This window comes from Berghia stephanieae, chromosome 8 (assembly GCF_034508935.2).
Source record: "Berghia stephanieae isolate SIO BIC M18660-M18661 chromosome 8, UCSD_Bste_1.3, whole genome shotgun sequence".
NCBI classification, from domain to species: domain Eukaryota; kingdom Metazoa; phylum Mollusca; class Gastropoda; order Nudibranchia; family Aeolidiidae; genus Berghia; species Berghia stephanieae.
In genome coordinates this window covers 22,875,400-22,936,791 of record NC_088367.1, presented here as the reverse complement: position 1 = coordinate 22,936,791, position 61,392 = coordinate 22,875,400, and the positions used below count along the sequence as shown (strand labels likewise).

The following is a 61,392-nucleotide window of genomic DNA, read 5'->3' as shown; positions in this document are numbered from 1 at the left end:
GTCAAAAATGATTAAAAACTTGATATTTCAATTTATCTGCGTTTTGTTTGTTTGTTTCTTTTGGGTTTTTTTTTTGTTAATCATACTCTTCACACCCAATTGTCTTTGATTTAGGTCGAGATAATCTTATCCCAGCCCTGCCTATAGCTCAAACTCAATGTGGTCAAGTGGTAGTATGACACTTGCCTTCGGACCGAAAGGTCCAGGATTTGAGTCCTGTTCTGAGCGACGCATAGCTGGGTCCTTGGAAAAGGGTTCTTTCCTCACATTCTGTCACCTTACTCAAGGTGCAAAATGAGTACCTGGTCGTTCACAGCAGTGTCTCTGTCGGAGAAACATTGTAATATCGCATTCCAGGCGTCAATATGTTGCTGCTGACTAGGAACCTTTTTTAAGGCGCTTTGAGCTTTTTGGTGGAAATTGCGCTCTATAAGTCTCAAATTGAATTATACAATGTGGATAATTCACAAATTGATCAAAGGCGTTACACATACAAAGACAATAGCTAACACAAAACACTTGTACGACTGTAGTACAGTTGCTTAAGTCCATTGTTTTTCTTGGTCCCTCCCCCTTCTTCCTATATAACATAGGTATATTGAGTGTTATCAGCTTCTTTCACTATGTAATTTTAGCCCTGTGTATTTGTGTGTGTGTGTGTGCGCGCGCGCGCCGGCACGCGCGTTTTTTTGATTAGGTGTATGTTGAAGGGGGGGGGGGGGGGTCCTGATAAGGTTAAATCCATCCATTTAATGTTTTGCTCTGAGACTGCCAGGACCTGTGTGTCCTCTATTATTATTTGACCCACTTTTAAGTCAACACAATCAGCACATTTTTACATATTTTATCATTTTGAGTACTTTTGGATTGTCTATTACATTTTCTGTTGCAAAGCATGTCATAGTCAATAACAGTAAGTTGATTCCGCTTTTTGATCACAAATTCCGCTTTTTATGTATTCTGATTCCTCTGGGGTTATTGGGGGTAGGAGTCTCTATTGACCACTACAGGGACCTCTACTTCTCTGGTCAATTCAACGCGACCAAGGAACGTTAGCAAAAAGCGCGACATGAAGGGCCATACTTATTCGAGATTGTCTTGCTTTGTTCACATGCATTTTTTGCTCATTTGGTTACACTCCGGTTAAGTCGATTTTTCCCCTGTTCCCCGTGGCATCGTCTTATCCGGAGTCTACTGTATTAGAATTCAAAAGCCTGCCGAAAAGGAATGTTTACAAAAGCTTCCTACAATTACTGAGCTCAGGGGCATCGGGTAGGGTTATCCATTTGCTGAAAATTTAATTTAAGTTTGAAAAATATATATAAGAGTTGGTTAAAATAAAAAAGGGTGCCCGATAGCTCAATTGGGAGAGCACTCGCTTCTCACACAAAGGGACCAAGATCCATTCTGGGTGAAGTCGAGATGGGTTTTTTTCTGATCTCCCTGTCCACCCAGCAGTGATTGGGTTGCCAGGTCTGTTAGATCTAGCGGAAAGTACCTTGCGATATACTAATGACCTATCCAAAGGTTATCAAGCATTTGCTATTGGATGTTTCATGCTGTAGAAATCGGGATTTACTAGATACTTAATTAAATTAAAATGGACAAAGTTTCTTCTAGTACGAAAGACTTAACATTAAAAAAAAAAATCTGATCATTCTAACATGAAATAAACTTTTTGGATTTTGACCTCCCATGGTGGAAAGTCTTGCTTGAAGTCCCAGGTTTTAGAGGGTTTTTTTGTTGTTTCCAGGATGAGAGTCTTTTAAATCGATCAATATTTGAAGGACGAGTTTTCTGGCCAAATTTGAAAATACGAACGTGACTTGCCAGAGTAAGTCTGTTAAGTGGTTCATTTAACGAAAAGAGGAAAACAGACTTTTGAGGATTTTGAAGATTTATTATGTAATACTATTATTAATTCAAAAGATTTGAAAGGAAATATATAAAGTTTTAGAGAGGAGGGCAATTAGCCCCTGTAATGAAAGTGGTAATATCCGGGTAGGGGGGATCGAGGTCAGTGCAACCTGATGACGTTATGTTGTGGATGAGGTCGAAGCAGTCGCCCTCGTCACAATACACGTCAAAACACCTGTGGAATGGAAGGGGGGGGGGGGGGGGGGGGGGGTGCAGAGTTATGGAAATGAGTTAGAAGATAAAGTTTCATTTTTATTTGTTGTGATGCTATGTATTTATCCAAATATACTCACAACACCCGCCAGCCGGGTATAACGTACTAACACACAAAACTATGTGTAACCTTGAACCTATTAGTAAACATAAACTGGAGATCTTCTTAAAGGTATACTAAAACAAACCGTCACGCCAATCAAAGACCAAAAACAATAAGGGGGCGCTGCCACCTGCTATCCGACTCCCAGGTAAATGCACACAATTCAATCCTCCCTCTCCCACTCCACTGCCCTGGTACAGGAAGGCTATAGAATTCCTTCCCAAAAAATTTGATAAATTCTGTCTTTTATGAGAATTTTACTTTTCAATTAGAAAAAAAATTCTGTAGTAGGAGGGCATAATTATTTGTGTGATACAGAGGCCATAACCCAACTCCATCCCACATCACACAAATGCTGCGTCTATCTTCAATAGTATTGAAGCTGCAACAGTATGGATTTGATTGGTTTGGTTTGGTTCATAAAGGCTGAAAAACAAATCTTTGTCCCATCGCCTGGAAACGGTATAATGTCGGGATGATGTACATGTCTAAATATCAATTTGGATTGGTTTGGTTTGGTTCATAAAGGCTGAAAAATAAATTGGGGATTTGGTAGATTGTCATGATAATGTGAAGTTGTAATCATCAGAGAGACTGTTGAAGAAACAGTTATTCATTCAGTTATGACAAACATCTTTGTCCCATCGCCTGGAAACGGTATAATGTGGTTTGGTTCATAAAGGCTGAAAAATAAATTGGGGATTTGGTAGATTGTCATGATAATGAGTAGTTGTAATCATCAGAGGCTGTTGAAGAAACAGTTACTCAGTCATGACATACATCTTTGTCCCGTCGCCTGGAAACGGTATAATGACGGGATGATGTACATGTCTAAATATCAATTTGAATATAAAATAATCCAAAAATATGAAAGTTTGGCATTTTGCATATTAAGAACTTATACCCATTCATCTCGGTATGGAAATGAGTTAGAAGCTAAACATTTCATTTTTATTCGTTTTGGTGCTTTGCGTTTATCCAAATATACTCACAACATCCGCCAGCCGGATATATGGATTTGAATATAAAATAATCCAAAAATATGAAAGTTTGGCATTTTGCATATTAAGAACTTATACCCATTCATCTCAGTGACATATTGGTTAAAAGCCAAGTTACGTTAAAAAAAACAAAAAACAAAAAAACATTAATTCAGTTCTAAGCATACTGCTTGCAGGAGATTGGTCACATGTGATCATAATTAAAATGTGACCCCTCGTCTCAAAAAGGTATTATGTTTGGATGATTAAAATGCTGAATCTTGAATTTATAGCCAGACATTTCAAACTTGGGTTGAGTTTGTATGTTTTATTGAGAAGAATGAATATCATATTCATATTTTAATGTGTTGAGTACCAATAATTCCGAATTTTGACCAGTTTAGCTTTAATTTGACTTTTTTTAGCATCAGGTTCATCTCGACATAACACCGTTTTGAGACGATAGGTCACAAATCTACATGTTTAAGACCCACAGCATCAAAACGGTATTTATATCGGGGTGATTTAGATGCTGAATATTGAATCTCTAGCCAAAAATGTGAGACGGGATTAAAGTTTTTATGCTATTCTGAGGTGATTGATTTTACAGCGGAATCCTGTTAAAGCCAGCACAACCGGACCATAAAGATTGCAAGGTTGACTTTATCCACTATCATTGGAATACACCTAGCTAAAGAATGAAAACGTTGACTTAAAGCAGAAATTAACTCACTCAAACCTAACACCGACTATATCCGTAGTTTACCCGGGTTACTTTTACCCCATGCCTATTATTATTCTTACATTTTTTCTGAGACAAATTCTGGGCGTATTATCAAAGCTAATGTTTTTAGTTTCTACATGTTAATGATAGTTGAATAAAACTATCTATATACATGCTCATTTTTTATACATTTATTTCCAATTTTGATAAGTAGCAAAATCTCTAGGATTGAGTGAGTTAAAGAATTTCTTTCTTTTCATCTCTGACTCCACTATAATTTTATTTCTTTAACTCTTTAGTTGCCATGCATTCTGGCAGTAAAAGAAATCCCAGTTGCCAAGCCTTTTGGCCAAAATGGACAAAAATTGAGTGCTTTCAGAAAATCCCCACTAAAAAGAAACTAATCATCACACATACGTCATATTTTCATAGGTATATAAGAATAGATGTATGTACAGTTTGACGTAATATGATATGTAAATTTGGTCACATAACCTTAGAGGCCATCTTGGATATCTAATTAATATTAATTTTTCATGCATTTGTGTGTTTATGGGCCTGCATCTCCACCATATTTGAATAAAAATGTTTTTTTTTAAAATTGTTGTATGTTGTTGAGTAATGATTGAACAATAAGTACAGCAAATATCATATTGACATCTCTTCAGCTACTGTGTTTTTTCTTCTTTGTGTTGGGGGGGGGGTGGGAGAGGGAAAAAAATAAGTAAAATATTTCCTCTCCAAAACACCAGGAAATAAAAGCTGAAATACTTCACAAGCATAACCTTTTCGTCATTAAACCCTACGTCCCTTGCTCCAGAATTGTTTTCAACCTCAATGAACCATTCAGCTGGATTATGAGTCTCATCATGTGTTAATACATTCCAAATCCATTGGTTACCATCACCTACAGCATTTGTGCCACGCCCCCTTCTGTTTACATTCTGTAAATTGTTCCCACGATCCCCTGGAACATCACTAAAATCACTGTCTGACCCTTCCTCGTCACTCCTCGAACTAGATTCAATGTCGGTAATCTCCAATTCTGATAAAAATTCATCTCCCGAGTTACTATCATGTCTATACTCATCAATCTCTTCATCTGAATACAAACAAAGCCATGGCAACGGAAAATTACGAGAAAATAATATATGTAAAAATCGATTTTAAATCATGAATGCACGAGAAAATGCTGTCAATAACCGTCACTGAGATGTATGGCAGTTCAGCAGTATAATTACTGCTCGTAGAATTAATTATTCTCCTCGATAATAGCGATCACTGACTCGTCGCCGTGGAGCGACCTAGGCAACTCAGCGACCACTTATTTTGGTCGCCGAGCAGCGAACGTGGCAAAAATTAATATTTTACATTTATGTATTTTTTTATATATTTTTTTTTTACTTTAAACGACTTTTGTCATATCCACACCACCATGACATAGCATCGCTTTGGGTCGATGGATCACATTTATTACCAGTTGAATAGTCCCATGATGTATTCGCCGGATTTGGTTGGATCGTAGCAGCGGATGAATCTAGGAGAATGGAGGATCCACATACAATTTTCAAAAGCAAGGTCAAGTTCAACGTTGCTACAAGTACTCATCACATCCCTGGCGATTGAACACTGCTCTGTTGCATGGGGGCTTAGTGACGATGGGAATGGAAGTATCAGAGGATGAAAAGAAAAAGAATTAGTCCATCTTGAGCACCATACTATCGAAGTTTTCTCCAGTTTCTATTGATGCTCTAGTTGTAGTAGTTGTGGTGGTAGTGATAGTAGAGGTGGTGGTGGTGGTGGTAGTAGTAGTAGTAGTAGTAGTAGTAGTAGTAGTAGTAGTAGTTGTTGTAGTAGTAGTAGTAGTAGTAGTAGTAGTAGTAGTAGTAGTAGTAGTAGTAGTAGTAGTAGTAGTAGTAGTAGTAGTAGTAGTAGTAGTAGTAGTAGTAGTAGTAGTAGTAGCAATAATAATAATAATAATAATAATAATAATAATAATAATAATAATAATAATAATACTGATGCTGATAATAATAATAATAATAATAATAGTAGTAGTAGTAGTAGTAGTAGTAGTAGTAGTAGTAGTAGTAGTAGTAGTAGTAGTAGTAGTAGTAGTAGTAGTAGTAGTAGTAGTAGTAGTAGTAGTAATATTACTTTTGCTCTAATAATACTTCATGATTAAATATATCTTATGTAAACACAGCTCAAGTACAGTGTAAAAATCATCATCGTCATGTCGTAATTTATATTGATTCATGAAATGTGAATTATTTGAGTTGTATCTCTTGCTCACAGGGTCAAGTGTTTGGTCTTTATTTTCTTATCTTTGACCATTGTCATAATTAGTGTGTGGTAAATTTTGAAATTTACCACGTATAATGGAATTGTCCAAGGCGTTGATGAATGTCATACGACTCCTAATTCCCATACCCCACACATGAGAGGGCAGTTTGCGGCGAGGAGAGAAATCGTCGTATGTGCCTTTTAGTTTATAGCAAGAGGGGGTGGGTGCTATCAATTAGGTGGGATGGGTGGTGATTAGTGGAAGAAACTATGTGAAAGAGGCGAACTAGTATACGACCTAGGCAAAGGACCGTAGAAAAGTTATAAGAAGCGAGAACCGCCAACGGTTCTCCACCTTGGAACCTGTTCCCGATTCTCAGCTTAGGAAACGTGGGACCGGTTCTTGGGACCGGTTTTCAGCGCGGCATTACCTCTTACCCGTTTTGATCTGCCCCAGACATGATAGCACGGTATATCAAAGTTTCCTCTCTGTTGAGGCCAGGCATGAGGTACCCATCTATGGTAGGACCCCCTTGGTGGTCGATGGACGGCGATATGGCCACAACAGCTTCTTGTTGAAGGAACACGGGATCTGGAGAGAAAATAATAATATGCATAACTCACTACTGTTACGAAAAATCGTTGAATTACGAAATTTTGGCTTCAATTTTATTAACTTCATGAGCATAAGTCATTAATTCACTCAGTCCTAGTGATTTTTGCTCCTTTTAAAAATTGGAAAAATGTATTAAAAATGAGCATGTGTACATAGATAGTTTTATTCAACTATCATTGACATGTAAAAACCATTATTATTAGCTTTGATACTACGCCTATAATTTGTCTCAGAAAAATGTAATAAATAGGCATGGAGTAAAAGTAATCCGAGTAAATACGGATATAGTCGGTGCTAGGGTTGCGTGAGTTAAAACTCAAAAATGAAAGTTGATGCCAAATTACATAATTTTACAGATTTTGAAATTTTATCTTATCCTTGTGAGTGTAAACTGTTAATCTATGAGTTTTACTGTAGCGAGTAAAAAAAAATTCTCTCCTAAAATTATGACGTTTTAAGTTTTCAAGTAGGCAAGCCTGATAATATGTGACCATGTCTCAAATGGTATTATGTCGGGATGTGAAATGTGCTTTGAATTTAATTTTTGGATACAAAAATGAAAACTTGGGTCTATTTTCTTTCGTGGCGATGGGATATAAATACAATCTCTCACAGTGAAAATAAAAAAGAAACATACAAAAAAAAAAAAAAAAAAAAAAGACAAAAAAAAGACAAACAAATACCCAAGCTCGTATTTCTGTTCATTTTGATTTTAAATCCACTTTTAGAGTCCGATTCATCTCAATCGACCAACGTGCACGTACATTGAGGTCTGACAGCCTAACGGAATTATGAACTTGATTTAACATTGTTGTAATAGACAATATTTTGTGTTGGTTCGAGAGTTTTTTACCCATTATGTTAGAGCTTTAGAAATTTTATATAGTGCTATATCCACTTATTGCGTTCAAAGTGCTTTACAAAGGGTCCCTGACCAACAGCAACACGTAGCATGTAGAACGAGACATGACGCCTGTTAGGTGATAATACAATTTGTCCGACAGAGACAACGTTGTTGACGACCAAGTACTCATTTTACACCTGAGTACGATGAGAGAATGTGAGTAAAGAGTCTTCTCCAAGTACTCAACTATACGCCGAGCGAGGCTCGAACCCAGGACCTTCCGATCCGAAAGCGAGAGTCATACCACAAGACCACATAGCCGCACGATGATTCCATAACAATTTGGGTTATCAGACGTGCAAATAAGTGTACGTCGATCCGACATGATATTGTTTGATACTGGTGTTCACATATTATATATAGAAGCTTTGGGGTAACATCCTTTAAAGCGGTCCTTGTACTTATTCATTTTGGAACGTAAAGACTGTGAATACTATGATGCTAGAAGCTGTGGACTGTAACAAGCAATCAACAAAAGTGATATAACGACTTCATCATCACCATTATCATCGTCATCATCATCATCATCATCATCATCGTCATCATCGTTATCATCATCATCATCATCATCATCATCATCATCTTCATTTTTATCATCGTCTTCATCATCACCATCATCATCACCACCACCACCACCATCATCATCATCATCATCATCATCATCATCATCATCATCATCATCAGCATCACCACCACCACCACCATCATCGTCATCATCACCATCATCATCATCATCATCTCAATCAATCAATCAATCAATCAATCAATCAATCACTCACGGAAAGCACAGTTGACTTCATAGGCGGCGTGGGGAATCTGGGGTTGGTCCCTCCTCAAAGTACAATCATAAGGACGGAACTGTATGGCAATACCACACTTTTTCATCTGGTTGCCATGTGATACGGGATAAAACAATCATTTGTAAGGGGTTGTTAAGTTGGTGGGGCATACCTAAATGTTTTTTACAATGTCAAGAAAATAAAGAAAATAAAATTCCCTTTATTCATCCCATACGGGAAGTTGTTCCTTAGGGTTTAGGGTCTATTCTAAGGGAAAACTGGAATAACAGCGCCGCATCCCGAGCTAGGGCGAGATGACTTGCTCTAGGCCACAGCGCAGTGAGTATTCGAACTCGGTACTTTTCCGCTACGAAGCTAAGACCGTACCGCTGAGCCACACGTCCCCATAATGCATTCGAATCAACTATTGATTATAGCTAGATTTAACGAAATGTATGCGAATATTCATATGTCACAATAATTGTGCCACAAAGGAAAATTAAAGTTGTTTTTGTTCGCGTTTAAGGCAAGATTTGAGCTCCGTTTCGGGGCAGCATGGCTCTGCGGCACGGTCTTTGCTTCGTACCCGGAAGGTACCGAGTTCGATCACCCGCCGCTGCGTTGCGTGGCCTTGAGCAAGTCACCTTGCCCTAGCTCAATTTGTGGCGCTGCACTGCGGCTGACGCCTGGGTTATTCCAGTCTCCCCTTGGAATAGACCCTGAGAAAAATTTCAGCCTATGGAATGAATAAAGGAAATTATATTTTATTTTAAAAATTATTTTTCAAGCACTTTCGCTTTTTTTCTTTGGCGAGTTTATTATCTCCCAGTTTGCTCACTTTGGACTACGTTCTTGATTCCTGTTGACATCAGACATTTACTTGTTTGATAGATTATCTATATCTCTTCATGGAATGTCTAGCGACAGAATCTAACGATGCACCGTGGAAATACTACTGTCGTGATATTGAAGGACGAAGTTGACGCCATTTAGTCCATTGTTTTATTTTAGACAGCCTGCTTATGATAAGTTCTCATTAAAAATATATCAATCAGACTATGGTGCGGCCATGTGCGTGGTCTTGTGGTATGACACTCGCTTTCGGTACGGCAGCTCTTGGGTTCGAGCCTCGCTCGGCGCATAGTTGAGTCCCTGGAATGGGCTCTTTACTCAAATTCTCTCATCGTACTCAAGTGTAAAATGAGTACTAGACCGTTTACAGCGTTGTTTGTCCGAAAAAAAATTGTAATATCGCATAACAGGCATCTTTTTACGTCTTACATGTTATGTGTTGCTGTTGGCTAGGGACCCCTTGTAAAGCGCTTTGATCACGTTAGTGGATATTGCGTTATATAAAAGCTCAAGTCAAGTTACTATAGACGTTAACGGTTACATACAGTTTAGTGTGTTGGCATGTTTAATTTGCTGGAGGATGATGTGAGTATTCTATCAAAACGCATAGCATCAATACTCACGGTGAGGAGGGCGAGGTTGTTGTCGTCATCGTATTGACATTTAATCAGTAGATTGGTAACGGGATCGTAATATTTGACTTCGTCGTCACCCCAGGGTCCTTGGGGAAGATACGCATTGTCTGTTGCATTGATACAGTTCTGAGGACGGGATGAGTGATAGGAATGTTATTATATAGATAAGTGTCAGTTGTTTTTTTGTTTTTTTGTTTTTTGTTTTTTGTTTTTAAAGTCTACAACCACTTCTAAAATTTACCTAATATTTTTCATAAGTACATCGATTATACATAAAATGACACAGGAACTGCGGTGTTCTGGAAAGACACGTATTTAACATTTTGGCCAGAAAACTCGTCCATCAAAGAAGAAGAAGAAGAAGAAGAAGAAGAAGAAGAAGAAGAAGAAGAAGAAGAAGAAGAAGAAGAAGAAGAAGAAGAAGAAGAAGAAGAAGAAGAAGAAGAAGAAGAAAGAAGAAGAAAGAAGAGAAAGAAGAAGAAGAAGAAGAAGAAGAAGAAGAAGAGAAGAAGAAGAAGAAGAAGAAGAAGAAGAGAAGAAGAAGAAGAAGAAGAAGAAGAAGAAGAAAGAAGAGAAGAAGAAGAGAAGAAGAAGAAGAAAAGGAAGAAGAAGAAGAAGAAGAAGAAGAAGAAGAAGAAGAAGAAGAAAGAAGAGAAGAAGAAGAAGAAGAAGAAGAAGAAGAAGAAAGAAGAAGAAAGAAGAAGAAGAAGAAGAAGAAGAAGAAGAAGAAGAAGAAGAAGAAGAAGAAGAAAGAAGAGAAGAAGAAGAAGAAGAAGAAGAAGAAGAAGAAGAGAAGAAGAAGAAGAGAAGAAGAAGAAGAAGAAGAAGAAGAAGGAAGAAGAAGAAGAAGAAGAAGAAGAAGAAGAAGAAGAGAAGAAGAGAAAGAAGAAGAAGAAGAAGAGAAGAGAGAAGAAGAAGAAGAAGAAAGAAGAAGAAGAAGAAGAGAAGAGAAGAAGAAGAAGAAGAAGAAGAAGAAGAAGAAGAAGAAGAAGAAGAAGAAGAGAAGAAGAAGAAAGAAGAAGAAGAAGAAGAAGAAGAAGAAGAAGAAGAAGAAGAAGAAGAAGAAGAAAGAAGAAGAAGAGAAGAAGAGAAGAAGAAGAAGGAAGAAGAAGAGAGAAGAAAGAAGAAGAAGAAGAAGAAGAAGAAGAAGAAGAAGAAGAAGAAGAAAGAAGAAGAAGAGAAGAAGAAGAGAAGAAGAAGAGAAGAAGAAGAAAGAAGAAGAAGAAGAAGAAGAAGAAGAAGAAGAAGAAGAAAGAAGAAGAAGAAGAAGAAGAAGAAGAAGGAAGAAGAAGAAGGAAGAAGAAGAAGAAGAAGAGAAGAAGAAAGAAGAAGAAGAAGAAGAAGAAGAAGAAGAAGGAAGAGAAGAAGAAGAAGAAGAAGAAGAAGAAGAAGAAGAAGAAGAAGAAGAAGAAGAAGAAGAAGAAGAAGAAGAAAGAAGAAGAAAGAAGAAGAAGAAGAAGAAGAAGAAGAAGAGAAGAAGAAGAAGAAGAAGAAGAAGAAGAAGAAGAGAAGAAGAAGAAGAAGGAAGAAGAAGAAGAAGAAGAAGAAGAAGAGAAGAAAGAAGAAGAAGAAGAGAGAAGAAGAAGAAGAAGAAAGAAGAAGGAAGAAGAAGAAGGAAGAAGAAGAAGAAGAAGAGAGAAGAAGAAGAAGAGAAGAAGAAGAAGAAGAAGAAGAAGAAGAAGAGAAGAAGAAGAAGAAGAAGAAGAAGAAGAAGAAGAAGAAGAAGAAGAAGAAGAAGAAGAAGAAGAAGAAGAAGAGAAGAAGAAGAAGAAGAAGAAGAAGAAGAAAAGAAGAAGAAGAAGAAGAAGAAGAAGAAGAAGAAGAAGAAGAAGAAGAAGAAGAAGAGAAGAAGAAGAAGAAGAAGAAGAAGAAGAAAGAAGAAGAAGAAGAAGAAAAGAAGAAGAAGAAGAAGAAGAAGAAGAAGAAGAAGAAGAAGAAGAAGAAGAAGAAGAAGAAGAAGAAGAAGAAGAAGAAGAAGAAGAAGAAGAAGAAGAAGTGACACTTTTTGAACGCTTTCCATGAAGCAAACATCTCAAAGCGTTTTACAGAAAATGAATTATGTTTCGAACATAGGTAATCAAAAATTAAACATGAAGGAAAATACATATTACTAAAATATTACTATTCAAACATTTCAGTCGGCATGGTGTAAAATAGATTGTGAAAAAGTGTTTTTTTTTTAAAGCAGATTTAAACTTTGAGATGTTCTCCATTTCTCTAATGGGTTTGGGTAGGGTGTTCCATATTTGAGCGATCACCAAAAGATTTTAATTTACTCAACGTACTGCTGCTCAATCTAAGCCTTATATAACTCACCGTATAGGTTCCATTATCTGCCTTTCCATATTTCCTGATGCTGGCCATTATCATGTCACCGCTGTCATACGTCACATTAATCGCCACGTCATATCCGGCGACATAAAATTTCCCTTTCCACTTCTCATGAAAGGCGTAAGCCTAGAGGATAGGAAAGAATAACATGAAGTAATTGTGATCCAACACCTCAACACGGTCTTGATGCTTTGCGCGTAGTCAAAAAGCGCACAACATTCGCCAGCCGGAAATAACTACCAACACACACACAAACTATGTGTAACCTTTAACGTTTGTCGTCAGATTATACATTTTAGTGGGAAATACTCATTAAAATAGTTGGCAAAAAAACACACACACAAAAAAAAAAAAAAAAACAATAACAAAGACCCGATGACGTCAACTTTGTTCTATCTATTGATGTTTTGCGTTTTTCCAAAACGTTCACAACATTGCCAGCTGGATATGACGTACCAACACACAAAACTATGTGTAACCTCAATCGTTTAGCCAGAACTACTCACAAAAATGGCTGGCTAAAACAACAACAAAGACCCGAGTGATGTCAACTTTGTTCTATTTATAAGGAATGCAATTATTTGACCTAAAATTAGTTAAGATCATAATGACGACTTGGACATGTCCATCTGTCCTCACCACACCCACAGTCGCGATTATCCTCGGTTGCATGAAATTGCGAATTACACCTATATGATTATGACAATCTAATATATATATATATATATATATATATATATATATATATATATATATATATATATATGTATATATATATATATGTATATATATATTATATATATATATATATATATATATATATATATATATATATATGTATATATATATATTCTGTGTTTACTTGTAAAAGGCCAAAGGCCAAAACGTCGTTTGTTTTGTGTTGTTCCCTTACTCGTGAGTCAGATTTACTCTTTTTATCTTTATCTCCTTGCATGAAATTGCTGCGACATGTGTATTTGAAATTGAAGTATGCCTCACTGGAATTAATCGTCTTCTCTTCTTGTGGAACATGGGGCCTCTACAAGCTTCCGCCATCTACTTCTCTGCTCTTGGCTATCTTTTTGGTAGCCTCCCAGGTGAGGCCTGCTATTTTCAGTTCGTTAGACAGTGAGCGGTTCTATGTCTGTTTTGGACGCCCCACCTTTCGTGTCCCTTGGGGATCCCAATCAGGGGACTGGCGGGTGGCATTGCACCCTAGTCTTCTTAATGTATGACCGACCAATCTCCGTTACCTCCTCCTGATTTGGGTGTTGATAGGATCTTAGTTTATCCTCCTCCATAATAGTTCTATGTTGGAGTTGTGGTCTTCATATAATATGGGACTCCGAAAAACGATTTTAGAAATGATAAGAAATACGACATGTGAGTTCTTTTGAATTGGAAGAAATTTTAATTTATTCTCAATCTTCTTCTTCTTCTTTCCATGCATCTCGGCTCAGAGCGAGCATCAGATATTTTTGGTTTCATTCATTCATTAGTTGTGTCTTGAGTTTTACTGCCAGGATGCCCTTCCTGAGCAAACACTCCCTATTTATCCGGGCTTGTGACCGGCCTCACAAGGTGTTGGGTTGCACCTCATAAAGGACTGGGTTCTCCATCTTAACCAATAAAAAATTAATTCATCCTCGAGTTTCATAATAATATTCAATAGTCTGATGTAACTTCCGCCCAGCAACAAGGAGCTTGGTTCTAAACAAAGAAAATCGGAACTTTTTATTCTTCATGCTGGCTAGAACACTTTCATATGTCATGTTATCAGAATGAATAAAAGTAGAAAGATTATCAGATTTAGAATGTTTGTCTCCGGATCTCCTCTGGATACACGTTTATGCTCGTCGGAGAAGTATTTCAGAAGGGCGTCCGCCATTGTTCCGATAGTTTAGAACCAATTACTAAGTTACCATGCGTCATTACGGGGGACGTGACGTCACGACTGTTGAAGCCTATTGTGGCTATCAATTCAATGTCCATCACCTAGTCCATGTTGTCATTTTAATATTATTATTGTCACCCGTCTCCTCCAAAGGATATTAATGTTAAAGTTGAATTTTTAGCTAATCCTTTAAATACGTGCATTCATTGAGGAGAGAGTTCAGTTTACTTAAATTTATAAAAGCACCAAGCTAAGCAAAAGACATTCTAATATTTTTACACATCTTTTGAATGCCTTGAAAAAAAGTTTCCATATGTAATGGCAATGTAACGTCAAACTAACAAATATATATATATATATATATATATATATATATATATATATATATATATTAGTTATGTAGTTGAAAACCGTTCATGATTTAATAAATTATAAGTAGACAAAGCCCATAGTAAAATGTTTTAAAAAACGTCACCATCATCATCATCATCATCATCATCATCATCATCATCATCATCATCATCATCATCATCATCATCATCATCATCATCACCATCATCATCATCATCATCATCACCTTCATCATCATCATCATCACCGTCATCATCATCATCATCATCATCATCATCACCATCATCATCATCATCATCATCATCATCATCATCATCATCATCATCATCATCATCATCATCATCATCACCAACAGTTCTATTTAATCTTTTTTTTACTTACAGTCATATGATTGTCTGTTTCACGCTATAGAATCCGAGATAAACTCCACCTCCACGGGACTAATGGCCCGGAAGGACTACTTAAAAAATATGATTATGCTGGTTTTATTAATTAGTAATTATGTTTTGATTTGTGGTTTGAATTGACAAACAGCCGAAAACAAACGTTGAGTTGTAATCTGTAATCTAATCTAAGATACAAAAAGAAAAAAACAAAACAAAACAAAACAAAACAAAACAAACAAAAAAAGCAAATAATTTTTTTTTTAAATATGATTTTTTCCTCACTCCAAAACGGTATTTTGTTGAGATGAACTAACTGTTGGAAAATGAATTTATAGTGACGTTCACATAGATATGTCTATGCAGGTCTGACATCCGAGCGCAATTCGGGGCTTGCTTCAACATTGTTGTAATGGACACTGACTTATTTGCGTTGGTTTGAGGGCATACTTTCCATTGCAACAATGAGCCCATAATAAATTTAGATTATCAGACCTGCAAATAATTACACGCCGATTTATGGCCATAAATACAAAACTTCGGGTTAATTTCTGAAGGAGAATAAATACAATTTCTTGGGTTGCAAAAAGACACCAAAGTTCGTATTTTGTATCATTTTAATAGGAAGTAGAAGTCATGGCGTCTGGTCTACCTCTCTTTCGGTTCAAAACTCATTGGAAGTGTATAACTTGTCATCCGGATCGCTGAATAATGAATAGGTTACATATTGACTCATAAGGTGGCATAACTATATTAGTAGCAGGATGTATGGATAGTTGGAAGATGACGTCACTCAAGTCTTTGTTATTGTTTTTTTTTGCCATCCGCCTTTATGAGTAATTCTCACTTAACTGTATTAACCAGACTATAAACGTTCATGGTTACACAAGTTTTGTGTGTTGGTCCGTTATACTTCCGGATGGCAAAATGTTGTGAGCTTCTTAGCCAAGCGCATACTATCTTTAGGCAGATTCTTATGGTTACTGGGCTTAAAATAGCGAGCGAGGATGCATGATCTTTATTGACGAACATCGTTTATTTAGGTTAGAAAATAAGATTCCATTACTCTTAAACCAGAAGGAGGACGGTTTTCACACTTCGAAGGAGAATGGAACCAGTATTTTGACATCACACTGTGGTTCCATAAATTCAATTTCCCTGATTCTAATCACCCTGACCATAACACTGTTTTGAGATAGCCGGTTGCAATTATTGATATTTTTAGTGTTAATACAATGTCATCCCTCCTGAAATATTGTGGGATGGCCCGATTGTCCTAAATACCACCCGCCCAATGTTGATTGCGATTGTTTTGATGCGCAAAGCGGTCATCGTTTGTTTTCCTACTAAACGGGATGAATTTTGTCTTTTCCGATATAAGCAAGAACTACGTCACAATCAAGAAATGAAGTGAGTAGGAAAGTGCCAGAAGACAACATATTCAAGCGAAACTGTTGTATGGAAAGCCGTTAGTCCCATCAAAAAGACGAATTTTTCTAGATTTTGAAATCGCTGAATGTCTTTTATATAAATTAAACGAAAGGACAGGCTTACCTCTTTTAAAATTCTTAACCAGGAGATAAAACTGCTTACATTACATGTGCTCAATCACTTCAACTAAAATGTACAAATAAAGTTAAAGTATTTACCGAACACACTATAGGGAATGAGATTAGCGGAAGAGTAGCGTCCCTTGATTGGACGTCACCTCACAGAGATAACGTCGACATGGTTTGGCGCATGCGTCTCTCTCGTCCTCGCTTTCGGTGAAGTGTCTCATGCCGCTTTCACCGGAAGCGCAAAACCATAATGACGTTCTCTCTCGAATGACTTCTCCGGCGATGACGTCCAATCAAGGCACGCTACTCTTCCGCTAAGTTCATTCCCTATATTAATTATAAAGCAAACCATCTGCATACCTCCATCTCGCAATATCCCACCCTAACCCTTTCCTTGTCCTTGAGGTAGGTCTTGGTGTGAGTCCACAGGTATCGACACGGGATGGGAAGGCCGATGGAGATGTTGTTGTAGGTCATCACGTTAGGGTCATTCGATATCTCAGTACGGAATGTATCTATAGTAGGACGGGAACGGACAAGGTGTGATTCTCATGATGATGATGATAATAATAATAATAATAATAATAATAATAATAATAATAATAATAATAATAATAATGATGATGGTGATAATAATAATAATAATAATAATAATAATAATAATAATAATAATAATAATAATAATAATAATAATAATAATAATAATAATAATAATAATAATAATAATAATAATAATAATAATAATAATAACAAGACGTTAACCCTCTCCAATCAAAAAAACAAAAGCAAATTAAAACTTAACAATTTGATAATTAATTAGTCTCGCCATGCATGACGTTAAAGGTGGCGATTTTCATGAAGCTACTTACTTCCCCTATAACAGTTGAAATACCCATCACCATATGCGTAAGGAGGATCGTTACAATCACATCTTCCCGTGGATGGATTGCAAAGGGCCTCTCCCAGCAAACATGCCCGGTTTTCAGGACCGCAGATGGGCCCGCTCTCTGTGGAAGTGGAAGACAAAAAACAAATTCGTGTATATGTGACCTGCATTTATCAAAGCGGTATAATGTCGAGATGAACTAGGTGATGGAAATTGAATTCTGTTTAAAATTTTTAATTGACTTTGAATTTTTCACAAACATAAAACTTGGGGTTAGTGTCTTCTTCTTCTTCTTCTTCTTCTTCTTCTTCTTCTTCATCTTCTTCTTCTTCTTCTTCTTCTTCTTCTTCTTCTTCTTTTTCTTCTTCTTTTTTCTTCTTCTTCTTCTTCTTCTTCTTCTTCTTCTTCTTCTTCTTCTTCTTCTTCTTCTTCTTCTTCTTCTTCTTCTTCTTCTTCTTCTTCTTCTTCTTCTTCTTCTTATTATTATTATTATTATTAATTATTGTTATTATTATTATTATTATTATTATTATTATTATTATTATTATTATTATTATTATTATTATTATTATTATTATTATTGATATTTATAGTAAAGAATAAATATAATTTCTTACGTTGCAAGAAACTTAATGTATTTATTTAAATGAAATAATCCACATTTTATTTTTCTAAATTGCTTGGCGCATAGTTGAGTCCTTGGAAAAGGCTCTTTACTCACATCATCTCACCGTACTCAGGTGAAAAATGAGAACGGACCGTGAACAGCGTTGTCTATGTCGGAAAAATTGTAATATCGCCTAACGGCGTCATGTTTTGTTCAACATATTACCTGTTGCTGTTGATCAAAGACCCTTTGTTAAGCCTTTGAGCACGTTTCGTGGATATTGCTCTATATAAAAAGCTCAATGTTTTTTAGGGTCTAACAGGTCAGAGAAGCCATGATGTCTAACCTTTCTTAAGATGTTACAGTGAAGGACATAATCAGTTGGATAGTGAAAAGGTTATCAAATACTGCCAAGTATAATAGAAGGTCAATCTTTATCCAAAATGAGTTCTTGTCATAAATGATTAAATCAACCCTTTTTGTACATATTTGGGAAATATCAAAGCTTTATTTCACTTCTAAATATTTTTTTACAGCTAGTCAAGTTGAAAAAGTATGAAATTTGAGAAAAGTTGCTGGATACCTTTCCCATACATCTAACCATAACTTAATGAAAAATCACCCGATTTACTTCAAATAAAGATTAAAATGCTCTGGGGAGCACATTCTTTCAGAAAATGAAAAAAAAAAAATGCAAATCCAAAATTTTCACTTTCCGAATGATTATGTCATGCACTGACACATATTCCAAAATCACGCTCGTCATACTTTATTGGCATCAGCAAAACTTAATAGATCACCTTAAAATTGTAACATTTAAGTTTCTGAAATTCTCATGTCACCTATGTCTTGTAAAGCACCATTGAATACGTGAGGTAGAGATTGGCGCTTTACAAATTTATTATTAGTATTATTCAACTCTTCCGGGTCCAAACTTCTTGGAAAAGTGTAATCGTAAATTACCAGAGAAAGCTATGATCATGAAATCTTTAAACTTCAATATAACTTAGTGACAGTGATATTTTATGTATAATGATACACGATTGACCTTTTGGCACAACCTCATTTGCAAACTAAAAGATGGTTATTTACTTCCATCAGATATGTGACAGTCTGGGAACACTTGAGCCACCATCAGCAACACGAGCCCAGCAAGAGTCCACAAAGAAAACGGTGCCATTTTCTGCGGGAGAAAAATAAACAGACCCGAGATATTAAAAAAAAAAAACAGCGGTTAAAATACGTTTAGGTACGTATTTACAGGACTGTCAATTGAACTCAATTGAAACTCTGATAACAACGCCTCTCGGACAGTCATCGTAATGTAAACAATTGCAGTGATTGGTAAACACAGCCAACCACAGAGGTTGTACTATCGATGGCATGTGTCTAAGAAAAATACCCACTGTTCTACTTCTTGATCAATGGAACCAACACAGAAAACTATATGTAAATTTAAACGTTTATGATATGTCGAGAAAGTCATGTGATAACTATTCACATTTGGTGGTATGAAAACAATAACAATGATCAGAGAGAGGTCGATTTTACACACGTTTATAAACAACCGACTATGTTTGTCCGAGCACGTTTGAAGGTGTGTCACAAATTCCATTTTAGATTGGTAAAAAAAAATCTACTGGTTAATTATTGGCTTGATTTAACATTGTAGTATAGATAGCATGCGCTTGGCGAAGAAGCTCACAACATTGCCACCCGGAAGTATAACGGACCAACACACAACAATGTGTGTAACCTTGAACTTTATAGTCTGGATAATACAGTTTAGTGAGAATTAGTCATAGACTCGGATGGCAAAAATCACTAACAAAGACCTGAGTGACGTCAACTTCATACTTACTATAGCAAAAAAGAATATCTTGCATTGTTTTTAGAATATTTCCATCACAACAAACTGGATCAGTGAGGTCCGTCATTTTTAAGATAAGGCAGTATCATGACAAGACATGTTTAGAAATTGATGTTCCGTATTTTTTTGTTTCAACCAATGTATATCAATAAAAGAAATAGCCAGTCTCCTCTCTCTCTCTCTCTCTCTCTCTCTCTCTCTCTCTCTCTCTCTCTCTCTCTCTCTCTCTCTTCTTGTATATATATATATATATATATATATATATATATATATATATATATATATATATATATATATATATTATATTAATATATAACTCTCTCTCTCTCACTCACTCTCTCTGTGTATGTATATATATATATATATATATATATATATATATATATATATATATATATATGGGTGTGTGTGTGTGTGTGTGTGTGTGTGTGTGTGTGTGTGTTTGTGTGTCGACTACTGTAAAAACCGGACGACTATCTGGTATGAAAATTAGCCAATTTTATAACATTTTCATTTGTCTGATGCCAGATGTCAGGATGTTTGCGATTTAAGTCGATTCACAATAAATTGCCATAATAAAATGTCTTAATCAATCTTATTCTAACCCCAACATTTACGACGACATGTTAAACAGGAAGTGGGAGAGTGTGAACAATACGCAGATTCACATCAAATGATACTCAATCGCAATAATATCTACCGACATCCTTCAAAGCACAACATTTTGTTTTGATGCGTTGAAATTTAACACTGATTACAAATATACAGAAGGAACGAATATGACCTCACTCAACTCTTTGTTATTATTAATTTATCGACAGCCTGTTAGTGATTACTGTTCACTAAGTTATTTAAATCACACGATAAGCGTTAAAGGTTACACACAGTTTTGTGTGTTGCTATCTTTAATTTGGCTGGTGGATGCTGTGAATATTTTACCTAAACGCATGCATCAATGCAGATCCAAGAACTCTATTCACCTGCTTTCTCTCTCCTCCTGTCAATACATTGTATAGATAGTATGCGCTTGGCTAAGAAGCTCACAACATTGCCATCCGAAAGTATAACGGACAAAGACACAAAACTATGTGTAACGTTGAAAGTTTATAGTCTGGTTAATACAGTTTAGTGAGAATAACTCATAAACGCGGATGGCAAAAAGCAATAACAAAGACCTGAGTGACGTCAACTTCGTTCTAGCTATAGAAAGAAAGGAGTAGACTTCATTCAATTCTTTGATATTAATTTTGGACCGTTACTCGGTCTCACTAATATAAATTAAACTCAAGACGTTTAAGGTCAGACATTGTTTTGTATGTCGGTAAGTTTAATGTTGAGAGCAGCTGTTATGAGTAATTACATCAATACGGCCCTGGTCTCTTTCATTTCATCCTTGTATACCTTCACTCCTCTCTGCCCCCCCCCCTCCCCCCCTCTGTCTCTCTTTCTCTTTCTCTTTCTCCTCTCTCTCTATCTCTCTCTCTCACACACACACACACACACTCTCTCTCTCTCTCTCTCTCTCTCTCTCTCTCTCTCTCTAGAAACTTTGACCACATCAAAAAGAATCTTACTCTCCATGTTATTGGCTCATTGAGGCACTGTTAGCTTTTGGTAACAAGAAGAAGAAGAAGAGTAACAACAACAACAACAACAACAACAATAACAACAGCAACAACAACTAAAACCAAACAAAACTGAGAATAAAAATAAAATAAAAATAAACCCAAACAAACAATAAATCCTTTGAATGATTACAAATCATAAACGACCATAATCTTAACCATCATTTTGAAGAAAAAAATCAAGAAACAAAACAAATGAACAAAACATCTCACCTGTCTGTGGAAGGTCTTTGGCCACACCCTTTGTAATTTCATACCTGACCATTCTACTTATATATGACGTCCGTTTAACACCTAAAAATCCATTCGATAACGCCTGATCGAGACAACACGATAAATTAATTAGCGCTTACGATTTTTGAATGACGAACGCCCGCCGATGTTGATCTATCAAATTTTGTTTTGTGATAATAATGTGACAATGGTCACCTTTTAGCCTCGTAAAGGCTATAATAACCACCGTTAATTCGTTAATGTATCTATTGATATGCGACTATGTGGTCTAGTGGTATGACACTCGCCTTCGGATCGGAAGGTCCTGAGCGTGAGTCCCGCTTTGAACGGCGAATAGATGAATACTTGGGGGAACGTCTCTTTACTCATTGAACTTAAAAACTGTACGAGATCGAAAGAAAAACTATGGAGGTAAACTTGACTAGAAATACATCGTCAGTTATGTTTTTCGAGCAAAAATAAAAGAAACGATCTAATAGTCAGAACAAAAGAAAATTATTTAAAATCAACCACAATATCAAATAAAAGAAAGCCCGAACAATTATTCCAAACAACCCCTGTAAACAACAATTGTCAACCAACTCTCCAACTGGTCTCCCAAGTCGTTTTTCAGATTATTTTCATGATAAAATTTTTTAAAAAACATACGAGAACAACTCGACACCCTTGGACATTCATCCCTACAGTACACTGACTATCCTCTAGATTGTGAAAACTATGATACAAATAATATTCCATATTTTGTAAACTTTCGATTTCTTTGAACCCGCATCTGATGAGGAAGTTTTGTTAATTATAAACTCTTCACCAACCAAAATGTGTTATTTAGACCCTTTCCCTACATGGATTGTTAAAGCATGTGCCAGATATCTGGTTACATACATAACTTTTATTGTAAACAATAGTTTGTCGTCATCAGTCGAACCAGAAAGTCTTAAGCAAGCAGTGGTGAATCCACTATTAAAGAATTTCAATTTAGATAAAGAACAATTAAAAAATTATAGACCCCGTTTGGAATATATGCTTTCTTTCTAAAATCATTGGACAAATTGTATCCAATAGAGTACAAACATTCTTAAAACAAAAAGAGATTTACTGTAAATTGCAATTTGCATACATGGACTGAGCTACAACACAGAAAGTGCTCTTGTTAGAGTTCAAAATGATATTGTTAACTATGCCCAAGTAAAAAAAAAAAAACAGTATTGCTAATTTTGCTTGACCTGAGCGCTGTTTTTGATACGATCGATCATGACATTCTATTGCATCGACTTAATGTTTTTAGATTCAATGGGCATGTTCTGAATAGGTTTTGGGCATATATCTCCGAACGGAGTCAAACACTAATGCTCAATCATACTCAGTCTGGTGTAATTGAGTTGAAATATGGAGTTCCGCAAGGATCAGTCCTTGGACCTCTACTTTTTACTATTTATACACAGCCTCTGGGGAAAATTATTCGTTCTTTTTCAGTTGACTTCCATATGTATGCCGATGACACACAGCTTTATGTACCTTTATCTGAGGATGATGATGTTAGTGTGTCGCTGAAGGTTGAAGTTTGTATCAATGAAATTAAGAATTGGATGATATAAACAAATTGAAATTGAATGAAGAAAAAACCGAGGTGCTGTGTATAAAGAACAAATCGTGCAGAGATAGTAGTAAAATAAATAGAATTGATGTAGCAGGTTGCAAAGTTTCCATTTCTAATTCCCATGTTCGCAATCGGGGCGCATTTTTTTTGATAACAATATGTCCATGAATAATCATATCACCAAAATTATTCAAAGCTGTCACTACCATCTTAAATACAGTGGTCGTATTAGGTCTTTGATTGACACTGAAATCACTAAAACGCTTGTCGCTTCTTTCATTCTTAGTAGACTTAAAAACTGCAACGCGCTGCTCGTTGGTTGTCCCAAGTATACTATTTAAAGAGTGCAGAATGTTCAGAACAGGACGGATAGATTGATGTTATCAAAACGTGACGATCCTATCTCCCCTGTTCTGGAAATTCTTCATTGGCTGCCGGTGAAGCAGCGAATGGAGTTGAAGATTTTATGTTTTTGATATAGCTCCTTTCATGACCTGACACCATCCTATCTAAATTATCTTGTATCTCATTATACACATTGCAGATCGCTAAGATCAAATAATATGCTTCCTCTGACAGAGGTACCCTCTAAGTCTTTGTTTAAAAAAAATCCTTCAGAGTGACTGCGCCCAGGTTGTGGAATTTCCTTTCTTATAATACTAAGAATAGTGAAAATTTAGAAACCTTGAAAAAGAAATTCAAAACCGAATTATTTAGAAGAGCGTTTTTCGACAATTAAGGGGGAGCGACATTAAAAATGATGAATTTTGACCAAGTTTGCTAAAATTAGATTTTGGTGGGATGTTGTCATGTGATCATTTGTCTGCATAAAAAATTGCATGAGAACTTCATCTTCTGTTTTTTTCGACTCAAAAAAAACGTATTTTGTGACCCATAGTATGGTTAAATCCTGCCCAGTTTTAGTTTTAGTGGACTGATTTCATGAAAGAATATCAAATAGTCTTTATAACAAAGTAAAGGCATAAACATATCAATTAAAAGTAAAAACTCTCTTCTATCTTCAACGACCAATCACTTTGTTCTTAATAATGTCATGTGGTCATAATCCAAACAGAGAGCGAGAGGAGAGTTTATCCCTAAACTCGTTTACTTTGACTTTTAAATGCGTTTTTCTCAAAACTGCAATTTTCTCCTCCCTCAGTTTTCAACCAATCTTCTTCAAACTTTCTACAAATGAGTGTCATAGAAATACGCAGGTAGTCTAGGAGCCGGAATTTTGAAAAAAAAAAAAAATTATGAGTAATTTGAAATTATGTAACTCTTTTTCAAGGGAAATAATCGAGTAATAACTTTGAACTTTATTTTTAAAGTTTCTAATTGAAAAATTTAAAATCGGGCTTCTAGAGCCTCTTTATTTTCCTTTTATCTACCTGTGACCAAAATATTGTGACAATCGTTTGATAAACAAAAAAGCCTTTGACTTTTTAACATTTGTTGTTTATTTTCCAAATTTGGCGTCGTTTCTATAGCAACGGGCAACTTTTCTCGAAAAAAGCTATATACAATATTCCTTCACAAACAAGTACATTATGACTGTGCATAGAAGTTTAGGATACTTCATCTAATAAAAAAAATGACCCTTTAGTGTCGCTCTCCCCCCCCCCCCCCCTTAATATGTTTTATGTTTTTTATTTAGGGTAGTAATGTGTTTGTAAAGAGTTTGCGTATGTGTACGCGGAGAAGTTTTCGTATGTGGGTGTACGGGTGTATGTGTGTGAGCGTGTTAGTGTGAATGCTAGTTTATATAGTCAGTGATTGTTAAGCGCCATAAAGCACTTGTCAGTGGATTAAGGGGCGCTATATAAGTATATTATATTATTATTATAATCACATTCGGTACGGTAAAAACCGTACTTCGGTGTAAAATGACTACATGACCATTAACAGCGTTGTCTTTGTCCTAAAAAAAATTGTAATATCGCCTAGCAGTCGTCATATCTGGTCCAACATGTTAAGTTTTGCTCTTGGCAAGGGACCCACTGTAAAGAGCTTTGATCACGTTTAGTGGATATTATCAGTTCGTCAGAACCATTAGGATCATGGAGCCGGAGTTTATCCCGGTTTCTATAGCGTGAAAGGGACAATAGCAATTGCTTGCTATCCTTTGTATAGGACGCCAGTCTATCGAAAAGTACTTTCCGCCAAATCGAACAGAATCAGCTACCGATTCACTGATGGGTGGACAGGGGGCGGGGGTATGACAAAATCTCGACTGCACCCGGGATCGATTTTGGTCCCTTTTGAGTGTCAAGCGAGTGCTCTACCAACTCAGCTATCGGGACCCTCTTTTTAGTGGATATTGCGTTTTATAAAAGCTCAAGTTTCTTTGCTAATGTGTCCACCTGGTCTATACAATGTAGAAATTGATTTAAAAGTCGAAATAACCAGAAATAGGGAATTGACTTTTAAAAAAATGTTTAGCAGATAAAATTGTGTTTCATCATTCAGATTACAGATTACAATTGTTTTTCCGACAGAGAAAACTTGTTGTCGACCAGGTACTCATTTTACACCTGAGTACGGTGAGAGAATGTGATTAAAGAGCCTTTTCCAAGGGTTCAACTATGATTCATAGCCATAATATGTTGCTTTAGGGAAAATGCAGGTTACTATGACTCTTCTCTTTAGCTCTCCCTGACACTTCCAGATCGGGGAGATGGCAGTTAGTTTGACTGACGCAAGAGCCGAACTGCGTCTTATATCTGGACCTGACTTGCTCTCTTAACAAATGTTCGCGACGAGTCTTCAAGATATTCTGGTCAAACACAATCTTAAATGAGGACCTGAGAGCGAGATCTGACGTGGAGTCTCTGGAGAGTCTCATTAAAGAGAGAAGATGGCAATGGTTGGGGCATGTCTGTCCCAGACCTGATGAAACACTGATAAGAAAGGCTCTGCGATGGACACCCCAAGGAAAGAGGAAGCGAGGCAGCCCCAGGGAGACTTGGAGATGTACCATAGAGAGGGACCTAAAACAGAGAGGGCTGTGCCTTGAGAGCAGCTGATGACATGACCAGATGGAGATCCCTTGCATCGCCTCAAGTGTCAGCAGGCCCGGAGAGGATTGAGTGAGTGAGTGACTTGCTATCTTCCTCTATTCTTGTGTCAAGATAAAGTTTCAACATTTTCCTGCCTATGTATACTGTTTGACTCTTGTCCACGTCCATGATTTTGTTTTTAAAATGTATTATTATTATTATTATTATTATTATTATTATTATTATTATTATTATTATTATTATTATTATTATTATTATTATTATTATTATTATTATTATTATTATTATTGTTATTATTATCATTATTATTATTATTATTATTATTATTATTATTATTATTATTATTATTATTATTATTATTATTATTATTATTATTAATATTAGTCTCCTGACTTAACTGTAATTCTTGACATGATTTGTCAAATTGCTGAGTCAATTCTGGGATCGAGACATCAGCACAGTCATCTTCGTAGTGAAATTCCTACAATAGCAATGCCTGGATCTTGATATCATCAAAGTCAAGATCATGTCCGTCACTCTGTACCTCTCCCAAAATGCGCAATTCCCCCCCCCCCACCCCCCCCCCACTTCAATCTCTTCTATGGATCGGTCATCTCCTCTTCTTTGGTGAAATTGCACCCCTCCCCACCCGCCTTTCTATTCGGACCCTCACTTCTATTGAAGTCCGGCCAAAGTGCACCGCTCATCCCGCCCCCCCCCCCCTCATCTATTACTACCCTCTCCCCTCGTCTATTTGATACACTAGAGTATAATAATATTATTTTCTTAACATTTTAAGAATAAAAAATTAATAATAATATTAATAATAATAATAATAATAATAATAATAATAATAATAATAATAATAATAATAATAATAATAATAATAATAATAATAATAATAATAATAATAATGCTGAAAACTATTATAGCGCTATAACTCCGAGACACCAGATTCTAAGCGCTTAAATAACAAATTACTTTGGCTGAAACATACTCATTTACACACACAAGCACACACACACACACACATACACACACAACACAACACACAACACAAACCAAACCTATCTTGTTTCTCATACCATCTACTAAAATCGAAACAAATATGTTTTAAGCGAACGTTTAAAGATAGACAAAGATTCTTTTTCACGAATGCTCTGCGGTAAGGCGTTCCAAATAGAGGGTCCGAAATGAGAAAAGGATCTCATTCCAGCATTTTTCCGAATTCGAGGGACAACTAGTTTTGTGGAATCACTGGCTGAACGTAAGGGGCGGGGTTTTGAATATCTTTCAATTAGTTCTGAAAGGTAGGAAGGGGCAGTACCTTCAAGACAACGATACACTAAAACACAAGCTTTGAATTTAATCCTTTTCTCAACAGGCAGCCAATGCAGGTCATGAAGTAGAGGTCCGGCAGAGTCGCACCTACGCTTCATGAATACTAGTCTGGCAGCGCTGTTTTGGACAATCTGAAGACGTTTCAGATTGTATTGCGAAACGCCAAACAACAGAGCATTACAATAATCCAATTTCGATAGTACGAGGGACACAACCAGGTGCTTGGTCGCATCCTCAGATATGAACCGTCTAATGGAAGCAATCTTTTTTAGTTGGAAAAAGAGAGATCTAACCAAATTATTAACCTGATGCTCCATCGACAGTCCAGAGTCTAAGAATGTGCCAAGGTTTTGTCAACAATGTGAATGGAGACATCCCCCAACTTCAAATCTGTTTCATTTTTCCACTTCCTGTTCCCCACATACAGCACCTCGGTCTTATCATCATTCAGTTTCAGTCTGTTCTCATTCATCCATTTCTTAACACTTAAAATTAAAACCAAACAATAAAAAAACCTACTAAAATTCAACCCAGGCGTTGGCCGCAATGCAGTACATGCTTCTATGTGATCTTGTGGTATGACACTCGCTTTCAGATCGGATGGTCCTGGGTTTGAGTCTCGCTCTGCACATAAATGAGTCCTTGGAAAAGGCACTTTACTCACATTCTCTCACCGTACTCAGGCGTAAATTGAGTACCTTGCCGTTAACAGCGTTGTCTCTGAGCCACGCTGTCCGATTTGTGACCCATTGTCTCAAGTTCAGGTTCAAGTTCAATGTCTTTATCTGCAAAAGGCAGCAGCCTCTTATGGTTCACACTACTATGTTATGACGATCGACCCAATCAGCAAAGTCCGGTCCGCATTCGTGCACCGTCGCGAACCCGCCGGGTAGCATCGTCACAACACACCTTTCGACTAGATGCTCTACCGTCTCGGGTTCTTGCCCACAGCGTGGACATACTGGACAGGTAGTAAGGCCCCACCTATGTAACGCTCTTGCCGTTAGGCAGCTCCTCGACCGAAGCCGATTCGCAGCCACCCAATGTCTCCTCTTACTGGTATCAAAACCTGGCAACTTCTCACCAAGCTTAGAGGAGTGTAGGTCCCCGCCCCCACGAGGGATTGAATTCCTCCAAACCGACTTCCATCTCGTATGTGCAGCTCTGTCCGTAGTCAGGGATTCTGCGTACAAGGGTTGCCGGGACTTATTTCGGCTCGAAACGGGGGCACCGTCCATTATGCGCATGAGAGGGGTATCCCCATTCTCTCTCTCTTTGATCTTACTCAGCCAGTTTCCCGTAATCGTCTCCCTCCGGACATCGGGGGGCTGGATCGCTGCCATTATCGGGCCCCATTCTCTAGGGGTTGTTGCTAGCGTTCCTGACACTATGTGCATCGACTTGCGAAGTTTTACATCCACCTTCTCAACGTTTCTGCTTCTACCCCACACTGGAGCGCAATACTCCGCGGTGGAACAGCATAGTGCCAAGGCGGACGTTCTTAGGAGCGCAAAAGGCGGATTGCACATCACTGCAGATTCCATACAATTATGTTGTGACTTTCTCCATTATTGAGTTATTGAGTTGAAAGATAAATGTTTAATGGTTGACCAAATTTGTTGTTGGTAATCTCTAGGATTTCTGGTGGGAGAGTGTTCCATTCCTTGATGGTTCTTGGGAAGAAACTGATTTTATATTTGTTGGCTCCGTGTTTTGGGGTTGTGAACTTACTGCTATGATAATTTCTTGTTTATGTCAAGGATTATCTCGGGATTATGTCAGAGTGAATCCGGTGCTTAAAATGGAAATTTATATGTAACGTATGCTTTGAGTTAAAATAAGTTGCTCCATTATGGAGAATAAGTTTTGGTTTTATTAAAAACACATAAAGGCTGAAATTTCCAAATTCTAATCAATGATAATAAGTTGAAATAAAAGTTTCATTATAACTATTGAAGACAGATGATGTGACATTTCAGGTTTTCCTTTTGTCACCAAAACCGTGTCTCTTCATCATGTTTCGTTCTCAAAAGAGAAGCCTGAAAAATCTATTCGTCTTTAGTGTCTCATTCATCGTGTTTCGTTGCCAGAAGAGACATCCGAAACGTATTTTTGTCTTTACTGTTTCATTCATCGTGTTTTGTTGGTAAAGGGGAAATCCGAAAGGTCTATTCGTCTCTAGTGTCTAATGCATCCTGCTTTGTTGAAAAAGGGGCAAGTCGAAACGTCTCATTCCTCTTTGGTGTCTCATTCATTGTGTTTTGTTGAATAAGGGGAAACCCGAAGCGTTTCATTCCTCTTTAGCCACTCATTCATTGTATTTGGTGACAAAAGGAAATCCCGAAACGTCTGTTCGTCTTTAGTGTCCCATTCATCGTGTTTTGTTGTGTAAGGGGAAACTCGAAACGTCTCATTCCTCTTTTGTGTCTCATTCATCGTGTTTTTTTTGACAAAGGGGAAAACCCGAAACGTCTGATTCGTCTTTAGCGACTCATTATTATGTTTTCTTGACAAAGGGGAAACCAAAAACGTCTCATTCTTTTTTGGGGTTTCATTCATTGTGTTTTATTGACCAAGGGGAAACCCGTCTACATCATCTGTCTTCGTAAATCAAATTGAAGCGTCTATGATATCTAGTAATCTGACACTCGCTTTCGGATCGGATGGTCCTGAACTCGACGCATAGTTGAGTCCTTGGAAAAGACTGTTTACTCACATTATCTCACCGTACTCAGTTGTGAAATGAGTACCTTGGAATTAACCTCCAAGGATTTTGGGACCTGAAAAGTAAAAGGTGTGACCTCACGACTTTTCTGTCCTACTATCTTCATTACATGACTTAACATAACATAGCATAAGATAACAAAACATAACATAACATAACATGACAAAACATTACATAACAATAACATAACATTATTCCCCAGTTCTACTTCTTCTTCTTCTTCTTCTTCTTCTTCTTCTTCTTCTTCTTCTTCTTCTTCTTCTTCTTCTTCTTCTTGATCTAGGTCCTCTACGTGTGAAGCAAGTACTCTCCTTGTTGGGACTCCGAGATAAATAAATAAATAAATAAATAAATAAATAAATAAATAAATAAATAAATAAATAAATAAATAAATGAAGAGATAACAAATAGCTTCATGTACTTATAAACAAACTTTATTCATTCATGGCAATCTTTAATAATGATGGAAATGTTGATTGAACGGACAATGAATAAATATATGATACATCATTTTTCATATGGTATGTTCCCCAATGTGCACATCTCAGCAGGTTTGATCACTTGTTTTAACAGAGTTGTAATGGACAATATTTTACGTTACTTTGAGAGTATTTCCATTACAACAATGAGCCCATAGCAATTTGGGTTATCAGGCCTGCAAATAAGTACACGTTGCATGCAACCATCGTCTCAAAACGGGTTTATGTTGGGTTTAACCAGATGCCCAAAAAAGTGCTTTTAAAGTCAAGATAAGGCAGCGTGGCTCATTGCTACGGTCTTTGCTTTGTAACGAAAAAGTACCGATGTCGAATACCCGCCGCTGTGTTGTGTGGCCTTGAGCAAGTCAATTTGAGATAGCTCAGTTTGCGGGACTGCACTGCGGCTGACGCCTGGGTTATTCCAGTCTTCCCTTGGAATAGTCCCTAAAAACAAATTTCCACTATGGGATGTATAAAGGGAATTTTATATATTATTTTCTGAAAAAAATGTAATGACCAGAAATATGAAGTTTTAGTATTTGACAGCCAAAGAGGCTTATACTCGAGGGTCCCGATGGCTCAGTTGGTGGAGCACTCGCTTCACACACAAAGAGATCGAGATCAATCTCCATTGAAGTCAGTGAAATAGTTGAGTCTATTGGATCTAGCGAAAGTACTTCGCGATAGACTAGAGTCCTATCAAGGGTATCAAGCAATTGCTGTTGTCCAATCCACGTTGTAGAAACTAGGATAAATTCCGCCTCTATGGGCCGTTTGGGCTCTGAAGGTATCAAATTAAGAAACTAGGGAGCAGACACCGGTGTAAGATAATGATACAAGTGTATATGAAAGGTGCCAGTCAGAAGGTCTGAGGTTGGATCCCCAGTCAAGGTAGACTAACTTTTGGGGATGTTTTTTTTTCTTGTGTTTTTCCTTATTGCTTTGTCTGGCACCTTTCATATACAGTTGTTCAGACCTTTGGATTTGAAGGACTACATAATTATTAAAAATTAGGCTTATATCCACTGTATTCTCCCCAATAAAACAGCCAAACTAAACTTAAGTCTCAACTTTTTAAAACTATAAGTTCATTCATTTTTACTCATCCTAACCATCCCGACATTCTACCAAAGCTAGAGGTTCCTATATTAGCTAATTAAAAAAAAAACTTGAACTTTTATAATATTGCTAGCGCAGTATTCACTAAAGTTGCTCAAATCACTTTACAGGGGTCACTAACCAACAGCAACACTTAACATGAAGGACGACACATGACGTCTGTTAGGCGTTATTACACTTTTTCGGACAGAGACAACGCTGTTTATAGCCAGGTACTCATTTTACACCTGAGTACGATGAGAGAATGTGAGTAAAGAGACTTTTCCTAGGAATCAGCCATGCGCCACCCAGAGCGAGACTCGAACCCCGGACCTTCCGATCTGAAGGCGAGTATTAAACCACGAGACCACATCGGTCGCATAAGATGGAGAGAAAAATAAAGTGAGTTAATGTGACTTACATAAAAATGAACAATACAAAACAAACAACGTATCTGAAGGAAAAATCAAATTCTTGAAAATTCTTCTTCCTATACTTCTTTTTGCGTTCCCCTGAAGTAGATCATTAATAAAATTAATTTTGGAAACTTATGTAGCTCTATAACTCCCGAGACATCAGACTCTAAGCCATTAAATCACACATTACTTTGGCTGCAACATACTCACTCACTCACACACACACACAAGCCCCCCCCCCCACACACAAACACACACACACACACACACACATCACAACACAAACCAGACGCCTCATCTTGCTTCTCAAAGATCAGAGCCGATGATCGTAGCAAATTTTAAAGTGATACTAGGCTGCTAGAATACACTTTTGAGATCTCCACCATGAAGATAAACTTTTTAGACATTACCGCTACCGTCACTGACACTGGCGTTTGCACAACTGTACATTATAAACATACAGACAGCCATAGCTAATTGATCTATGGATCGTCCTACCCGAAAATATGCAACAACTCCATTCCAATTAGCCAGATACTCCGTTTTAGAAGACTTTGTCAGGATAATGAGGAATTCATCAGAAAGCGTATCATCTTGTTGGACTTTTTGAGGGATTGCCATTACCCTGACCGAGTATTAGCAGAGGCTATTAGGAAAACTCGTGGCATTACAAGAGAGTTTGCTTTGCAGCCCCGCAAGGATGAAAAAACACGCCAAAACAAGCGCCCCATCCTGGTCCTTACGCACCACCCTCATGCTAACCAAGTCAAGAAAATTTTGATGAACAATTATGGCCATCTCCAAGCCGATGGGGACACACGGAAGGCTGTCTCTCAATTGCCGTTGAGAAGATACCACAACTTAAAGGATTTGCTTGTATTCTGCCCTCTTGAGCCACCACAAGACAATAGACCTACAGCCCACAAGTGTTTAAGGCCGAAATGTAGGACGTGTGAGCAACTATATGAAGACAAGACTATTGTATTTCCGGAGAAAGTTTGGACCATCACAAGATCTTTTACTTGTACTGATCGCAACCTTGTGTATGCCATTAGATGCGCACATTGGAACATATGTTACGTTGGCGAGACGGGGAAATGAGTGTGAAATCGTGTTGCACAGCATCTACAGGCCATTGCCAACACATCGGATACAGCTGTGGCCCGACATTTCAACCTAGCTGGCCATCCCGGCACCAAGACCGCTCAAGGCTGCTACAAAGACACTATAATATCTCGACGCAAACAGGATACACACCTGATTAAACCCCTTGGATGTTTAAACTCATGAGGACTCAACACCAGACTGGACTATCACTAAGCTATCGCCTCTCAGGTGTTTCTGACTTCTAAATTTCTCAGGTTAATGTTATTTCGTTCACCGTTTGAGTAGATATTGTCAAGACTAGTTCACATTCATGATCACTCCATTTCTTAAGGATTACTGTGCATTCGTCATGCTTCTGGATTATTATTTTCCCCGCTAGTTTGGATTTATTGTACGGATACATCTTACATTTATTTCTATTCTACCCGCGATTTCCCTATTTTTTGCGCACTAAAATTTTATGCGTTGTTTTAAATTCCGCTCAAACTCGAATGCTTTTTTGTGATTTACTTTCCAAGATTTTTCTACAGAGAGGGCCTACAAAATATCTGGAATTTAGTAATGTATTTATGTCTTTATTGTTTTTTGTTGTTGGCTGAAGAAGAGTTTTGAGCCCGAAACGTTCCGTGTTTGGTATTTTGTTCTTTTTTTTTTGAAGCTGTTATGTTCATTTTTGTTTACTACTTTTAACAAAGTTTACGGCACTTCGAAGGTTATCGACATTGTCATAGTTTCATCGTGATATCTGTGTAAAGAAGGAACGATATTGACGTCACCCGGCTTGTAACAGAGTCAAGCTATGGTAATGTGGTCAGTTACCACCGGGTTCATGCATAGCCATTGTTATCTTATAGCCTGACACTGACCAAAAAAATGACGTCAAAAGACAAGTCTTTGGCCACAAAGGAAAACAAATCGTGAGTTGTATTCAGTAGTTCAACCAAGGTAGTCACTTATTTCCTTGAGCACCACTAGTCTTAGACTCCTTCCGCACTAGGACAAAACTGTCCCAGGACAAATTTGTCCTGTCCTACTGGAGAAAACTTCTATTCAAAAGGGGTTCCGCACTAGGACAGGACTGTCCCGGGAAACACCTGCGCGAATGCATAATTTTTTTTTTTTTTTTACAAGATTCAAAAATTTATTGTAGGCAATTGTCAATATAACTCATACAAGAATATAATATTTTCATCAACAAATCAAGTAAATAAAATCAATAAAAAAGCAAGGCAAACAATGATAGTAATAATGATAATAATAGTAATGATAATAATAATAATAATAATAATAATAATAATAATAATAATAATAATAATAATAATAATAATAATAATAATGATAATGATAATTATAATGGTGATAATAATAATGTAAAATCTTCTAATTAATAGATTAGTTATTTAATAGTTTGAATTATAAATTAATAATGTAAAAAATAAGTCCTTGGTGCAACTCTAATAATTCACATTTTATGAATCAACATAAGATACGACATGACGATAATGATTTTTTTACACTGTACAATGGGATTTGTTTACATAAGATTTATATAATCATGAAATATTCTTATAGCAAGCGTAATATTATTGCTGCTACAACAACAACTACTACTACTACTACTACTACTACTACTACTACTACTACTACTACTACTACTACTACTACTACTACTACTACTACTACTACGACTACTACTTCTACTACTACCACTACCACTACTACTACTACTACTACTACTACTACTACTATTACTACTACTACTACTACTACTACTACTACTACTACTACTACTACTACTACTACTACCACTACTACTACTACTACACTACTACTACTACTACTACTACTACTACTACTACTACTACTACTACTACTACTACTACTACTACTACTACTACTACTACCACTACTTCTACTATTACGACTACTACATCTACAACAACAACAACAACAACAACAACAACAACTACTACTACTACTACTACTACTACTACTACTACTACTACTACTACTACTACTACTAGTAGTAATGGATGAAATAGAGGTTGCATATTTCTGTGCTTTACTACGTGGAAAAAAAAAAGACAAATTGAAAGAGAAAACAATATTGGTTGCATCCTTTAATGACCCAAAGATTGCTCAAGGGTCAATTCCGTAGACTCTATGGTGATCTCCGATCTTATCTTAAAATGACTTTCTTGGAATCACCTCATTTTACCCAGGTGCAAATGAGTACCAGTTTGCTGATGAAAGTAATCTTTGACGGACTAGCATCATTCAAGAGGATAATAGAAAGTCAGCATGGCTCGGTGGTACGGTCTTTGCTTCGTACCCGAAAGGCATCAGTTCGATCACCCGCTGATGCGCTGTGTTGCCTTGAATAAGTCACCTCGCCTAGCTCAATTTGCGGCGCTACACTGCGGCTAACGCATGGGTTATACCTCGCCCTAGCTCAATTTGCGCGCTGCATTGCGGCTGACGCCTGGGTTATTCCAGTCTTCCCTTGGAATAGACCCTCGAGAAAAATTTCCCCTATGGGATGAAAAAGGGAATTTTTTTTTAAAATTTTAAACTGTTATCTGTCTGCTCAACGCTACAGCAACATGGATAAGTTCCGGATTTATAAGCTTAGGAGGCAAGATGGCCCATGGTTAGCGCGTTGTACTCTGGACTCAGAGGTTCTGTGTTCGATTCCGACCGAAGCCAATTTGTACTTTCTAGAGCAAGAAAATTTACTCCAATCACTCACTCCATTCAGGTGTAAAAGGGTACCTGTCAAGCTGGGATAGTAATCTGCGATAGACTAGCGTCCTGTTCAAAGGTTTTCAAACAAATACGTTAATTGTCCGCTTCACGCTATTGAAACCGGAATAACTCCTGCACCATTGGCTACAAGGCTCTAAAGGAGTTAATTTGTCTTACAATGAGTCCAAGTGGCTCAGAAGGACTTACTTAAAATATTTTCATTGAAAATTCCCGAAATAAATAACGATAAAGATAATTGATCCCATAAGGTACCGAATAGATGTGCAACCGGTTTTAGACACGTTACTGCGTGTCACAAAGTGTGACACTTCTTAAATTATATTTATAAACATACGTTTTTAAATTGCCGAAAATGTTTGTGTTGCAATGCCTTCTGTACGTGGTTTCATCACATAGAATTATTTTTTGAATTGTTCTTGCTTTTTTATATTCAGAATTGAAATAAATAAATAAATCATAACTGTGACATTGAATGTAAGCTTCAGTTTGATATACGAAAACAGATAAAATGGACGTTTCGGGTTTCCCCTTCATCAACAACACGTGATGAATTAAAAACTACAGACGAATGAGATAATGTGGTAGTGGCGTTGTTAAGATGCATAAACAAAAACATTGATGGGCAGGAAATTGTATGCTACTTTGTGAGGAAGCGCGAATTAAAACAGAGCAATAGAAATTTATAAAAGGTGCGTACTTAATTATGTCAAAAGAAGGGAGGCGGGGAGGAACTGTGTAATGCAGTATATAAGACAGTGAACTAAAATAAAGTGTGGACTATTGTTGGAAAATAAATACAATGGAATTGGAAATAAATACAAAATGTAAGGGATGTAGGTATTAATATATTAGTGGCATTAGCAGCAGCAGAAGCAACAGTAGTAGTAGTAGTAGTAGTAGTAGTAGTAGTAGTAGTAGTAGTAGTAGTAGTAGTAGTAGTAGTAGTAGTAGTAGGGATGCAGAAAATAAAGACAGGCATTTCAATTTTGACACGGCGCCGCCAAGTCTGGGACTTTTTTGTCCTAGTGCGGAAGTCTGCTATATTTTTCTACTATCACAAACGATATGAACACGGGACTGGGACAGTCCTGTCCCGTTGATTTTGTAGCATTTCACAACGGCTTGGGACACAACGGGACTGTTTTGTCCCGTCCCAATAGGTGCGGAAGATTTCTCTAAATTCTATATCTTACAGATTTGGGACAGGACTGTCCCGGGACAGTCCTGTCCTAGTGCGGAAGAGGGTTAACGACAACTCACTAGGTGGTGCAAATTTCTAGAAAATGACGTCAAACAATAAGTCCTTGTGGGTTCTAGTGTCAGGCTACAAGATAACGACGCTACAGTTCATGACGACAACGATTGGAGAACTCTGATCTGGGCAATATCTGATTGGATAGGATTCACTATTTTATGCTCATTACTCTAATCTAGAAAGAGGGAGAAAGAGACACGCATGCGAAGATAGGAATTAAAAGAAAGACAGAGAAAGAAAGGAATATAGTGGCACAGGGAAAAAGCGAGTGATATATATATCATATGTATATATATATAATAATATATATATATATATATATATATATATATATATATATATATATACATATGTGTGTGTAGGTGTGTGTGTGAGTGTGTGTTTATGTGTGTGTGTGGAGAGAGTGAGTGAGAGAGAGAGAGAGAGAGAGAGAGAGAGAGAGAGAGAGAGAGAGAGGTAGGGAGGGGGACTGGAAGCAGAAAGAACACACCTCCCCCCCCCCCCCCCCCACACACACACACAAATAAAATCTAAATAGAAAACAGTAGTTACACGATCTTTTACTCAGTCAAGAAATCAATGTTGAACTTTGAATGTTTTAATGATTGTCATTTACGTCTGATCCATAATGACACGAAGAGGATGTTTGGGCGGAGATATGGGCTATTGATTTGGGTGCAGTCACCATCCGAGATATGGGCTATTGATTTGGGTGCAGTCACCATCCGAGATTCGGGGAGTCACACAGCTCAGTTGGTAGAGCACTCGCTCCACACGCAAAGGGACCAAGATCGATCTCGGGTGAAGTCGAGATTTTTTTCTTGATCCCTCTGCCTACCCAAAAGTGAAGTGTGTTAGATCTGGTGGAAGGTACTTGGATGTAGACTAGCGTCTTATCCAAAGGATAGCAAGCAGTTGCTATTCTCTGTTCCACGCTATAGAAACCGGGATAAACTCCGACCCCATGGGCTACCACTGAATGACTACCACTTACCATTAATCTGTTGGAAAGGATCGATGTGTCTCGAAAATGCCTAATTGGATAATCGGGAGTTCTGTTTACAACAAAATGCAGTTAATCTGATAGAAATTTAAACATTTTATGACACCCCCCCCCCAATTCTTCTTTGTTCCAATCAATATACATGACTTACATGACATATTGCTGCCCGCCTTCTAATCAACCGACTGGGACGCCTCGGCAGTTTCACTATTCAGTAGCTAAAGTGTGATTTAAAAAAAAAACCCCATCTTACTATTATTTTGAAAAAAAAATAACGGACTGACTGTGTGTATTCATTCGGGAGTGGCGTAGCCGATAGCAGAGTTCCTTTCATATCTTTGTTTGCTGGAGTAATAAAGTACGTGTCAGATTAATAGGGATATAATACCGATTTATTATGTGGTGTAAAGCAAATAATTTATAGTGTTATATTCTATTAGATTTTAGCGTTTTGTATTCTATAATTTTCTTAGATATGAGAATAAGGTTTTATGAAAGAATTTTAAACCAAAATCGGCAACTTATTGACCTGGAATAAAGACATTGTAAATTCGGTCTCTCAGCTCTGAGCACGTTATTTATTCCTGATATGGGTCAAAAATCGTACAATATTGACTTTCCTAGTGATGATGCCTGTATATTCAAGAAAACAATATTATATATATATATATATATATATATATATATATATATATATATATATATATACATATATATATATATTATTTTAAAAAATATTTACCACAATGTTTGAGACAGTCTACATTAATGTTTCAGGCTTAATTTGCCATCGTCAGGACTGAGTTGTTTTGTTGACTGTTGTTGTTTCTTGAAGTGGTTCCGGTTTAAAGTTAATTAACAAGAACTTCCGGCGATGTGGACACGTACCGTACATCTCACTTTTCGTGTTGAGTGTGGCTTCATGAGGGTGTTTGATTATAGTATATTTCTCTTCCAGGCATAAGCTACATTGTTTTGATGTTGGTGTGTATCCTGTTGTTTTAGATAAAATTTTCCATGAAATGTTGTGGTCTAGTTTGTTGTCTTTTAATTTCCAAATATGCTAGCTACACACCAACATCAAAACAATGTAGCTTATGCCTGGAAGAGAAATATACTATAATCAAACACCCTCATGAAGCCACACTCAACACGAAAAGTGAGATGTACGGTACGTGTCCACATCGCCGGAAGTTCTTGTTAATTAACTTTAAACCGGAACCACTTCAAGAAACAACAACAGTCAACAAAACAATTCAGTCCTGACGATGGCAAATCAAGCCTGAAACATTAATGTAGACTGTCTCAAACATTGTGGTAAATATTTAAAAAAATAATAATTCGCTCCATTACTACATGTCGAGCACTTTTCGTACCATATTTGTCTCAAACACGATTCAATTATATATATATATATATATATATATATATATATATATATATATATATATATATATATATATATATATATTCGCCTCATCATTTTCGGTCAGTCAAACTGAGACACTTGTGACTAACCGCCTCAAACCGGTATCATGTCTTGTTGAAACGGATGTTGAAAAGTGATTATAAAGCCTAAGTTATCATAAATACGACGTCCATTCCATTTACACGCTTTCCTCACTAATAATTTCAAAACAACTTGAGGCAGAATAATGAAAGTTGACACAACTCCTTAATTACCTTTCTGTAGGTGTTAAACAAAATTTTAATCACCAGTGTTGATTGGCTAGAACTCTATTTTCCTTTGTTCTTTTGATAGTCATGATTGTCGGCATAATAAACGCTCAGGGAATTAGGGGAGCTTTCTCAAGGTATGACGTTCGAGTAATAATACTGTTTTCACTTTTACTCAGTAAGTCTACTCCAAACATACACAGGGGTCTAGTAACTGCTTTTGAAGCCAATCCACCTTCCATAAAAACGACTAGAAAGTGGATTCGAGCGATTTCTGATGGGCGAATGGATATTCTTCTTCAAGTACCAAGTCTGTGCCAGACATAGGTGATCATGGTACGCCATTCCTCTCTCTGATCAGATAACCTCAGAAAACTAATATTACTCTTCTCCTTCTTTGTCACCCAGCTGTTCAAACTATTCAAATATGTTTTTCTCGGTCTACCTTTACTCTTTTTGCCTTCTATCTTACCCGTGAGAGCAAGATGTTCAATATATTTATGTTGATTTAGGTGCCCTAAAATTGCATTTGTCTTTTTCTTATTGTACGAATAAATAACCTTTAAGTTTCAGCTTGCTCTAATACTTCTTTATTGGTTTTCTTCTCTGTCCATGAGATTCTTAACATCCTTCTAAGAAACCACATTTCTGTTGCCTCCACTTTCTTTCTAATGTCTTCTGTAATTGTCCAGCTTTCACAGCCATATAATAATATTGCCCATACATAGGCCTCCAAAACTCTATGTTTTGTTGTCATTGAGATATTGTGGTTTTTGAAAATTAGACTCATTTTATTCAAACTATCTTTAGCTATTGCAATTCTTCGTTTTATTTATGTGCTCCATCTGCCATCTGAAGTTATTATGTATCCAAGATATTTAAATGTCTGAACTTGTTTTATAGTTTCTTCTTTGCTCATAAAGTTTCATGTTGGATTTCTTTCTCTCCTTGATACACCCATGCCTTCTGTCTTTTTGACATTTAAATATAACCCCATGCGTTCACTCTCTGTAACTACTTTATTAAGGATTAATTGTAAATTTTCTTTTGAGTCTGAAATTAGTGCTGTGTCATCTGCATATCTTATATTGTTGATATTCTCACCATTGATCTTAATGTCTGGACTATCTCCTAAAGTTCTAATAATTGTTTCGCTGTAGATATTAAAAAGGTCTGGTGACAAAACACATCCTTGTCTAACACCTCGTTAAATTTGTTTATATTTACTGAATTCTCCTTCAATCTTGACGGTTGCACTTTGATTCCAATATAAGTTTCTAATAATTCTTATTTCTTTTCCATCTATGTCTAGTACTTCAAAATGGTTCACCATGTCTAACCTTATTGAATGCCTTGGAGTAATCAATAAAACAAATAAATAGGTCTTTCTAGACTTAAATGGATATAATAAATAATAAAAATAAAATTTCCTTTATTCATCCCCAAGGGGAAATTTGTCTTTAGGGTCTATTCCCAGGGAAGACTGGAATAACCCCAAAGTGAGCTAGGGCGAGCTGACTTGCTCAAGACCACACAGCGCAGCGGCGGGTGATCGAACTCGTTACCTTTTGGATACGAAGAAAATACCGTACCGCTGACCCACGCTTTCCATTAAAGAGAAGATGAAAGTCAACCTGGGAAACCTGACAATGTGTGGTGGTGCAGGAAAGTCTGTTGTTGAGCGTTCCCTAGCTGAAGATAAGAACAAAATCATGCTCTGAGATTGCTGAAGAATTGTTCATGTCAACATTGCAGGAATGTCCGTTGTTGAGCAATCCCTAGCTGAAGATAAGAAAAAAATCATGCTCTGAGATTGCTGAAGAATTATTCATGTCAACAGTGCAGGAATGTCCGTTGTTGAGCAATCCCTAGCTGAAGATAAGAAAAAAAAATCATGCTCTGAGATTGCTGAAGAATTGTTCTTGTCACAGTGCAGGAATGTCAGTTGTTGAGCAATCCCTAGCTGATGACCAGAAAAAATCATGCTCTGAGATTGCTGAAGAATTATTCATGTCAACAGTGCAGGAATGTCAGTTGTTGAGCAATCCCTAGCTGAAGATAAGAAAAAAATCATGCTCTGAGATTGCAAAAGAATTGTTCATGTAGTCAAAAACGTCTGTTTATCGGATTCTCATTCACCGAAATACTCGAGAATCGAAAAGTGTTCTCAAAATAAGTTTCACATTTGTTGACACCAGCTGAGAAAGCGGTTCCACTTTTTAAAAAATTCTCAAGACAATTCAGTCGTCGATGACGAAGAGAGTAGGTACAACATGTTTTAGATATAACCGTGACTGGAGTTCAAAACTGGATTTATTCTTCGGACCCAAAGACAAAAAAGAAAATTCCAGGATAAAGATTTGATTCAGAAGAAGACATAATAATCGTAACAATGCAACAAAAGAAGCTGTCAAACCGCTGGACAACTCGCCCAAAGTCGCTGCATTTAACGACTGGCTACAGAGAATGGAGAAGTGCATTCAAAATGGCGGTTGCTTTGTTGAATAGAATGCATTATAATAAAGGTTATATGTGCCAGGATTCAGTACCCTGTGTCAATTTCTTTCTGATTTATAGAGGAGTGAAACTTTTTATGGAATGGACCTCGTATGTGACCCTTCGACACAAAACAGTATTATGTTGGAATTAATTGAATTAATAGCCACAAATATGAAAAATGGAACTAGATCTAATTTCTTTTCGTTATGGCGTAGAATAAATGTAATTTCTCTCATTGCAAAAGACACAAAGTTGGTATTTCTTATCATTAAGAGATGAAGTGAGTAGGAAAGTGCCAGAAGACAATAAAGAATAAAAAAATTTCGCGACGGTGATGGGGGTTTGAAGGTTGCGGGTTCAAACCCCCATCACCGCCGCGAAATTTTTTTATTCTCTATTGTCTTCTGGCACTTTCCTACTCACTTCATCTCTTGTTGTTATCAAGATAAGTGCCTGATCCACTCACTTTTCTGTATTTCTTATCATTTTATTTATGAATTCACTTTTCAGGCTCCGATTCTTCTCGACGTATTACAGTTTGGAGACGATGGGTCACAAATAATCAGAAATATAGAATTCTAGTTTTTGTCACTTCAAGAAACTGCACCCCATTGTAAAGTCAGTCCAATTTTAAACTACTTTTGACTAAAATTCCATAAATTTTAGTTTACTCTCTCAAACGCCTGGACCTGATATCGTTTTGAGGCGTTGGGTGATAGAAGTTAAAGGCCTAAGAGAACACAGAGACCACGGTTTGTGATAAGCGTCACTTGAAGATTTTTGACCAGGCTAAAAATCGCTTGACCTTGTTACAATGCTGCAAGCTATCGGTCTTGAAATTAGTATCAGAGAGTTCTTTCACATGTTATTCCGAGTTGGTCAACGATTGAAGATTTGTAATCCCACAAGCAAATAACCTGATCTCGAACAGAATAAGACCTTTTAATCCGAATTTAAAACATAAAAACATCATTACATCACCTTTATTCATCCCAGAGTGGGGAAATTTGTCTTCTGGGGTCTATTTCAAGGGAATTTTGGGGCACCCCCCCCCCCGCAGTGCAGCACCGCAAAATGGGTTAGGGCGAAGTAAGTGACTAGCTGAAGGCGACAAAGCGCGGCGGGGAGTCAAACTCCGTTCTTTCCGCGTACGAAGCAAAGAATATACTGCTATGTCATGTTGCTCGTAAAATAAAAAAAAATCCAGATAAGTAATAACAAAAGAATATATAAATAGATAAATAAATTTTTAATTATATGATAATGGATCCACCAAGCTCTTCATAAAGATCGATTTAAAATCAATAATCAAATTTCAATATCATCATACAGTTCGCGTCTCTGTTCGGTGCATTTTTAACGAAAATTTTACAATATTCGCCACTGCCTGCTATAACCAGGTACAGTCGAGATTATTTTCTGACGCCCTCACTGACCACCCAGTGGTGAATGGGTAGCTAGGTCCGTTAGATCTGGCGGAATGTACCTTGCAATAGACCAGCGTAGTATTCAAGGAGTAACAAACAATTTCTATTGTGTTTAACGCTACAGAAACCGGGAGAAATTCTTGCTCCATGGGTCTAATGGTTCTGACGGAAAACTTTTACCATGGCTGAGGACTGATTAACGCACGAATTGAGTGTGGCAATTTCGGAAAAGAGCTTCATCCTGTACGCCAAGAACACAGAACCAGTGCATGAGTTTTAAGATCATTGCAACCTAAATTTTTACCCAATCCGCACAATGCTGTGTGAATTTGTTCCAATAAGGGAAATCCTACCGACGTTATTAATTTTAGTAAGAGGGGAAACAAGGAAAACAGACATAAGCACTGGGATAATGGAAAACAGCGAAAACACTGTAAAAAAACAGGCACACACACTTGACTCAAGGAAAACAGCCAGAACACAATGAACAAGAAAACAGCCATATGCACTGGAAACAAGGAAACAGTCATAAGCACCGGAAACAAGGAAAACAGTCAAAAGCACTGGAAACAAAGAAAACAGACATAAACACTGGAAACAAGGAAAACAGTCATAAGCACTGGAATAACGGAGAACAGCGAAAACACTGTGAAAAAACAGGCACACACACACTTGAAACAAGGAACACAGCCAGATCATAATGAACAAGGAAACAGCCATCAGCACCATGAGCACTGGAAACAAGGAAAACAGTCATAAGCACTGGAAACAAGGAAAACAGTCGTAAGCACTGGAAACTTGAAAACAGTCATAAGCACGGGAAACAATGAAAACAGTCATAAGCACTGGAAACAATAAAAACAGGCAAACTCGATAGAAACACGGAAATCACACACACACACACACACACACACACACACACACACACTGCGATATAAATACGTAACTAAGATATTAAGTAAATACCACGATGCCTGTCGTTGAGTGGGCTATGAAAAAGTATTAAACAACTATAAATATAATGGATCGTTACCGAAAAGATGATGTTCTCGTAAAAATTAAATGATTATAAATATGAAATGTTAGTCTCTCTTTTTTTAAAAAGAGAAATGCATTCTTGTTTTTAAAAAAAGCATGTAAAAAAGTAGTCCTTCAGAGCCATGGAGCCAGATTATAGCGTGAAACTGACAATTGCTTGCTATCCTTTGGACAGGACGCTAGTCTATCGCAAAGTACTTTCCGCCAAATCTAATAGACCCAGCTACCCATCCACTTGGGTGGACAGGGGGGATCGATCTCGGTCCCTTTGCGTGTGAAGCGAGTGCTTTACCAACTGAACTATCTGGACCCCCAATAAAACTCAAATTTTATAATTTTCACCATAAAGGAAAACAGACATAAGCACCGGAATAATGGAAAACAGCCAAAACACTGTAAAAAAACAAAACAGGAACAAACCTAGAAACAAAACAAAAACAAAAAAACAGCCAGAACACTATGATCAAGGAAACAGCCATAAGCACTGGAAAAAAGAAAACAACCATAAGAACACACCTCAGCAGGAAGTAATACCGATTTGAAGAGATGAATTGTAGATTCTCAACTGGCCAGTTGACTCTTGTCTTGTAGTAGGGTTTGAAGGGCTGCTCAAGCGGAACCCTTACCACCAATACACGTTGCTGCATTCACCTTTATGTAGTTTACCAATCCATCTCGCACGTCAATTCAATCTCAAGAACGGTAGGAACTGTGTCTGCAATCTTTGGTCGGCACCATCTGATGAAAGCCCTTGTTTTAGTATACAATCTGTAAGCAGTAGAGCGAATCTGTTATCAAATAAAAATGTTAAAATCACATTCGCAATGATGATGATGCTGGTTGTGGTTACATCTAATAATGGTACTGCTACTACTACTTTTACTACTACTACTACTACTACTACTACTACTACTACTACTACTACTACTACTACTACTACTACTACTACTACTACTACTACTACTACTACTACTACTCTACTACTTATACTACTACTACTGCTACTACTAATACTACTACTACTACTTCTATTACTATTACTACTACTACTACTACTACTACTACTACTACTACTACTACTACTACTACTACTACTGCTACTACTACTACTACTACTACTACTACTACTACTACTACTACTACTACTACTACATACTACTACTATACTACTACTACTACTACTACTACTACTACTACTACTACTACTTACTACTACTACTACTACTACTCAAATACTACTTCAACTACTACTACTACTACTACTACTACTACTACTACTACTACTACTACTACTACTACTACGACTACTACTACTACTACTACTACTACTACTATTACAACACCACCAACAACAACAACAAATACTACTTCTACTACTACTGCACAGCATGACATGTTTCGACCACTTTAAAGTTAAGGTTTGGGCCAACTCGACACAACCAAGAATGTCTGGCAACAAATCACATACGTGCACAGCCCCTGGAATAAATACAATTTTCCGTGCATTGTGTAGCAATGACTATCCCGCACAAATCTTTGGGCCTCTTTTTCGCTTACGAAGTGCCCGAATTCGCGGCAAAATATGGGACGAAGCCGTTTCGTATAGGCTATTTTTAAAAATTAATTACGACGCTGTTTATTGATGGATATAACTGAAAGTTGGCACACAGAAAAAAGTTCATTTTAGATTATGTCAAGCGACAAAACTCGTGCGATTACCAGAAGACCGTTAAAAATAGATTTTTACTCTTTGGAGTAAAATATTTCTAAAACTACCGGGCGTGGAGGTTTTGTCGCTGACAAGGTAATACATGAACATTTCTTCTTTTTGGTTGTAAAATTTCATATGAATATGACGAGTACTTTTCCCGTATTTTACAAAACACCATCCTAATTTGCTCTTCAAGTTTCAATCTTTTAATCCACTTATTACCCAAGATACAACCAAAGGTCGAAAAAAAATGCCGAAAAAGCGTCCCATATTTTCGCGTTTTTTTCCTCTTTGCGGGTCATCCAAATAAATGACACCTTTGAAACTGCATAACTTGTTTATTTATGAATGGATTTTCAAAATTCAGAAACATTTTTATTCAGTGGAGATAGGGCTTTGATTTTAGACAAAAATTTTCCTCAAAAAGAGAAAACAACATTTTTCATAGTCATTGCTACATTGTGGCTACGTTGCAACACATTAGCTTCATCTAAACATGTCTATACAATGGGGATGATCTATATTATGTTGTCCATGTGCTTGTCTCATTGGTCACATTGCAAAAGTTCACATACTTCGAAATCTCCAATGTCACAATATGTTGTTTTGTACAGTTTGACCCATGGGTATGTTTACAACTTTTATCGACAATGCAGCTTGTTTAAAATTATAAAGAAATATCCAAACGATGTACAACAACAATTCATGTGATCAATGAATTGGTTGGACAAAAAAAGTATAATATTATAGATCAATCCATTCCGATCGCTCACCGCTACCCTCTATCATTCGGACTGCATGCAAATACCTCAAAACGTTCAAAAGCGCTCTTATAGGTATTATGCGCTTGGCTAAGAATATCACAACATTGCCATCCGGAAGTATAACGGACCAACACACAATACTATGTGTAACCATGAAATTTTATAGTCTGGTTAATACAGTTTAGTGAGAATTACTCATAAACGCGGATGGCAAAAAACAATAACAAAGACCTGAGTGACGTCAATTTCGAACTATCTATATATATTAGGACGTGATGAAAAAAACAACAACAATAACAACAAAAAAACACCCAAAAAAACCAACAAAAAACAAAACAGCAAAAAAAAAACAACAAAAAAAAAACAAAAACAAAACGAACAAACAAACCAACAAAACAACAACAATGTATTCACCATAATACGTTGACTTACTCGTACATTTTGAACATGGATTTTAAAACAATATATTTATTCATTTATTTATCTTTTCTTTTTACTAGAAATGTTTTTCTGTTACTGTCTGTGATCGATGACTTATTTTTCAATGTTAGTGACCGTTGACTTATTTTTATATATGTTATTTATTTTGTTAGCTGACAAATGACTTGCATATGTTTATATAGTATGGTCAAGTTATGGTTATTTATTTATCTATTCACTTATTTATCTATTTTTAAAATGTCTATACATTGATTATTTTCATATTAATTTATTTATTTCTCTATTTAATTACTTTGGTAGTTGCCTTTTACCAGTATTGATTTGAAATTATTTGTAAATGCATTTTGAATTGAATTGCAATTGCTCCACAGTTGTAGAGTTACGACTCCGCGCCTCCCCACTCTCCACTCTCCTCTTTTTTGCTCTTTAGAAGATAACTGCTCTTGGAAACTCAACTGGTAAAATATCAGGTCGTGGATAACTATACCAAAAGCATAACTAATTATTGTTGTATAGTTCTAAAGATTTAAAGTTACCTCCCCTTGTTCGCTCTTTAGAGGATTAATTGCTCTTGCTTCATCTTTACAATATCCTCCCTGAAACAACTGGTAAGTTATCAAGTCGCCTGTCGTGGATAATTTTACCAAAATCTTGATTGGTTGTATTGTTCCACATCTGTAGAGTCACCTACCTTTGTGTTCGGTCTTGAGATAAAGATAACCGCTCTTGCTTTATAATTATATAATATTATCGTCTCGGAAACTCTACTGGTAAAATATCAGGTGGCCGCCTTGTCGTGGATACTTTTTCCAAATGCTTTGTGAGGTCTTTCCCCCATGAGTTAAAATCGACGTGCACTTATTTGCAGGTCTGATAATCCAATTTCTTTTGGACTCCATGTTGTAATGGAAATCTAAAAAAAATGACGCAAAAATTGTCCATTAAAACAATGTTAAACTAGGCCCATAAGTGGGCTCGTATGTCAGACCTACATATATGTACATATCAGTTTACAATCCTTGATTTATCACTTAAATTATGATTGATGATAATTGCAATATTAAATCATCCTTAGATAGCTGAAATTTTACTTAGTTCTAGCACCAGAGTTCGGATCGGTTATCCCTTGAGAAAATATAAATTTGTATTGAGACTGAGAAGAAGAGATTTCTACCAAATGTCACTCATTCCCTTGCTCACAAGAACAAACAAAAAATGATAGGCATAATAACGTTAAAACACTTTAATAATTCGAGACCATTATGTAATAAAATCAGAGTGTTGACTAATTTACAAGGCCCATAAACATCTGCGCATTATCCCAAAACCGTTCAATATTTTAACACTGTGATGAATGATTTATTTATCACAGGTCTCATAATTTGGGTCATCTTGTTTAAAACACTGCTGTTTTTTTTAAGTCAATATGTTTTCACCTTGGGGATATCTTTAACAGGCGTGAGTTGTTTTATGACGTCCTAAATCTATCACTTGGCGTGTTGCTTGGGCTGGACTTGGTATGCTGTGTGTATGACTTCTTGTAGATGAGTACTGGTTTATCGCTTAAAGTTTTATCACTGATATTATTGTCTGTGTCAAGCTTAATCGGTTTTTATTAGGTAGTACTGTGTACGAGATAGAAAATGATGAAGACAAAGTAGTTTTTATCATTGTTATCATCATCATCATCATCATCATCATCATCATCATCATCATCATCATCATCATCATCATCATCATCACCACAACCACCACCACCACCATCATCATCATCATCATCATCATCATCATCATCACCACCACCACCACCACCACCACCACCACCACCACAACCATCATCATCATCATCATCATCATCATCATCACCACCACCACCACCACCACCACCACCACCACAACCATCATCATCATCATCATCATCATCATCATCATCATCATCATCATCATCATCATCATCACCGTCATTATCATCATCATCATCATCATCATCACCATCATCATCATCATCATCATCATCATCATCATCATTATCATCATGATCATCATCATCATTATCAACATCGTCATCATTATCATTATCATCATTAATATCACACACCATTCCCATCATCACCACTGCAATAACCACTAACACAAACAAATACTCACAACATCACCTACTCACATCCTCACCACCACAACCAGCACCAATACTCGTACCAACACCACCACAACCACCATCAATTCCAATACCACAATAACCACCACCACCAACATCATTATCACAACTAACTTCATCTACATCGGCAAAAATACCACCACAACCATCACCAACACGAATAACATCACGATCACCAAAACCAACACTAAAACCAACACACCACAACCAAAACCACCACAACCACCACAACCACAATAACTAACATAAACACCACGACCACCACCATCACCAACACCAATATCGCCACCACCAACATTAAAATCAACACACCACAGCCACAACCACCACAACCACAACTATCACCACCACAATCACAGCCAACATCAACTTTGTCACCATTCTAATATTCGATCAAGCTCAAGTCGCTTAGTTCTATGACAAGATTGTTTTTCTATGAAATGCACACGAAACCTACTCACCCCCCCCCACCACCCCACCCCCAACCCTCAAATGTTATTGACAAAGAAGCATATCTTTCGTAATATACAGAAAGATAAGTAAATTAATCCCCATTCGGCCAGTCTTACGGGGAAAAAAATAAAAATATGGTCAGAAAACTCGTCCTTTAAATATCGATTGATTTTTATGACCCTCATCTTGTCAAATCTATCAAATCTGGGACTTCAAGAAAGTCTTTAAGGGAGAAAGTTAGAAAGATTTTGACAGAACCAGATCGATATTTGAAGGAATAGTTTTCTGGCCATTATTTTGTTTTAACTGTTGAATTGTCAAATCACATTAGACCCAATTAAATTTTTTGAGTGGTATTTGTTTGCCCTTTTTCATTTAAAGGGATCGTAATGCATTTTAAAATTATTTACTACATTTATGTTAAAAAGTTTGAGTGCATTTTAAATGGCCATAAACACAGACCGACGAGTTCCAGGTTTGAGAGTTTTTGCCAAGATGAGGTTCATTTCACTCAATCGATATTTGAAGAACGAGTTTTCTGGCCAACTTTTAATATACGATTTTTCCAGAGTAGGGTAGTTAACGCGCCGCATGAAATAAAATTGTCGTATGCTTCTGAGGAAAAAGGCCTACGTGGTCTGAAGAAGAACTGTGGCGGGACATCGGAACAGCTCGATGACCGCAAGACCCTTGCGGTAAATAAAGTGATTCATCGAACATTGAATCGGAACTTGGAACTGTATCGCTTTCACACCAATTCACATCCAGTTTGAAAACAAGCTACCCGATGTCTTGGTTTCAATTGAACGAGAGAGAAAACAATACGATTAAATAGTCTTAAGTCACGCAGCCTGGCAACGGCGGCCATCTTGGTTCTAAACAAAGAAAATCATTACTTTTTATTTTTCATGCTGGCTAGAACTTTTCATATGTCTTGTGATCAGAATGTGTAAAAGTCAAAACATGATCAAATGTATGTGTTTTTTTTTTCCTCTGGATACCCTTTATGCTCGCCGGAGAAATATTTCATACGGGCGTCCGCCATTGTTCCGATAGTTTAGAGCCAGTGTTACTAAGTTACCATGCGTCATTAGGAAGGAAGTGACGTTACGACTGTTGAAAAGAATTCACACCCAGAAGAAATTCCGAGATTGGAGAGATAAGGAGTGAGGAGAGGGGGCATGGGGGAAGGTGATAGAGAGACCGGTCGCCGGATGACGTAGTACATGGGAGTGTCAGGGATGCTTTGCCGTGCAAGTCTTTTAACTACCTTAACAGTGAAGCTGATTTTTTGTTTTCAGATAATAGTTTCTTTTTATCTTTATTACTGTTAATGGAGAATAAAGCGTTTCCACTAAGAGAACAGTCAATCGCGACTCGGACTTCAATTATCTATAATCGCTTTGCCCTTCGTTGTCTTTTGATGAAAACGGGAAGATCTGGTGTTGTGTCAAAATAAGAACGAATTTTGTCTTTACTCTCTCTCTCTCTCTCTCTCTCTCTCTCTCTCTCTCTCTCTCTCTCTCTCCCTCCCCTATTTCTTCTTTTTTTTTCAACTCAGTGTTGCTGATTACTATTTACTTGGAGCGTCACGGGATGCTGGACGGTGTGTTCAATTAACTCTTTGCCAGTGACACAGATTTTTTGTTTTCAAATAATAGTTTCCCTTTACATTATTTAAAGTCCAAAATAAGCCGTTTCCACAATAGCCACCCAGGCTTCGATTAAAACTATAATTGCTTTGCTGTTATTTGTCTTTTGATGAAAACAGTAAGATCTTCTTTTAGCTCCAAGTAAGATTGAACTTCGCCTTTGAAAGGTTAAGTTGTTGGGGTTATTGTTCGTTTATTTTTCAAATGCAGCTTCGTTCTTTCTTTCTTTTTTTTTTGACTGGCAAGCGCTGTACTTAACCGCATGACTTGCACGCACAAAATGATTTATCTAGGTCACAAAACGATTCTTCTAGGTTTCGTTTGTGCCACGACAGCAAACCAAAACCGAGCGGTTTGGAGTTCGAAAGACCTTTCCATAAAAAAAACTTGGTATTCGCAAGACCCTTATAAACCAATTCCCGCCCCAGTTCTAACGGGTACCCAGGAGTGCCCTTATGTCCTGGAGGCGGATCGACTATTACTAGGGTCATATAATGTTAGGCGGGTAATCACATCACTAGTTCTTTTTTCACATTGATAACCTACGTCTGTTTTGTATAATTTTAGATATTAAATTAGGTCAATCTTATATTTTTTAAACCATAAATTCAATGTTTACCCCCTATATCCCCCAGACAAAATATAGCCGGACTCTGGAGAGAAAAAAACAGGTTTAAATAAAAACTAAAAAACTTTGGCTGGAAGACTCGTCCTTCAAATATCGATTGAATAAAATGGCCATCATCTTGTCAAAAATATCAAACCTTGGGATGAGACTTTATTTCCAGGTTTGAGAGTTTTTATCAAGATGTTACTTTCTTACTTCCTTACTCAACAGCACTCTTCGATCTTCTTCTGTCCTTGGCATAGACTTTTGTCTCACTCAAAATAAGATTGGAGACGCCCAAGTCTTGGTGAAGGCTCCTCCTCTAGGTCTGTTTTGGACGACCCCGTTTCTCCTTGCCCTAAGATGTAGGGCAATTTTAATCGATCGAAATTTGAAAAACAATTATATTGGCCAAATTTTTATTTTAAAAACGTGTTTAGGTTGGGTTTTTTTTCAGAGTACAACAGAATACTATTTCTGGCGGTATGCCATATTTGGGAGTGTGAATAAAAGAGATGACATCAATTGAAATGACTATTTCAAGATAGTAACGCTTCGTCGAAATTTTATTGCTATATATTCTAGATCTACGATAGCTTAGCTGGTTGAGCAGTAGCTATTTCAGCAAAGGTACCACATTGATCCCGATTACAATCGAAATTTCTTGTTCAAATCAGGCACAAAGTGTCTTTTTCAAATCAGTAGCATCTTATCTAAGGTTAGGTAAACGTTTTGGGATCAAACCCCTTATTCAGCCAATAACAAAAACAGTAAAAACATGAATACATTACTTAAAATAGAGACAAGCTGCAGGAAAGTGGTTGGCACATCTTGTCACCAAGTACGGTAAACAAATAGAAGTATTCGATTGGTATAAAGTGCGGAATTGAGTGAATTACTATGTAATTGACACAATTTGATCCGTGATGAAATTGACGAATTGAATAAAAAAAAGGTGTCAACGCAGTCCAGGTGATAGAGAATGGGGAGTTGAGCTCATGACTCGACTGTTACGACACCTCCACCTGCCCCTGACAGGGATGCTCTACAATCGACTTCATCTTCCGCTCAAAAAAGTGGTATCAAACGTAGTAACTATCTTGAGTCCCTCTCTAGAGTTCTTGAGGTCATGAGGTCAACACACAGACACTACGAAAGTTAATTGGTGAGCTTGCATTTAAGCTTTGAGCCATATTCTCAACACAAACATATAACACAGAGACGATTAAAGACATTGACTAGCTCCGATATTGGGTGGATATTGGTTCAGAAAAAGTGAGTGGAGCATGTACTTATGTTGATAATAACAAGAAATGAAATTAGTAGAGAAATGCTAGAAGACAATAGAGAATAAAAACTTTTAGCGGCGGTGGGTAGTGAATCCCAAGAGTGTTACAGCCCCCCCCCACCTGCCACTAGAGGGTTCTATCATAAAAATGGGCTAACTGATCAAATGATCATAAATGCAAAATGTTGGTTTTTACAAGGTCGACTCAAAAGATGAAGGAAATATCACAAACCTTAGAAACCTTAGAAATACCGAGGACAAATGAGGCTGTATGTCTTTTAGATTAGTAATCCAGTCTGGTGTTGAGTCCACGGGGGTTTAAAAATCCAAGGGTTTTATTGTGATGTGTATATTGTGTGTGGCGAGGTATAGTGTCGTTGTAGCCGAATTTTAATACGTCGACGTGGGAGGTCATAGGCCCATAATGGCCAGATAGGTTAAAATGCCGGGCTACAGCTGGGTCTAATTTGTTAACAATGTCCCTACACACTATGCCAAGCGATCTCCGAGACTTTTATCCGTACTTTTCAACGTAACAGATGTTATAATGTGCGCATCTAATGACATATACAAGGCTGCGGTCCGCACAAGTGGATGATCTAACGATAGTCTAAATATTCTTTGCAAAAGCAGTGGTCCTTTTCTGATAAAGGTGCTCATATGTCATGCTTATACGAGCTGTCGGCCTATTATCCTGTGACAGTTTAAGACTGCTACATACAAACACATCCTTTAAGTTTCTATATGCTACACGACCAATTTCAGTTGAGAGAAAGACCTCTGAGTGCCCTTATCAGCTTGAGGAATGACTTAATTCTTCATCAAAATCTTCTTTACTCGGTGTGTAAGGACCGGGATAAGGCGCTTAGTTCGGTAGGACTGTTTTTATAGTCTTTTACAAAAGAAACTAGACCGCTTCCGCTAATAGTTAGGATACTAGTTGATACAAATACAATGACACATTCATATTTGGAAATTAGACAAATCTAGTTTTTTGTAGATTAATCCATTGAATTGTGGAAAGTGTTGAAAAATTGCAGATATTTAAATCCAGTCATTAAAAATCGATTTTGAAAAATCGAGCACTCAATTTAAATCAGCATGAATAACGCACTGAAGTACAAGGGTACACCGAAAGGCTTGACTCTGCTCATGTATTTTCAAAACTATAATAGATACGAAATTGACAAAGGTATCAAAACAAAGCTTAGTTTAAGTCATTTCTGTTTATCATTTTAAATTTCGATATAGTCACTGTTCCCTTCCACACAGAGCCGTCAACAAAGCACCAATTATTGCATCGCTTCGAAGAGAAATTCACATGGCACACTTCAATACAACCGAGTCACATTTGCCTGCATCTTGCTATCACTGCCAAAATCGGCCCCCTAGAATGTGTGTTCTTAAGTCTTAAGAAAAGGACAAAGTCACTTGGATCTAAATCGGAACTGTTAGAGGGATGTTCTACGACTTCAAGAAAACTTCCTCCTTTAATGTGATCATGCATTTTTGGTATCCAACAGGCACATACGTTTCAAGAACCTAGGATTTCTCAAACGATAATATATTCAATTCTTCTCTATGAAATTCCAAGCCTTTGCGAAATATCCAATTGTGTTATCCCAGGATTGGCTCGATTGCGTTTCTCGATTTACATCGCTCGATGCAGTTTGTGGACGACCACTGCGAGTCTGCTCATTAATGGTGGTGGGGACAGCACCAGGTACTAGTAAAGCACTTAACCCACATTTGAGCTGTTCAAATACCAACACAAGAGTCACCATAAACACGTTTCAGTCATTTATCAATATTTACGGTTGCACACCTCTCTGCAGTAAGGAACTCATTCACAACACTCTTTGTATTGCATTCATTTTCGGTGTGATATCTTCGACCGACATATTGGAATTAGGGTTCTTTCAAATAAGATAAATCAAAATCATCAAGAAATAGTATCTAAACTAATTTTGGTGACCTAGATAATAGTAGAATAAATTACGCACATTTCAATGTATAATTAATACTGGTGAGCTCAATACTCGGAAATATTCACTAAACGTCCAGACTTTTCAGACAAGCCGAGTATTTTGTATGTCCAATGTTAGATTTGATCAATGCCTGAATTCTTTGCCTCATTGATAATGTTAGCTGATTGACTGCTTCTGCTGGTTTATCTTCCTACATTGCATTTATTTTGTCGAACAGTTCGTCGAATTTTGTTCAAATTTCTTGTTTTCTTTGGAGTTTTTTAAAGCTTTCGTTTCAAAAAGTTCCACATATATTCAATGGGATTTATGTCAGGTGACACAGCTGGCCTCGGGTTCATCACCCTTACATTTGAATCATTTAGGAAAGCAGATATTTGTCGAACTCCATGTGCTGAGGATAGAGACGGATGGAAACTGTTTGTCTGTGGCCTATACCCTGACACAGGGTGAAAAAGGCAATGATGATGATGATGATGTGCTGAGGCGTTGTTAAACTGAAATATTCCCATTTGATTATTCCTATTTCGAATAAACGGGTCGATAATTGGTTCACGAATATCGCTGATGTATAGGTCTGAGCTGAGTCATTGGTTGATTCGTATTAGCTCAGTTTTTCTGCCACCAATTATCACTCCCAACACCATTACAGATTCATATTCTCAATGTGTCATTTCATCAATAGTTTCGTCATTGAAACATTCACCTCGACGATAGCACGGAGTTGGTTTGTTACAGGAATCATATTCAAAAAGTGATTCGTCTGTTAACAAAATGCGTCTCATATATTCCGATCCAAGTCATGGGGTTCATGTTCCCATCTCAGTCGAGAAACTTTGTTAAAATGTGTCAGCTTTGGACCCGTATTCATGAACGATGATTAGATTTAGTAATTTACTAGTCTAGTAAATGCCTAGCAAGTCTTAAGCCCAAGTGAAGCAAGTGTCTAAAAAATCGAATTTCATGAACGCTTTCTAGTCTCGGACTAGCTAGTCATTTGCCTAGAAGCGGGCGTTGTAAGGACGGTGACTAATTCGACTATTTTGTGCGGGTAACATCACCTCTCTACTACACGAAGGCAGGAAAGATACACAACCCTTCATACTTACAACGCAAAATATTTCCAAAGAGGAAATTAGCAACACACGTGATATTGATTTTGACTGATATAGACTACAATGATGCCCATCGTCGACTGTCAATTCTATATTTAGGCCAATGGCAGTTTCATTGAGACAACGAACACCGAGATTGAAATCCAAAGAACTAAAACAAAAAAAAAAAAAAAAAAAATCAAAAACAAAAAACACTTATACAAAAGAGAAAGTGTGTTCTGATTAATCACATTATTTAAGTCAATTGCAATGTCAACAGAATATCTATTGTCTCCACTATACTTTCTAATCACATTTTTTTGAGTTGTTCTTTAACGCGGGGTCTCTCGTTCAGTCTCAACTCCGAGCCGATAGATACAGTCTTTTTTAGTTTTTACTCACAAAATATGTACTTTCGACGATCTGCACTTATCTTATAGTTTTTTTAAAGCCCGTGTCAATGGCAACAGGACACTTTTTGCCTCTGTCATTCATAACCGACGTATTTTCTTTCCGAATCGAAGCCCACTCAATCCAAAAATAGCTGCTATCTTGTTTACGCTATGACGTTTCCTAGTAACTAGTCTCAGACTAAAGCATGAAGTCTTGCTACGGCAAATGACTAAAACTTGGCCAAACTTAGTCCGAAGGTGCCGTGATTTTAGTCCCGGACTTGCTTAGTCAGCTTACATGAAATCCAATTTTTTCAAGTCATTGACTAATAAAATCAGAGATAGTCAGAGACTAAGCGCTAGTCCGTGTTCATGAAAGCGGTCCTTGGTCTGAATTACGGGTTTTTGTCATTTCAAACAACGCTCACTGAGCTCAAAGACCAACGGCAACACTTAACATGTAGGAAGAGACATGACGCCTGTCAGGCAATATTACAATTTTCTTTCCGACAGAGACAACGCTTTTACCGGTCAGGTAATCATTTTACGCCTGAGTACGGTGAGAGAATGTTAGTAAAGAACCTTTACCAAGGGAATCAACTATGCGCCGGGCGAGGGTCGAACCCAAGACCTTCCGATGTCTGGTTTCTTATTGTAAATGACTATATTTCCGGGATTGCACAGTGATGACACAAATTTTCCCGCTGAACAAGTGTGTATGAAAGGTGCCAGAATATGCAAGAAAGAAAACTGCAAGAACAAAAAACATCCTAAAAAATAAGTTGACACCGGAGGTAAACTGATTTTTAGGATACTTTTTTTTCTTGTATTATTCTTTCTTGTCCTATATATATATATATATATATATATATATATATATATATATATATATATATATATATATATACATATATATATATATATTATTTATATATATATATATATATATATATATATATATATATATATATTTATAAATAGCTCCTTTTATACTAAATGTTTATAAATAGCTCCTTTTATACCAAAGTTGAGCACTATTATTTCATGGTTTTCGTTTTATAATTTGTATATATATATATATATATATATATATATATATATATATATATATATATATATATGAGTGTGTGTGTGTGTGTGTTGTGTGTATGTGTGTGTGTGTGTGTGTGTGCGTGTGTGTGTCGGTTGCGAGAAATAAACCCGGAAAAGTTTAGAAGGCTGCCGCCGACAAACTATACGAGTCTGAAAAGTTACCACAATCAAATCCAATTATTCAACCTAGACAATTTTTCAAACCTATCGTAGAATTTAATTCCACGAGTGATTTAATAAGCGCACCGCAAAATTGTCATATCGAAGATTTTGGACGTAAATTCTTAAATTTTGAGGTAATCTTTCCAACCCTCATTTTGCGTTATGACCCATCCGTGGCATCTTTTCCAATGATCCCATTGGTTTTCCAATGTCTTGAATAGTGAGTCGATCCCATGCGTTTTGAATTGACTCTTTTAACTCTGTTCTTGTGTAAAACATTATAACACCCTTATAAACCACCAATCTTCAGAGGATTAAAGTCAGGGGACACTGCAGGCTATTTATCTTTGGAACTAAATCGAATATTATGATTTCTGCTCTGTCTGAAAATTATCTATTGCATTCAATAGTCTGATGTCACGTCGCCCAGCAACGGCGGCCATCGTGGTTCTAAACAAAAAAAATTGGTACTTTTTATTCTTCATGCTGGCTAGAACTTTTCATATATCTTGTGATCAGAATGTGTAAAAGTCAAAACATGATCAGATTTATAATATTTTTTTCCTCTGGATACGCTTTTATCCTCGTCGGAGAAATATTTCATAAGGGCGTCCGCCATTGTTCCGATAGTTTAGAGCCAGTTACAAAGTTACCATGCGTCATTACGAGGGAAGTGACGTTACGACTGGTGAAGCGTGTTTCTTACACTAGTAACACTATACTCCTGAAACTAGACTAAAATTTGGGAATTTTGAAATCGTGATTTGTATATGAGTAAACAACACAGTCTAGTTTCTAAACCAATAAAGCATTTTTTATTAAGCTTGGCAAGAATTGATTTAAGATTTTGTTCCTGTTGCTTAAAATTTTCGAATATGTTTGGTTTCTAATTCATATTGAAATAGCGTCGTAATTTTTTCCAGTTTAAATTCTCGCACAATATATAATGTTATATGTATGTTCTTCATTTTATCGTTATAGCACGTATAACCAATTTTGAGGACTATGAAGATATATTGTTGTTATTATCATTATTATTATTATTATTATTATTATTATTATTATTATTATTATTATTATTATTATTATTATTATTATTATTATTATTATAGACATTGAAAAACACAAAACCTTGTAGTTATTTGGCTTCTATTTTTTTAAACAATGACTTACGAAGGGAATCAATTGTTTATCAAATTGTTTTTTGTGAAAACAATGTGTTGGTACTTCAGAGAATATCTTCATTTCGTTTTTTAATATGATATTCTTGTAACTGAAATTATTCTTTTTCGAGACAACTCGACCAAATGCACTAATATCTTAAGTTTTTAGACTCTGATATATCGATGTAAATAAATGTAATGGATATAAAAAATCCTCTTGTTTGGAGTTCATCGATCCGGACAAATTTCCATTATCGATTTTACTCATTTTTTTTTGTGATCCCAACAAAAAACAAACAGGATGATGCATGGTCGTGATTTTACAACCTTAATTTCTTTGATAGCTCCATAAATCTCAACACAACATATCGAACTTTGAATAACCAGATTTTCCTTTGCTTTTTGCATAAATTTTAGATTTACTGTTATATCGATGTATCGGAAATCGAGTCGTTAAACGTTAAACATCGGATTGAAATCGATACGGGTAAAATAATATGGTGGTAATTTTGACAGTGTTACTTGCTTGCATGTCATAATATCACACAGCTAACAATCATAAAATAGTAATTATGACTATGCTCACAACAATCAGCAATCTTGCTTTTTTCATTCCAAAGTTTCGACACGTCCTCGAAAGAACACTGTAGGATATATAAAGAGGCCAGGCTAGGGTTGAGGGCCAAGCGACAAGTCCCTGGTGAGGCTGGAGTAAAGAACGGAGTGTCAGCAGTTGATAGATTACTAAAGCCAGGGTGAAATTTCGAGTGTCAAGTGTCAGTTTCATTTCGTCCAACATTTTAGAGTTGGCAAGGCCGCCGCGATGACTTCTAAACTGTTGGCTCTCGCAGGGCTTTCACTGCTGGCCGGATATGCCCTGGCCGCCACCCATGAAACAAATGGAGGTATGTATTTGTGATTCTAAATGCCATGCCATGTAATTTGTGACTACCGAGTTAAACTGATATTATTATGTCAGCGTTAAGCAGATGTCAAGAAGTAAATATAAATTTTAAATGATAAAAATCATTCGACCTTCAGCTTAAGCACACAACAAAACATTTATTCTACTTAGTGACACACATTAACTTAACCAGACTAGTCTATTTTTATGATATACTTGCATAATTACGAAATATTGGCTCCAATTTCATAACTTCATGATCGTTTTTAAGTCTTTAAAGCGTATTGAAAATGAAAGCTAGTGCCAGACTACACATGATTGAGGATTTT

At 36.8% G+C, this 61,392-nt stretch overlaps 2 protein-coding genes across 2 annotated transcripts in view; one reads left to right on the top strand and one right to left on the bottom strand.

The window, feature by feature from the left end:
* Positions 1–1,863: 1,863 nt before the first annotated feature.
* On the bottom strand, positions 1,864–21,756 carry LOC144978385 (uncharacterized). The gene is made up of 10 exons (XM_078924344.1): positions 21,729–21,756; positions 19,113–19,203; positions 17,397–17,534; positions 16,888–17,042; positions 12,326–12,466; positions 9,998–10,135; positions 8,523–8,628; positions 6,662–6,815; positions 5,415–5,585; positions 1,864–2,092 (listed from the first exon to the last, which is right to left on the bottom strand). Exons 2-10 carry the CDS (start codon positions 19,198–19,200, stop codon positions 1,954–1,956), a joined length of 1,230 nt encoding a protein of 409 aa, XP_078780470.1. The 5' UTR covers positions 19,201–19,203; positions 21,729–21,756; the 3' UTR covers positions 1,864–1,953.
* Positions 21,757–60,812: 39,056 nt separating this feature from the next.
* LOC144978956 (uncharacterized) overlaps positions 60,813–61,392 on the top strand; it is an 8,195-nt gene continuing 7,615 nt past the window's right edge. The window contains exon 1 of the mRNA XM_078925575.1: positions 60,813–61,064. Coding sequence (XP_078781701.1) covers positions 60,983–61,064 — 82 coding nt within the window. The 5' untranslated portion in view covers positions 60,813–60,982. The remainder of the gene's footprint in view (positions 61,065–61,392) is intronic.

What these genes read in the sequence shown, in the direction of transcription:
- LOC144978385 (XM_078924344.1), bottom strand. Translation starts at nt 19,200, where the DNA reads ATGGCACCGTTTTCTTTGTGGACTCTTGCTGGGCTCGTGTTGCTGATG. An exon ending in TTTCAACTGTTATAGGGGAA is followed by an intron (nt 17,043 to 17,396) that starts GTAAGTAGCTTC and finishes GTCCTACTATAG; the next exon opens with ATACATTCCGTACTGAGATA. An exon ending in ACAACCTCGCCCTCCTCACC is followed by an intron (nt 8,629 to 9,997) that starts GTGAGTATTGAT and finishes CATGGCAACCAG; the next exon opens with ATGAAAAAGTGTGGTATTGC.